General features: G+C 32.5%; 1 protein-coding gene across 1 annotated transcript; it reads right to left on the bottom strand.

Moving 5' to 3' along the window:
- Positions 1–16,069: 16,069 nt before the first annotated feature.
- Positions 16,070–22,124, bottom strand: LOC25487066 (polyadenylate-binding protein-interacting protein 9). The gene is made up of 10 exons (XM_013608918.3): positions 21,447–22,124; positions 20,376–20,486; positions 20,218–20,262; positions 18,296–18,368; positions 18,051–18,163; positions 17,842–17,901; positions 17,520–17,567; positions 17,355–17,423; positions 16,524–16,585; positions 16,070–16,419 (listed from the first exon to the last, which is right to left on the bottom strand). Exons 1-10 carry the CDS (start codon positions 21,702–21,704, stop codon positions 16,362–16,364), a joined length of 897 nt encoding a protein of 298 aa, XP_013464372.1. The 5' UTR covers positions 21,705–22,124; the 3' UTR covers positions 16,070–16,361.
- Positions 22,125–63,444: the final 41,320 nt, after the last annotated feature.

Here is a 63,444-nt window from a genome sequence, read left to right as displayed (position 1 = left end):
GTTTTTTTGATGGTATTTGCTGCTACTATTTGGTGCTCTAAAGGTGTGTTTATGCGTTATTAATTTGTGGTTAGACCAGACAACTTGATTCACTAGTGATTTTCAAATGAAAGAGCTGCTTGATTTGTGTTCATATAACAGGTGGAAATTAGAACTAAATACTATACTACAAATCTACAATGATATCATGTTCAGATACTTTCTATACCATGCAATGGTAGTGTTAGGACAATTTTATTTCTTTGAATTTCCAATTTAATCTTAATACGAAACTTGTTCTGTGGGTTGTTTTGTTTGAGTAACCTTACTGGTTTGGTCATGTATTGTTAAATTGTTTGCTATAATTTAATTTTATTTCTGTTATCAACCTGAGTCTTCGAATGTTACCTGCTTAATCTATGTAATGTTTGATGCACCACAGTGGCTCAATGTCACAGATTTTTCTGATTTTAAAGTGAACTTTTTTATGAAATGAATTAATGAATTAACTTTTTTATGAAACTAAAGTACACTAAAGCATTTGTTATTTTCTGATTTTTGAAGAAGCCATCAAATTAAGCGTGTTGTGTTTGTTTGATTGATGATTTTAAATATGCCAAATTCAGATGATTTTAGTAATTTATGAATTAGAAAGCTTGTGTTTAATTTTTAAAGAATATTATGTTAAGTTGTTTTTGATCAAAGTGATGTTTAATTTGCAAATTTATCCGTGTATTAAATGTGCTTGTATTATGTGAACTATTACTTTAATTTGCATTGTTAACTACTTTTTCTAAAACAATTAAATTAAAAAAAAAAATTTAAAAACGTTTTTTAAAAATAATTTAAATGAATTTTATTATTAAAACAATTTTAAAACAAAGAAATAAAAAAAAACAATTTAAAAATGTTTATTAAAATTATTTTAATAATTAAATTTAATTATTTTTCAAAAAAAAATTAAATGTTTTTTAAAATTATTTTAATTATTAAATTTTGATTTTTTAAACAATTTAACTACTTTTATTTTTATTTTTAAATTGTACGCATTTTGTCAGGGGTTAACCCCTCGCAAATCTCCTGTCAGTGTTTGATTTGATCTATGAAAAGTTGTGGAAGACAGTCTGAAAAGTGGGTCAGGACAGTCTGCATGCGTCAGAAAAGTTGCCAGGGAATGTACCCCACACAATTTGCCAGGAGCTAAAGCCCTGACATGGTCATTTCCGATGACCTGAATTGTTGGGGATTGTTCTCCCGGCAAAACTTCTACAAACGTCCATTTACCAAGGCTTTCTGCGTTTGGCTAATTAACATATTTCTTGTAGTGTAAGTTCTTCCTCTTCTCTTCTTCTCTCTATTCTTCCCACTTTCTCTCTCTAGCCTCCCTTTTTATGAGATGAAATGTTCTAACCCTAATTTTCCTTCATGAGTTAAGTATATATAGTATATACCATTCTCCATTGGGCTATGTTTCTAATATTCACAATGAGCCTAAAACTCTTACTAACAAATTCAAAAAAGTTACTACTCATTAATCCGTTAAAACATCAAATAATTACTATCTCTAAATAATTACCCCAACTCACTAGTAACTTAGTAAAAATAACTATTCTCACAAAAATGCTAAAAATTACTCAAATGAAATTACTAATTTACCCTTACTCGTCAAATGACCAAATTATCCCTGGCCGCCAAAATCACTAAAACACCTTTCTAGACCAAAAATCCACTAATCCCAAATTAAATACACACAAAGACAATTAAGAACATATAAACACAAATAATAAATAAAATAATTCTATCTAAAAACGGGCTATTACATGTGGCGTATGATTAGGGACGGAGCAGGACACGTGTAGGGTGATCCTAGCGCGAGAGCGCGCTCCCGTGTGGCACGGTGCACGCAAGCTGGCGTGCTCTTTTGAGTGCGGAGCCTTAAGACGGTGTATTTTATTCCACGTGTCAACGTGCAGTTGGTCTTCTGGCCGGTCCAGAACAAGAACTGTTCTACATAAAAATCAAACTGAGCCTCTCCTGAACAATTCGCCATTTGAAGAAGTTCATTAACGACTTAAAGTCAATTACAATGTTCTTTGCTTGTTTTTCCACGTCTGAATTGAATACTTAAATATATTGAGATGTAGTAAATAATGTTTGAAAAATATAATTAATATCTTTTTTTGAGGAAATGTAATTAACCTTTTATTGATATTTTAAAGTAACAAATAATACAACTTTTGATTTTAGGGGAACAAATAATACCACTATAATAAGACAACTAATTTGTAGGTATATGCATAATTTTAATTTATTGGACCGCGTACTTTTGTGTTTTTCCCTAAACCAAAGATTCCATTAAGTTTGATGTTAATGTAAAAGTTGTAATATAATACCACATTGGAAAGAAGGAATCTCTTATTTACTTATTCTTGTGATAGCCTAATTAAGGGATCGTACCATGTTTACCCTGTTTGGCATGAGGTAGGCATTTAGAGATGCATCACTAATTAATGGGAAGTTCTTGAAAGGCAAAAATCCAAAAAGATGAGTCACTAAATTTGACTTCAGAAATCAATAAAATAGAATTTTATTCAAGGGGGGAGACAAAAGTAGGTTGCTCTTTCACAGTTTCTCAAAAAAAAAACACTTATATTCACATTGATATATTTTTTTTTTTGTTATACAAAAACATCTATACCACTATAAAACCCCAAACTAATGTTCAACAATCCCTCCAAGTGACCACAAACACAGTCCAATTTATTACATTTACACCCCCTCCTACATTATTTCTATATTGGTGTCAGAAAATGAATATTAATTATCTCACTTTTTAAAAATATATGATTTCTTACGATAAAACTCAGATGATTTGTTTTCTTTGAAGAAACCAAATAAATAATATATTAAAAATTTGATCAAGTACAAGATGTGTCAAGAATGAAAAAAATTATGAAAGTTTATAATACAAACTTGACGCACCACGAACTAAACCAGATCTTGGAATAACCAAGACAATTTAGTGGGTTAATCCACCACAAATTAAAATCAAAAGTAAAATCCACCTTCTTGGTGTTTTGCGACCACCAAACAAGATTTTTTATTTTGTATATCAATTGCATCTTGCATCCTAGACAATATCTTTTCTCCATAGATACGATAGTTTTTTCTTTCCAAATAAACCAAGCTACACGCCAACCAAATAAACTGCAAGCAATGACTAATCTCTTTATGGAGCAAATGAGAACCTCGAGGTCGAAGAGCATGCACAAAAGGTTTATTTAGTAAATGACAAGAAATATTCAACCACATAAGAAAAGCAGACCAGATATTACCAAAAAAAAGTCACACTCGAAGAACAAATTGTTGATAGAGAATGAAATATGGTTAAGATTATGACAAGACTCATGATAGAATACAATTAGTGATCCTATATTTTCCCCCGTTAAGTTATACAGAAAAGAACAATAAATCTATAATTAGGTATATGTACAAACAGATGGCGATCATAGGTTCCCTGAGATTGCCTACAACCTAAAATAGGTGGAACTCACTGAGATATCCCGTCTCAATCCCTTTTATTTTATTTCAAATCAGTAGGTTGTTCTTGGCAAGGGAAGACAATACAAAAGGTTGAATGACTTATCATCATATGCATGTCGTACTAGTTTAGATGAACTCTTATGATTTCAAATATATGTATTTGAAGATGTATCAAGCTATCAGATGTACGAATTTGCATTGATGTTTATATTCATTCGGTCGGAATTTTGTTGTAATTTTAATGTATCCAGTACTAAGTTAATGCTTACGCGGAATATGTTATCTCTTATGTTCAAAGACGTTTCATTCATGTAAGACAAGTCAAAGATTGTAATTTTCTAACCTCATAAGCAGTTATCTTGCTACATAATAAATCTTTTGCAGGTAATCTAGCATTAAAACTTGATATAGCCAAAGCATTTGACCCCGGAATGGAGTTTCTTGCTTAGGGTTTTCAAAAATTTAGCTTCAACACCAAGTTTTGCCATTAGTTGAAACTATTTTAAATTCTTTTATTTCTATTAATGGTAGACATCATCAAGAAGGAGGAATGAAAAACTAGTTGAAGCAGGCAAGCTTGTTATCATCAAGGGAACTAGAAAAGTGTCTTTCCCCTCTCACACTCTTTATGTAGTTGATGTCATGACTTTTTGCAAAAGACAACTCTCTAATATTGAAGTTTTAAATTAATTTTTCCATAGATAAGCAGTAGCCCCTGGTTCGATAGATAAGCAGTAATCTCTAGCCAAGTTATCAATTATCCTCTCTAATCAACAATCTACGCAGGAATAATCATCACCCAACAAACACTCAACCACATTACTCATCTCTTAGGATTTGGCATTGGAACCTTTACCATCCATCTACCTTTGGGTTCCTATCTTAGAGGCGTGCCTAAAGCTATTTACCTGAAACCTATTACAGAGAAAAATAATATAAAAGATTACATTAAAATTTATTATTAAGTTTGAATTTTAGAATATAAGTTCATTTTTAAATAGCCATATTTTATTGTTTTATTTTTTGTTGCTACATATTTTATAAAAGTATTTAAAATTATATGGTAATGATATTGTGAACTAAAAATATAGAAAAAAATATGTATTTAAATATTGATTACATTAAAATGGACCTACAACATCATTTTCCTTCACACTTGTGTGTTAAATTGTTATAATAGACCCAGAATATAATTCTCCACTTATTTATTTTATGAGGTAAAATTATAATCATTAATCCAGAAGTCCTAGCTCAACTGGAAAAATGTCGAAATTATTAGGTTGGATATCATAATTGGGGTTCGAATCCCGGTACCTTCACTTATGTGTGTGAGTTTACAATGACTTTGTCATTTCGTTTATCTACCAAAAAAAAATTATAATCATTAGACTACTTGATAAAAACAAAAAGTATATTTTAATATGAAAGGGAGTGTAAAGCAATTCAAGCTTTATCAATGAGAGTGTGGATTTTTTTAATATGATTTAAAGAAGGATCATGTTAATCAGTACCCCTAGAAAGAAAAAACAGTGTCAGCATTGAAATGAACACTTTTTTAAATTTTAAAAAGTAAAATACACAATTTCCTAGAAAATATTTCCTTTTTAAATTTCTTAAGTAGTGCTCCGGATGCATTAGTTAACATTTCCCTTTAAATAAAAGGTGGATAAGAGTGTATATTTAAACATAAGATGAGAAATAATAATGTGTATTAATAGGAATCCACAAACCGGTAACAATCTACCTATCTATATATATATATATATATATATATATATATTTGAATTTGAAACTTGCTTCATTCTAATACTTGGCACATCTAGAAAAGCTTCTCAATTCTAAATTTGACTCATTTTAATGTTAGAATTGTGCTTATGTGGCACCTCTAAAAAATCTCCTTACTCTTCCTAAGAAATTTCACACTTTAAATTCTAATTCTTTCAAATTCATGAGTTACAAAACCTCCCCAATATGAATTTAAAATCTAATTATATACTAACTCCTAAACAAAAATAGTGATAATGTTTCAAACCCTTCATTAACTTCACTTAATGCATGTTGCATAATATATTGCTTTCGACTCTCAAAAAATAAAAAATAATAGTAATAATACTTTCTAAAGTTATATTATTAGAATTTTTTTTAAGAAGTTAAAATGAAATATATTATTGAAAGTCTGGAGATTTCAGTACAAAGAGTGTTGAAAACCCAACTGAAAGAGTATCAAATACAATCAAAAACAAATGGGAAACAAAAACGGGAAAACCCAAAAAAGATAGCTACCCTGTTACATAATAATTCCCAAGCAATTTAAAAGATTTAACCACCAAGAATGATAGGAGAAAACAAAACTAGGACGTTTATCTGTCAATTGATTAATCGAAGCTTTTGTTTGGTGAAAAACCCGAGCATTCCTTTCAAGCCAAATCACTCACACACAAAATAACCATATAAGATGAAAAGCGGAGCGGTTGTTTTTTGAGAAGCCTCCTAAGATGCCAAATTGATATAAATGGTCTGGCACATGTTCAGGAAACACTATGTGGTAACTAAGCCAATGAGAAATACCGTACCAAAGTTTACCAAAAAAATCACAAGAAAGGAATAAGTGTTTTGCATCCTCCATCGTACCGCATCGAGCATTTGGAAGGAAGTAAAATGTGTCTTTTAATTAGATTGTTGTTATTACTAACGGAACAAGTGAATTTTAAAACCGTCTCAATTTTATATTTACTCAGATCAAATGAGATTGATGTTGGTACAAGACTACCTAGGCCAGTGTATTGCATTATTAATACAATATCTACTCATTATCGGTTACATTCTTATTACTTTATTAGACTATAAGTTCAATATTTTATTATAATTTATCAGTTACATTTTTGTGAATAATAAACACAATTACAAATGTAAAGAGTGTAAAGGGTATATTGCCACATATGATGGTACATGTATCATTACTCTTACATTTGTTATTGTTTGCTCTTCAGTTCACTTTTTTCATATAAAAAATTATATATTCACCATTTGTTACGGATGAACTCATTCACCAAATTTTTCATGTTTTCCCTCACTATATCCTACCATTTGCAAGAAATATTTTTTAAATATCTTCCACATTTCTATCTCCGTTTTCATTTTCTGACATTTATAATCTCCAACCTAAGTTTCTCGCTGCAAATGCGGGGTAAATTTTTTTGTCAAGTTTCACAAAATTTTAGTCTCCACTTCAAACCTAGGTATCAAAATTAGTCTCCACTCAAGTTACTCTTAGATTGGTCAAATATTTGAGCACTACTTTTTTTTATTTGATATCAAGTTTCTTAGTCTACATCTCCAACTTTCTTTGTATTTTATTTTATTCCGTAAAGAGGATTTACAATTTTTTTCATCTGAAGACCATTGTGTATATGTAATTTTGTACATAAGTGCTAAATGATTGATGTACAAATTTAGGGTTTTTCCAACATTTTCTCAAAGCAACTCTTAAGTGGTACCTCTTCAATTTTGTATTGTAGTTTTCCCTATCTTTTTTACTCTCCATCTTTTGATTATTCATTGATTTATATGACATAATAGAGACTCAAGTTACTCTAAGATTAACTAAATATTATATACATGCTTTTCTTTTATTGATACAATGTTTGTTGGTTTACGTTTCTAACTTTCTTTATTATTTACTTTCATACTTCTATTATTTTCTTCTAATAAGGATACGATAATTTTTTATGAAAGTTAGGAGAAAAGAATAGGCTTTTATTTTCACAAGTTAATCAAAAGATGAAAAAAGACATATCTCTTAAAAGCAATATTGATAACAAACATCAACGTCTATATCTTTGATGGAAAAGAATAAGAGATATCAAAGTAAAAAATAAAGCAGCCTATTATTGGACCATTGTGATCCCAAAAAATAAATGTTCTTATACTATTGCACTATTATATAAAATATAATTGGGAGTCTTCAAACTTAGAAACTATTATAGGATCTGCCACAATCTATATTAAATGTTCTTATTCTATTTTAATTTTTAACAACACTCCTGCTTTTCATTAAAAAACACTCCTGCTTTAATATAAATTAATATTAACGCTTAGAAATTTTATCAATCATTGAATTGTATGTGATTATACTTATGACAATGTTTATTTTATCATTTATAAAAATATTGTAAGTAAGTATTATAATCAAACTTGTGTAACGTACCGGTTGAATACCTCGTTACTCATAATTATATCCCCCTAAAAAAAATAGTCATAATTATTAGCTAATTATATCTTCAATATTTGAGTTCCTCTAAATTGAAGTGTTCTGAGTAAACTAATCTACTTTCTTTTTTGGTCAAATGCATATAAAGATCCTTTAAGTTTTTCGTTTTTTTCAAAGTGGTCCTTTAAATTTCAAAAGGCCCAAACAAATCCTTTTAGTTTTTGAATTGTTTCAAACAAGTCCTATTGTCGATAGCATAGTTGATAATTGCTTCCTTGAACTCATCTTTGGTACCAAATCTGACTCCTAAGATCCATTTAAAATTAGTCATCTTTTTAGGCATGACAAATGGTGGATAATGCTCTTTGTTGCTATCATCTGAATCATCACCATCATCCTCTAAAAGGATTTGTTTGAAACGATTCAAAAACTAAAAGGATTTGTTTGAGACTTTTGAAATTTAAAGGACTTGTTTGAGACTTTTGAAACTTAAAGGAACACTTTAGAAAAAACAAAAAACTTAAAGGACATGTAGATGCATTTGACACAACTACTCTATTTTCTCTTTCCCTTTTCTCCTCCTTTTATCTTCAAAGTTCTCTCATCTCTTCTAACATTCTTATCACTCCAACAATGGGTATGTCATATGTCTTTCCCCTCAAACCAACATGTCACCTTTCCTCTCCAATAATCTTAATCATTATATACCCCCTCTTATATAAATTGTCATTATGTAAATTTGCTAACTCAAAAACTAAAATTGTCATCACATATAAAAAATCCATTACCTAAACTATAATTATATTAATTAGCAAAACTGATATACAAAATAACCAATAGTGCTAATCAATATAGCAATAATGTGTTAAAAAAACAGTAAAGAAGCAACAACACACGTGAATGTATTGTAACATACGGGTAAAAGAAAAATACATTGAAAATGAAGTGTATATATCAAATCAAATAATCAAATACAAACATATTATTATACAATAATGAAAATTAATTAAGTTAGTTTCAATTAATCATGGTATCAGACCAAAAGTCATTTATAAGTGGCATCTCATTAAGAAGCATATCAAACTCCTTAAATGACACATCACTTTGATTATTCTTCTTCCTCTGAACCTTTTCACCTTCTGCATCAGAATCTTTACCAGTCAGTTTCTGGACAACAGATTTGAAACTTGTAGCATCAGTTTCTACATATTGTGTGTTGATGATCACAATCTTCACAGGGTTCCTACTACATCCACCACTTGACATAGGAAGAAAATTATTTCTATATAAGAACAGAAGAAAAAGGTGATTTTTGTCTAGAATGGCTTAATTGGGTATATAGGAAGAAAAGTTGTAATTTGGCTATGTATTGGTATTCTAGTGGATTTGTGTATTTATTGTGTTTCATGTGTTGGCCTTTTCTAATCTTTTATATTTATATATTTGAATTTATATTAATATATGGGTGGGGTAGATTTGACTAGTGACAAAGGTCAGAGATATCTATTCTAGAACACAAAAATTGACCGTTATTGTTTATGGAAATTAGAGGAAAGTTACCATTTTTTTGTATGGGACTAGAAGATTTCAATTGTAGTTGTTAAGAGAGTATTTGTCAATTTAAGCAATTTGCCAGGACATTTGGGACAGGGACACACTCAATACCTTCCTGGTTCTTTATGGCTAGGGATATTGTATTTCGATTTCAATTTTGGGTCTTGATAATGAATGCCCTAATAACATTTTTTATGGATTCTATTATACAAAATTTTGTCTTGGAAATACACCGTTACTTTTGCGAATGCAATAATTACAAAACATTTTAATATAAACGTATTTTAAGTACGTTTAAGTGAAGTCGTTAGAATTCTTTTAAATTTTATGCTGCTGCAAACCATGCATTCAAGTAGGTAATTAAGGATATTCTAAGTGACCATTTGAAATCAGAACGCTCCAAATTTTGATTCATATTTGATTTGTCAGAAAGAAAAAAAAAATGATTTTAAAATTTAAACCGTTCGATTTCGATCCAGTGACCACTAATATCTTTGCCGGAATTTCTTGTTGGTTATAATGAAGGGTTGGGTCAGTAGATGTGTCTCACATCCAATATTTGTTTATCCTTTGAAATAGTTTAGGATCTACTTTGTTACCTAATTCAACGAAAAATATTATTTGGATGCAAAGCGGCAGGAATTTTGTTAAAAAAATTAATATAAAAAATAAGGGAAATATTAACAAATTACCTTGCAGCATTTGTTTAGAAGTCCAAAGAAGAATCTTCTTTTAGAAAATATGTATTTAACATATTGAAACATTAAAAATTAATTTTTTTTCTATATAAAATTTATAAATTATTTCCTCTTTTAAATCATTAACAAGTGCTCTAAAGACATTTGTTTATGTCCGGCAGCAAATCATCAGAATCTATAATTATATTTTGAGTCTCAACAGCAATGCAATTATTATTTTTATTTGATTTATTCAGTGCGAAGAAAACTCCATATCCTTGAATGAATTGAAGAAGAAAACTGTACGTTGAATGCCAAGATTTTTACGGTAGATAGCTGCATTAAAATTAAGAATGAAATATAATTCGTAGTTGGACTCTTCAATTATAAATGAAGAGTTAGATAAGTTGTTAACGCTATAAATATATCATTTTTCATTTTAATATTTTTAAATGTTTTCTTTAAATAATAGTCTTCCACTGTTTTTCGTCGAAAAATTTAATCCTAGTTTTTTGTAGAGCAAATTCTATCCTAGGTTTTAAAATAAATTAACGTGACATTGTACGAAGGACTGAAAATGAAAGATTATACAAATTTTTAGTAGATAAAAGATTATATATTTATAGCTACCAAAACTTATTCTAACATAAGTTTTATGTCCATCATTTTTCTTTTAAATGCTTCTATAAATACCGGTTGTGCAGTCTTCAACATCGATGACCAAATTTACTAATGAAAAATATTTGTGTCACCATTGTTTGGAGAAAGAAAAAAAATTAGAGGAACTAAAATATAAAAATGATATATTCGTAGACTAAAGCAGATGAAACGATCCAGTCTAAATCTTCACTTGCACTTTATTGTCTTATTTTAAGACCACTAGTTTGAATCATGTAAAGTGCATATGCCATATTTTTGGTCATTGATGAATAAATTAATTCAACAATAGTATATGAGATTGCAACCGTTATGTAATTTAAAATATGCCCTTCCACATAGTCTAATCACTTTGGTGTTGGAAGAATTGTAACACGAGGAAAAAGAAACCGGAGTTGATTCAACTATTTGAGAGGAAGTCCAACTCCCTAATTAAAATATGGATGTTGGAGATGATTTTCTTTTTTGGTCGGGGTTTGAACCACGGACCTTGCATATATTATGCATTGTCCATATCAACTGAGCTAAACTCACAAGGACGATGATCTAGATGATTAGTCTCATAGAAAGTCTAACTATTCGCAAAAATATTAATAAATAAATTTTTTTTGGTCATTCAAATCCATCGTTACAATGAAAATTCGCTAAAAATAAAAAGGATTAATCTGTAAACAAACTATCACAGCATCCATGTTAATAGTATAAAACGGCAAAGTACTAAAGTCTAGCCATATGACTATATATTTAAGTCTCCGGAATACTCATGTCTCCGGATCTTCAACGTTGACGACTCCAAAGTCATTGATTTGATCTGCACTGGATCGAAGTTGATCTGACAATCTGAATCGAACAAATCCTTGAACGAAACCAGAAGGACAAACAACGTCGTACAACGACGACAAACAAAACAACGTCACACTAAGACGACAAAATCACGAAAGAAAAAGCGAAATAGGTGTGAAAATCACTTATTTCAATAAAAGGGAAATAGAAAAAACGAGTTAGAGGAGTGATTTTGGGTCAAAATTTGATGGATGAATGAGAAGAAACTAGGGTTTTGACGATGACTCACAAGAGAGAAGGAGAACAATATTAATAAATGATAAAAATTAATCTAAAAAAATTTGATGTATCTAATTTAAATTTTGTTTTAACCAATTACATCTTCTTCTTTTTTTAGAAAATTGAACCAATTACATCAACTTATATTAGTTATTTTAATCATTCTGTAGAGCTTTTATGATAGAAGCCTATATAACAAACAAATACTCTTTCTTAAAATAGAACACACTAGAAGACATGCATACGACAGCTAGGTGACATACTAGTTGGGACAATTTCTTTGTTTGACACAAATGGTTTAGTCAAATTGTCAATACATGTTAGTTAGTTAATTAATTAAGAAGCAAGGGAAATAATATAACTCACCCTTTATTAAAAGGCGCAGTACAGTTCGAATGTAAGAATTTTTAACTTGATAAAGAAGACTATTTTGTTCTTAAAAAAAAAAAGATAAAACTATTTTGTATATGCTGCAAGTGTTTTCAAGAAAAATGGCCACAAGTGAAGATGTTGGATCGTAAAGTCTTCTACCATGAAGCATATGCTTTACTTAATCATAATCAAGATGCTAGACTCACATGGATCATGGTTGTGGTTAACGAGCTTGATGTTTCGTCTTGAAGAGTCCGAAATATCATCACATTAAGTTAAGAGCAAGATACAGAGAGAATTTAATATCACTTCTTTTTCCAAAATATTAAGGTATTAACCTAAAAGGTATATTGGTGTTGCTGCAAAAAAATTTAAAGGGGCAATAAATAAAGACAAAGATTGTGTACTTCACACATAAATAAAAAGTAGCCTTACACACCAAACGAAATTATCGACAACAGTTATAATTCAGAGTCACACACGTCGAAACAAAAACAGTCATACATAATTATACAGTGTCGAAGATGGTTATTAGCCTATGACCAAGCTCGGTCATGAGTGGGTGCAAAAAACTTTACAAAACTGGGCCTTCAAAATTTTAGGGTGTAAAATATTTTCAATTTCTTAGATATGGCGCATTGGTTTAAGTTCGCTTTGGCATGCCTTGGGTCCTTGGCTCAACACCAGTTTCCTTTTTTAGAAATAAAAACACAATATAACTTTGTTTTTCCTCTTTTTGTTAGAGCACTGCTTCTAGTTTTTTGCCCATACTTATTGTATCAAATAACAAAGTTTTAATAATGAACATTATAATCATTCTCTAGGATATAAACTTTATTTTTTTTCCTCCGTATAAACTAAAGAAAATAACAACGTAGAAAGTTGATAAAGATATTCGATTAAAATTATGTTAATTTTATTGATTACAATATTGATCCTCTCCGTGTTAGTTACAATGATGATCATTTCCTATTTTTACGGATCTTATTTTTAGTTTGAATAGAGGATTTCTCTTTTAAAAAATTATATTTTTATTTTATTATCTACCTATTTATAATGTTAGAGACGGGTCTCCAATTTCATAGGAACGATCCTGCCTATAACACTTGGCAAACATGCACGTCAATGTAAATTATCATATTTTCATATAAATATGGATATATGGGCCCCGTAATAAAGGTTGCTTTAATGCATTGAGAAATCGCATTAACACATTAAAATCGTATATTATATGTACATGATTAAGAATGTCATTTTTTTCTTTTCTTTGTTTGAATTTAAATTTCAAGTCTTTTATGTTTCCTACACTTTGAAGTTTTGTACATTTACTTTTTCTGCAATTTAATTTTGTTACACCTTTAATTTCTACCCTTTATTATATTTGCACATTTATTTTCAAGCCATTTACTTTCCATACACTTAATATTTAGCATTTTATGTTTCCTTGCACCTCACTTCTGTTTGAAAACTTTGAACTTCAAGTTCAATATTAGGCAGGAAAACTTTGAACTTACAATTTTATGCAATAAAAACACACAGAAATAGTCCCTTGTTTAGGTATTCGAAGATAACTTCCGATGCTATTAATTTTCACAATATCTGCAAACAACGGGGAAACATATACATTGACTCGTTTATTTGTTGAACCCATTAAAATCTTACTTTTTAACTTGTCATGAACTCACGTTTAAACACTATTTAAACACCCGTGCTTCTTCCAATTGTTGACTCACTACAATCTCCATTCCTTGTCTCATTTTGCCTCACCAAAACTTCTATAATGACTATACCCGAAAAAATCACATTGATACTCTTGTAAAAAGTATAGCGCGACCAGAATGTTGTCTGATTTGGATTGTTTCAAGGTCTTGTTCTTCATTTTGTTCTCCTTTGCGCATCCATCAATATGTTAAAACTACTATATGAAAGATTGTCATCATGACTTAAGAGATCTTAAGGAACGAGTGTTGTATGCCATTAAAGAACGGAAAAGTTGGAATAATGTGTAAAATAGAAAAGGAATGATGGAAAAAAAGGTACTAGCAAATTTAAAATAGTTCACTGCATTGCTTTTGTAGGAATTGCATACGTAACATTCAGCATTTCTGAATACAAGTAATCAAATGTGACATGGACAAAGTAGTACCCAACTCTAATAGGTAAGTGTCTTAAGAAGCAGAAGGTAGTTAGATAATTCCTAAAAAGGACATTTTACATCATTTGAAATGAATGTATGTGTTTGTTCTGCAACTGTGTGCATATGTTACCGTCATAGAATGTGGAAACACTTCACAAGAAGTTATGGATAAAAAAAAATTAATTTGACATTCAATAATTTAAAAATTATTTTTTAGAGATTATAAGTTGAATTTTTTGTGTTTCTTTATTGTAATAAATATTTTTTTTAAAAAAAGTGGTTTATTTAGATATAAATCATACAACTATACAAAAATGAAATTTTTGTTACAAAATTAGCTCAATTTTTTTATACTTATTTTCTTCATCTTCTAAAAAAAATAATTTGAAAAGCTATTTTTTTCAGCTTTTTATTTGAAGCAGATTTTAGGTTTTTTTATTAGATTCTAATTTTCTTTTTGAAAAAATGTAACAAATGAATGCAATACTCTCATAAGTTATTATTTAAAAGAAAATGATTTTTTTTCTAAAACAATTCATAACAACCACCTCTAACTCATCAACCTACGTAAAACATATTCGTTTGCGGAAGTTAAAATACCAATCAATGTAATAATTATTTTAGTTTTTGCATATTCACCGTAATTAGGGTGTTTGACCTCTGGTAGAGGCCTTAGAATGTCTCTACGACTTAGGTAGTTTCTTTCAGGGTATTTAGGTTATTTTTTTGAGTCATATTTCCAACTCTTTCTACACAATAGGTTAAGCAAATATCATAGTTTCATATTTAGGGTAAAAAAAAACATTAATGTATGTCATTTATCTTTCATTTTGCCAACGTTCAAAAAAGAAGCATATAGAAAGATTAGAATAAATTCCAGCTAGAATGCAAAGCAAAAAAGAACAACTCTGCCATAAGGAATATCACATACCTAGATAGATATCACAAAAGGATAAGGATTGATGCTTCTTAACATCTTTATAAAATAAAAATTGATAAAAAGGTGTTATGTTCGAATATTTATGCAGATTCTTTAGATGGGGGACCTTTCCTTTATCCATTCTTTTGCTCAAATACTTAGCAAAAATGCAATAGTTCTATAACTAGTGGTGTTTTCATTGGTCGGTCCACTAAAATCTCTCCATAAATGTTAACCCCCTTTATTTATTCTCAAAAACGAGTACAAATATTCGTCCTAACAATAATCTTTAATAAGGTAGGAATCCTACCAAATATCTAAAAATATGATTATCTTTTTCATTTTCAAATTTGTGCCTACATAACTTTCCAATTTGAGGCAACTCAATCATAGTTCTTCACTAAACTATATGCAAAAATGGACTCTCAAGTCTCAACTGTCAAAACATTATACACTAATATCGTTACTAATCAACTGCTAGATGAAGACCAGACTACATTGATCTATTAGATAAATATAAGACGGTTCACATTTCGAGGTGCTTTCACACCTTATTTGCCAAATCCAAAAGCAAATTGTCTGATATTGATCAAACGATTATGACTAACTAAGTACAATGAATGCATGGTATTGCATCTTCAGTAATCCAAATCCATTTGTTTGGATTTACTTGTGTTTTCGACAAGTACAAACACTTATGAAACTATTTGGGAGAACTTGTGAAACAACTTATGACATGTCCATCAATTGTTTTCAGGTTACTTCTATAAGCTCTCCAAAAGACCAAAAACATGTTATAGCCTATCTAATCTTATGTGAAAACAGTTTCACTTTAATTTATCTTTTGTTATAAAAATAGCATATACGTAAGCACTTATACGATAATCACTTAATTAAAATGTTTATCTAAACAGGGTCACATCACAACATTCGATCGCAATGGTGTTAAATATCCAAACTGGTGAAAAGCATAATTGATGTTAGCTCCAAATAACCAAGTAACTGAAACTAAATAACTTAAATGTTGACATAGTAAAATAGTTTAAGACCAAGACTGGGGGTACCTAGAAAGTTAAGTTAGAGTGCAGAACATTTAAAGGCTCAGGTAACAAAAAAGTAACAACAGTTGTGACATAACAAGATGAAAATAACCGGAAACAAAAGGCAGTTTCACTGCCTCTTCCATACAAGTCTCAACTGGAAAGTTGACTAAATATCCTCTCAAGTCATGGTTGGACAATGTCCGATCGGTTAACGCGATACAGGACGAGCAACCCTTGGCCTCACTGGAGTCTTTGAAGGACTTACCCTACAGAATCCGAAGGATAATAAAATATGATCAAATTAATTATAATTCATGTTGAATTGAAACTAGCATATAACAAAAACCATCCTCCGGTAATGGTACCAAACCTGATAGGTTGAGTTCCCAAAAGCATGCCGCTACAGTTTAGTGCAACAATGGCACTTTCTGCCTGCTCAAGAAGGAAGAAATAAACGGCCAGTCAACATATCGATTTCTCTTGTGCAAAGTTAATATAATAATGGCAGTAGCAGCAAATCAGAAATTATATCACTAAATTCTTTAAAAAAATTACAAAATAGGAGACAAATTTTTATAATTCCACGCACTTAAATTTGCACTTATTTAAATGACTGGATTTGCAATGATTCATGCACGTGATGAGGACAGACATCAAGATTTGCAGAGCCCCTACTTTTTTTTTTTTTTGAATCAGCAAAATACAGAGCCCCTACTTAATTAACAACTACGTGTCAATAAGGAAAATAATCGGAAAAGACCATTCGTTGCAAACACACTTTCTGAGAGTTATTAATACTAGTGTTGTCAGTCGTGGATCACAGAGAATAGCAGTTTGTTTGAATTTCACTACACTGTGGTGTGCTATAGCCGCTATTTGAGAACACTTTGTACTACATTGCAAATCGCAAAACAATAGCAGTTTGTTCTGCTATGCTATAGCGCTACAACCACAATTTGACAACACTAATTAATACTAAATATGTCTGTGCCTTTACAAGAACAATCCACCGGGAACAAAAGTGTGCCTCGAGATGCATAGGTCTTACGAGACAGATAATTAAGAAAGGAAGAAAATCATGATGGAATAACAGTTTCAGAAAAAATAACAAAGTTAAAGTTATGGTGCGGTTATTATTAAAAATTGTGAAAGTGCATTGCAGCCAATTAATAGCGCATTGACTAAGATACTCAAGACTTACCATTGCAAATTCCACAAAAGCAATTCGAGTTGAATGCACCTGGTCCCCCAAAAGCCTCAAGCGCGTAACCTGTGAAATGGAAATGCAATGTCAACCAAGATTTACCTTTTGAGATAAATAACTTTTAGCTGATAGCATGAAATGATTATTTTATTAAGGTCTGACCTCGCCACAGGATGATTCAAAGAAGTTTTTCACTTCAGCTTGAGAAATCTGCATTTTGAGATATTTGAGAGAAATTTAACAATTCATAAAGAAATTCAACTCAGATAATCATACATGTAACTCCGATAATTCATGGATGCATTATGCTATTCTGGTAAACATGTTAAAATGACTAATTGATCCAATAAGTGCTACTTACTAACCAATCTTTGAATCTTTTTAACCATTTGAGCGGTCAACAATTATTCCTAAACTAAAAGTAGTTTTACCAAAAATATTTGTTACAGTATATTCCCGAAGAAAAAAAAATTATACGATGTACCTTTTTGTCAATATTTGTACAATAGACAGTCCTGGTACACATTTCCCGCTCATCATCCGACTGCATGTTACAAAAAAAAAAACAGTAAATACTCTAGAGATTAAGAGAATCAATATACGAAAGGATTAAACTATGAATTCCAAAATATTTTGATTTTATGTTCCATCCAAATATAGCCAAGTATAGAAAGGAACAGAAAATATTCATACCCTGGGGAGGAATGTAGGATTCACAGGAAGGATAGCAGTTTTTGAAGGAAGGACCCTCACTGGATAGTATCCAAGCACAGTACCACCAAGGTTTAAAGCTGCCCTTGCACCATCTGTTGACATGAATTCCATGATCAAAATAATGAAATAGGTTGAAAAATAATTGTTTGTGTGTGTGCGCGCCCACGTGTTTTTTGGTGATGTAAAAGACTGAAGTGAGTAAGATTTGCAAGACAAAAACTTACGTTCATCAGCAAACTCGACAAAAGCAAAACGAAGAACTGAATGCGGATCACCACAAATTCGGCAATCAATAACCTTCAATCCAAATGATGTAATAAAATGTTATAATTATTTAAATATGGCGGTGGTATATATAACGAAAGATGTATCTTTCAAACTCAAATCTTAGATACTATGCAAGAGAAGAGAAACTACTCTACCAATAAATGCATAAAATATTAGGTCACATTATAATTTCTCACGAAATTCTGCAAAGTTTAACTGAGAGCATGAATTGTTGAAGAGAAAGGCGGACAATATATAGAAGAAAAAGGAAATTTTTTATAATTTATACAAGATATATAATTGCTCAAAAATAACAGTCACCAAAATTAAAGAGATCATAGTTAACAATCCAATTTCCCAGTCCAGACTCCAGACACAATCAAAACGAATCGAAAGGAATAATTAACATGTCAAACAATGTTGTTACAATCGTGCCTTAACACGTAACAACGAATCAAAAGGCGTAATTAACATGTCAAACAATGTTGTTGCAATTGTGCCTTCACACATAGTAGGATCACATGGTCCTATGAGTATTCCTCCCCTTCTAGTGTTGACTTGGTTAAAAGATCGTCATAGGATCGCCATTCCAGCTCATGGAAGCGTGAGATGGTCGATCCATTTCGATCCTGAGAACGAAGCATTACTACGTCAGATTTCATAACGCAGTTCATACAAGACACTGCATTTAAGGGCTTGGGACAGTAAATCCAGGTCAGATTTTCGATGGGTCTCTGCGGAAAACACATTGCAGCCCTCTATCGCTTTGTGAGTTTTGTTGTATGAAAGCTCCCTGCCTTCATGAACTCTCTGTAACAACAATAAAAAGCTGTTTACCTCTGGTGATGCAAAACTTCCATCTTTATGCTTGTGAGCAGTGTTATCGATTGCAGATGGCAGACCATGGCAGAAAGCCAAAATTCTCCATTTTAAGCTGTCATAAAACGTCATCGTGTTGCGGCCCTGCAATCTTTCACAAATTGGCCATAGCTGTTTGAGAAAAAAAATCCTCCATCGCATTCCGCCATGGCCAATATTTGACACTGCTTCTGACTGTTATTTTTGCATAGTGACTGTGTGCGCGTCATTTGGGATAGTCTGTTGTGTGTGGGGGGAGGGCATAATTTTCAACTTAAGGTCAGTAAATGCAGCAATGAAATATGATTTATCGGATTTAACAAATCTGCATTTTATTCGGTCAAGGATATGATACGTCTAGCTGATAAGATAAACTAATTTCATATATCTTTAGTGAATGAATATCGACACCATTTACAACAGCGTATTTCACAAATAATTTTTATTTTCAGATAATTATTTTACCAAGAAAATAATTTCAAAAAACAACCTAGATGCATTTTTTTGTCTGTATACAAAGTGATAAGCACTACTGAAACTCAGACACAACTGCGAGGTCCCGGGTTCGAACCCGGGAGAAGGTGTCAAGCCTAACAATTTTGGTATGGCCAGTTGAGTTAAGCTTTACGAACAATCCTTCAATATGAGGTTTAGGAGAAATCAATGGATTTAAATGAGAAAATTAAAGAAATAACAGCATAACCTCATAACTCAGATTACCAAACTCAAGAGTAAGCATATATGTAAACGACAAAAAGGAATGTTCCACGTAGCTGAATGAAGAAATTGATAGTAACGGCTCGGATCAATGTGTGAAAATAAGAAAGCGACAAAATTCGACATAATAAAGCATCATAATAGGCACACATCATCAATGTTCAACATATTTCACATTTGGAGGGGGGAAATTCCATCAACATTGGAATACTGTCTGCAATATTAATGTCGTAGTCAAAAATTATTAAGCATGTAACACTTTTTACCATGCTAACCAAACTATCAATAAATACTCATAACTTACTTGTCCACAATTGGTGAATAAGGCTGCAAGCCGCTCCTCAGTAACCTAAACCAAAACAAGACAGTGTTTAAATAATTTGGTTTTCTATTATCAAAATCGGATACGAAATACACAATATCAGCATCAGCTTTTAATAATGCCATTCTCACTTCACTTACATGCTGATCAATATCAGAAACATATACAGTTCTTCTAACGCTATCTTCTCTCTGAGCCTTTAGCGATCTTCCGTTCAACCTTCTCCTCCCTTGGGTAAAATTGTTTCTCCTCTGCAAGAAGGCAGTGCAAATTTTCAGTGAACACAGAGAATGACAATATCATGATTAACTCAGACATAAACTGATAACTCGATGTTGTCGACAAAATCATTTCAACAGATACACACATCAGTTTTGACATAACAGATTCGTAGGCTCGCCATAGCATGATACGTGTCATATAATCGATTTTGAGTCAATCATGAATAAGAGAAAAGACAACAAGCTGTTGTATCATAACGTAAACAGTTGTCGTTAGCTACATAATGTAACGTAAACTGTAAATACTTTAAAAAAATGTTCGCCAATGAAATCGAATAACGACAACAAGTAACAGTCGCATTGTGCTTACTGAAATTGTCGAAAGATTGCGGATAAAATGATTCCATAAATATCATCACAATGCAGTGGCCACGAATGCAGTGAACATAAATTACAAACAAATCACACAGAAAGTACAAAATTCATAGACAATGCATGTAAGTACTATCAAATGTCAGAGACACAATTTAGACCTAAAAATTTGTCAATAAACAGAATATACAGACTCTTTGTTTTAAGGCTAAATTTGCATCCTGCAATAGTTCCCTTTGAATAAGGTGATGCAGTTGAATTTTTCCAAAATTGAATTTTTTTTCCATATCACACAGTTAACAATTCCTGATGCATGGTTTCTCTCCTACTTTCTTTCACTAAATTGATCAAAAATTTAACCTTTACCATACAAAAAAAGCAGAAAAATTTCCAATCAAGATATAGGGTTTTCACACACAATTCAGAATATAATTGTCAAGAGAAAATCCAAAACAAAAAAAATCAAAACTTTCAATAATCCAAGCAGCACAAACACAATTCAGCTAAATGTGAAACAATTAAGCAAAACCCATCACAAAAATCATCACAAAAAAATTAAAAATCAAAACTATAAAAAAATAATAATCAAAATGAGGGATCAAAGAAAAAAAATCATACCCTTCGATTATTTGGGTTATTATCATTAGCAGAAGGCTTAGTGTTGACCAGAAAATGGTTAGGAGTGATGAGATTAAACCCTTGACGGCCATGATCATGATTAGGAGAATAAGATGAAGGAAAAAATTCCTTAGCCAAAGGATTCAGCTTTGTGAACATGTCAACAAGTTTCTGAACACTGAATTCAGATTCAGCTTTTGGTTTTGAGTCCATTTTGTTGGCATCAGCTGAAATGTCAGCAGTGATAACAGTGGCCATGGTAGAGAATTAAAGCCTAAAAAAGCGCTTAAAAAGTTAAGCTGAAAAAGATGAAATTTTTATGATGAAAATGGAAAGAGAAAACGGATTAAGTGAAGATAATCACTTTTTTATGGAAGCCCAGATAGATAAATAAATTAAAAATGTAGAATTTACATAAGGAGAAATGTGATCAAGTGTTTTTATGAGTAACCAGTTTGAGAAAAAACCAGAAACGAACAAAATCACACTTATTTAATAATATACTAAGAAATTGGTTTTAGGAAAATATTACATTGACCCAGAAATGGAAATGAAGAGAATTAGGGTTTTTTGATGAATCATCTGTGAGAGAGAAAGAGAGAGAGATGAGAGAGGAGAGAGTTTGGAATAACAAAGGCTTTGGCTTTAGCTTACAGTGTCTTGTTGGCCCTTCCTTGTGTTGTGTGGTTTTTTTTTTATTCTTATTTTCATTTGTATATTTTTTATTTAAAAAATGATTGTTTTTGCGTATTAGTTTATCACATTTAACATAAGAAAATTGGGGATCAAAATGTAGGCTAAAAAATATAGTTAGTTAGAATAATAATGTATCATATTACGATTTGAGATGACGATCGAAGTAGGTATTGATGCGGTGGAATATGATTGAAAGCGATATTGTGTGGTTGAATGTGGTGGGCGTAATTGTTCTTCGTCGAAACCTGTAAAGATACTCGAATACTTAAATCAATGAGATTTTAATGAGCTTTGAGTTTTTTTCGCATAATAATATAGTGTATCTTTTTTTCATTGGGTTGCTTCTTTTTATGGTTGTTGAGTGTAGATGGATGCGACCTCTGTGATGCATATGTCAGGGAACCCTTGGATTGTGATTTAGGGTCTAGAGTGACTCTCGATGATTTCTCAATGCTTTGCGGCTTTGTGGCGGTAAAGGTAGTTTTTATTTGGACCAAACGTCATATACCTCTAGGATCGAGCTTTGACTCATTCCAGAACAATAATAATAGAATAATAAAGTTAGGTTGTAAAAATCAAGATCTCAGGTTCCTCTGAAGATCTCAGGTTCAATTCTATCATGTGCTAACTTTGGTGGCCTAGTTTGCCTTCTCCCGTGTGTGTGTGTGGGGTAAAATATATGTAGGTCCAACAACTTTCAAGTTAGGGTTTATATTTTGGTAAAGACTTCTATCTCGCATTCTCCTTTGCATTGACTTTCATTTCTCTCTCGATTGTACTCAGATATGGATCCATAAATCTTTCGAACGAGTGGCATTTTTCATAATTAAAATTTACAAGTTTATTTAGCACTTAGACCGTATTTGTAACAACTAAATTATGTATTTAAGATTAAACTTTGTTTTTTATATACATATATATATATATATTTGTTTTAATTCTTGAGATATATCATCTACCACTAGGTTGTGAGTTAACCAGAATAGTTTATGATAAGGATTTGATCCAAAAAGGCCTAATGTTATACTATTTACCTTAAAATTTGAAAACAGTTTAAATCGTGCAAAATGGTTCAACTTGAATGAAAAAATATGAATGTAACAACAAATCAAGTAAAATAGAACCTTCCTTAGATGAGACATAATCTCATCTTCAGTTCTATAATCTCAAATAATAAATTTCAGGTTCAAACCACGAGGGCTTAAAACAAAACATAAATCATACTAAATTACTATAAATGTCATTGGCGCATGTCAATCACTCCTTAATGCAAACTTCCACGTCATCTTCACCTAGCAACTTATCATATACTCGCATAAACATTGCACAAGAAGTCACTAGGAGAAACAAACATAACACAAGTCATCGTATTAATAAGATAAAATAGATTGAGCAATATAGGCTACCCATAACCATTTACTATTATTTATTGCCTAACAAATGCTACATTATGTTATATTCTTAAGTTATTAACATCATTATTTTAATTGATTATCAACATATATGTTAGTTGTTTAGGAAAATATTACATTGACCCATAAATGGAAATGAAGAGAATTAGGGTTTTTTGATTAATCATCTGTGAGAGAGAAAGAGAGGGATGAAAGAGTTTGGAATAACAAAGGTTTTGGCTTTAGTTTACACCGACTCCTTGGCCCTTCCTTGTGTTATGTTGTTTTTTTTTATTCTTTTTTCATTTTGTATATTTTTTATTTATAAAATGGTTGTTTTACATAATAGTTTTCTCTCATTTAACATAAGAATGTCGGCGACCAAAATGTCGGCTAAAAAGTATAGTTAGTTAGAATAATAATATATCTTGCTACGATTTGAGATGATGATCGGAGTAGGTATGATATGGTGGAATATGATTGAAAGCGAAGTAGTGTGGTTAAATGTGGCAGAGTGCAATTGTTTTTAGTTGAAACCTGCAAAGATACTCGAATACTTAAGTCAATGAGATTTTAATGAGCTTTGAGGTTTTTCTCATAAAGATATTGTGTATCTTTTTGCATTGGGTTGCTTCTTTTTATGGTTGTTGAACATAAATGGATGCGACCTTTGCGGTACATAGGTCAGGCAACCCTTCGATCATGATTTAGGGTCTATAGTGAACTCTCGATGATTTCTCAGTGCTTTGCAGCTTTGTAGTGGTTAATGAAGTTTTTTATTTGGACCAAATGCCATATTAGGCCTTCTAATTCTAGGATTGGGCTTTGACTCATTCCAAAATAATAATAATTAAAAAATAAAAGTTAGGTTGTAAAAGTCAATGTGTCTTTATCGAAAGAGGCTAGACTTTCACAAAATGACAAACCAACGTTTATATCCTGCTTGAGAGAAGTATTCACATTTAGTATCGTACATGCCTCGAATAAGATTTTTTTTTGTGTGGTGGGAGCCTATGGGAAATTTAAAATATGGTGGTGTTGGTTTGAAACCCTGAAGTGTGTGTTCCTCTCAAGATCTCATGTTCAATTCTCCTATGTGTTATCTTTGGTGGGCTAGTTTAGCTTCTTCAATAATATATATATATGAGGACATATCAAATAAGAATGACTATTTTATGTGAGAATGACGAGAATGAATCTCAACCGTTTGATTAAAATTCATGGTCTAGATTGAAAACTTTATTTTAAATCACACATGTTCCTCTCCACATCCAAACTATTCACGCTCTTCCCTTCTCCAATCTATCTGCTTCTCCTTTTGGAATCCATCTTCCTCCCTTCTCCAATCCTTCTTCTCCTCCTTCTGGAATCTACATCTCATCCAAACTGTTCACCTTCCTTCGTAATTATTTTTTTCAGATCTCATTTTAATACGGTCTGTACCATTTGTGTTCTCTCTATCGCCCTTAACACCTTAGCCTCCGACCTCCGTCGCCGTCGAATTCACCTTTGCCTACGGCTGTCAACGACCGTGTACGCCGTCAAATTCACCTCTGCCTCTGACCGCCGTCGCCATCGAATTCACCTCTACTCCGGCAGCTGCCGACCACCGTCGCCATCGAATTCAGCATATTTTTAAACGTTTTCAAATAAATTTATAGATAAACTGGGGGTGTTGCAGATTGAGTCAGCCGACCATTAACAAGAATCAATAACGAGAAAAAAAAATATGGACATGGAAAGGGAAAAAGAAATCTATCCATCTATAACTAAAAAAGATAAGAGAAATGATTTGTTCGTTTGGGTCTCATGGAAGAAGAAGAAGAAGGTTGAAGGTTGAATTGCAGGTATGTGAAAGAAGATGAGAAGCGCTGGTTATTAGAAACGGAGAGGCACAACATTTTTTTAATTGGCCATTTAAATCTCAGCCGTTAAATCATAATCTGAAGGCTGAAAATCCATTCTCACATTCTCACATAAAAATACCATTCTCATATGATATGTCCTCATATATATATATATATATATATATATATATATATATATATATATATATATATATATATATAATCCAAAGGCACATAATTGTTTATTAAATTTATTCTTGTGAGCCTTTTTCACTTGATTTCCCTCCTGAGCAAACTCTTTCCTCCTGATCTGAAAGTTTGTTCGTTCTCCTCTCATATCTCATTTACACAATCACATCTATTCACAGCTTGTAAAGATATTTCTTGATTTTTCTCTTAGACTTGAGAAATTGGCCCCAATTCAATTTAAAGGGTTTTCCAATTTATCAAAATCATACAATTAATTTTATATACATATTCAATTCTTTTTGAACGATATAATCCAGGAGCACTTTTTTTTTTTACCGAATTCAATCGTTGTTAAGCACATAAACTGATAGGTAGAAGCAAACCCATCTAACACAGTCCTACGTTCACTATATTCCTCTCAAATTATTATGGTTATCATGAATTTGGTAAAAATTGTCTTCGGTGCTGCAATTCATACGAACTATTAGCCAAGAGGGAAAGGAGATGAAGACCAGTAATATCATGATATCATAATTCATGAGGCAAACAATGTTTTCAATTTGAGTTTTTCAATGACTGAACAACAATAATTGTGTGTACAAAAAAATCAATTTGCCGAAACAAGAAAAAATCATGAGCCAATAAGGATTAATAAAGAGCGAGATTCATTCGCCTAAAATGAAAATAAAGAATGAGATTCAGTATCAACAAATTTTGCAATTTCTAAAAACCATTAACTGAGAATTATGAGCATTTGATCAAACTTAAATGGAGGGTTGAGATTTGGTGTCAACGAATCCGTTGACACCTGGTGTCAACGGATCCTGTCTCATATATATATATATATATATATATATATATATATATATATATATATATATATATATATATATATATATATATATCGATGTGCGGATTAGGCAAGTGTACCAAATCGTTTACCAAGTAATAAAGTGATAAGTAGATTATCGTATCCACAAGGATTGTCGTTTCGTTCAAACAATTCGCGTTACTTATTTTTAGTTTGACGGTATAATAAAATATAAGGGTTAGAGAGTTGCAATTTTTATATGTATGCAACAGAGCAAGTTTACCTGTGTTTGGTTGCAGAAAAGTAAGCAGCAGTTAGGATTCTTCGAATCCCCTCTATTTATTTGTTAGAAATTAAATAACAGTAATGTCGCGTTTATTTATCTTAGGTAGACTATACAAGTGATGAGGTCGTTGGGACGTGACTAACCTAATAGGTTGGAAACTGCACCTGTGGATCACACAATCATCCTTGCGTGTGAGGTATATAAATCTCGGTTAATTAGGTTTATCCCTCCAATGTTTGGTTGCACCTGTTGGTCACACGATGATCCTTACGTGTGGGGTCTTACCACCTTTATCATATTTTCAACATAAGCGATGATAAACTACACATCTTATTAATAATGAGATAAACTTATTTTTATTTTTTTATCATATAACGTAGTGACTATAATTCACTTGTTATTAATGCCATTTGCCTTGATATTTTAAAAATGGTTTAAATCATGCAAACATGGTTCAATTTGAAGAGAAACAAAAATTAAGAAATTACAAGCCAAAACATGTGAATGTAACAACAAATCATGCAATTCTACCAACAAAAAAAATCAAGTAAAATAGAATTTACCTTAGATGTCACAATAATCTCAGAGTCGGTTATAAAATCTCAAATAATAAGTTTCAGAATGCCAACAATGGGAGCATAAAACAAAACATAAATTATATGAAATTACTGTGAATGTCACACTAATTATTCATTAACCTACTGGGTTACCCAATGGATTTTAGAGAGGCTCTGATACCAACTTAGAAATCGTGGTTAGGCCTAACACAACCCCACAAAACCGGCTTGTGAGGTGAGGATTGCCCTCACTTATAAACAAATTGTCAAGCCAACTCCTAACCGATGTGGGACTCTTAACACTTTTTAAGGTTAAAAACTCAATTCGAAAAACCTAAACTAGTTTCCTTAATTCTCATCTTTCAACTTCATCTTTTAATTCATTCATCATCATTCTCTCATCAAAATTCACATCATAACAACAACAACATATTAAAATTTAAGACAACCCTTCCATCATAGATTAAGATACTCTAAAGTGCAAATATTCTCCCCCTTACCTCGAATTATCCGAAAACGCGGCGCATAGCTCTCTTCTCTTTAACTAGGGTTTCCTCCTCTCCTCTCCTCTTTTCTCCAGTCCAGCAAGAGTTCTATGTAACCCTAATTCTCCTATGTTTTCCTCTTTATATATTCATCACATGGGCCTTGCCTTCCTCACATAATCTCAGGCATATTTGTTATTCGCACCGCTAGTTTGGTTATTTATTCCTTATGCAACTATACAACCTTGCTGTTTACGCCACCTTTCGTCCACACCAATAAACGCTACACACTTACTACCTACACCCTTTCCTCATTATTCATAACTTCTATAGCCCAGTCAATTAATTTAAAAATATCTAGCAATTGATACATTATAGTAATGATAATAATAATATTATCCAATAATAATACTATTATTATCTTATAATAATATTAATTGATTAATGGAACAAAATTTCTCCCTCTGTAACGTCTCCTAAGGCCTCTTTAATCTTCATTCTTAATCTTCTCAAAGTCTCCACTAATCTTCAGATGTATTGCTTTGCCGATTTGCATTATTTCTTCGTGAATTACATCAAAAAACCTTAGAATTGCTATGTTTCGGGAAGAATAATTACATACTCAAATATAGAAAACATTACAAATATCCCGAAATCATAAGCAATTGATATAATACTCCTTTATTCTTCTTGTAAAACCTACTGAAAAATGATTGAAAAACATGCTAAGAATAACCTAAGATATCTTGTCATCGTATATCCATAGTTGACTAACGATAAAAACAAGACAACAAGAAAAAAAAGGATGCATGAAATAAAAAGAGATGTCGATTGGTAGCTTATGAGAAAGAAACAACAAGAACGATTGTTTAGGTTTAGGTTTAAAAAACAGTAAAAATGTTTACGATTAATCAAATTTAATGGTATATAAATTTTAAATTATGAATAATATTATATATGTGCGGGCTAGGGGCGGCCAAGCATTAGAGTGCTCATACTCGCACAAATACCCATTCAAATTTATGGGTAATTACTCGAGCCCAAGCCCAAACCCTGACCCATAAATTTGGGTATTTACCTAATCCATTGTGGGTATTTTACGGGTGTCCAATGAGCTTGGGTCCAATTTTCATCCCTAATTATACAATCCGAACGGGGTAAAATGATAAACGTGGAGGGCGCGTGAGGAGCTATTAGAGTGTGAAAAGAAAGTCTCTATATATAACAATAATAATATGGGCCTGGGGATGTTGGGCTTCCATCATGTTGGATTTTTAGAAGAACCATATATAATGGGCAATAGTGTTTCTCTTTAGACCCCCTAATATCTATAAGGCGACCGAAATACACATCTGATAGTTATCTATCGGATGTACGTTTTAAAAAAATAAAATAATACATTCGATTGATAACTATATATATATTTTGGGAAAACTACTCTTGTTATCCCTTAATTTTAGGTAACAAATTTTTTCCTTGATCTTACATAAAAATTTTCAAGCTTCAAGTAATTGTACATGAATTTTAGATTTGAGGATTGTGAAGATCCATATACAAATGGACCAAAAAAACCAATATAACATAATTAAAAAATAAATGACAAAATATTGTCAGCAATTAAGTTATGAGAACAAGAATAATTTTGCCAAATATAAAATATCTTGAGGATTCGCCAAATATAAAATATCTTGAGGATTCGCCAAATATAAAATATCTTGAGGATATATGAAAAAAGGTTTAATTAATGGGGGTATACACCGTCTTCGTAGATATTCCACCAGATGAAAATATGAGAAATAGAGGTTGCATTATGGTATCAGATTGCGATCTTTTTCACAAAGACTTTGAATCCTCAAATCACTTTTTTCTGCCTTGTAATTTTGCATCAGCTCTTTGGCAATGGTTTGGTGAGGTAACTTTTTCCAATAATGATAATTCCAGCTTTTTATATTTACTTCATTGTTGAAAATCATCTAGGAGCCCTCAAATACTGAATTTATTGGTTGCTGGTATTGTTCATATATATTCTGCATGTTATATGGATCACCCATAATGGTATTAGATTTAACAATGCTCGGGCTACTTTCTATACAATTAAAATGAAAATTATGGCTGATATTTCTCTTGGTGCGAAGCTTGTGTCGTAGGTGTATGAGTACGTCAGTTTTGGTAGAAAGGGTTGTCGAATTCATAGAGACCAATTTATAAATACCGCTATCTGTCGTTTTTATATTTATTATCTAAGGCTATTCGAAACAGTTGGTTTCGTGAGGAGTAATAAAAGTAGTGAATTTAGTTCAATAATAATAACAAGAGATCGAAATTATGGCTCATATATATGGCAGTTTATGAACCTAACTTCTTTTTAGATCTTCATCATGCTGTCGAAAATCTCTCCACTGAACTTTACGTTAAAGATGTTCACTTACACTCTAAAAATCTTCCAATCTCTTTCGGATTCTAAAATCCGAACAAATGGTATTTTCGAGAAAAAAATAGGGCACGCGAGTAGATGATAGGGTGAGAAAAGTAAAAGGCTTTTAAAAAGAGTTGGGCCTTTTTAATTTCACAAAAATGTTTTTTTTTTATGTTTTTAAGAGTTGGGCCAAGATAAGGATTTTAATTTGGGCCCCTAATATGATTTGTTATACACCCCACATATAACGTTATCTTTGCTATATACCCCTCTTTCTATGAAATTTATTTTAGGGCCCCTACGGAGCCCTAGATATTACACTAACATTCAATGTAACGAGAATGTTATATCATCAACGTATTTACGCAATGCATGTAGAGAAATAGAGTAAAGTCACCAAGGAGTGGATTTTCATTAATTTGAAGTATAAAATCGGTTCACATCAACGGTACACATTCTGATACGTCGAAAGTGTAGTTTAGCAAACTCTAAACCTAGATTGAAAATAAAAAAGTTTGCAAGCGACAATCCTCTAAAAAAAATAGCTCTGAAATCCACCAGAAAATGAGACAAACTCTAAAAAAAATTATTGAACGAAAATGTCTCTAACTACAATTGAAGTGTTTAACTACTAAAAAAAAACCTCTAATGGTCCGAAAACCCAAAACAAAAATTATTAAAATTGGACTGAAAAAAGCTAATTTTCGGGCATATTAGTAGTCATTCTAACACCGGATGTCAAACTTTTACCACTCCCGTCAAATCTTTCTTACACGTCACTTCATCTTCGATACTTGCAGCCAACCTTACTACATATCATCATGGGGAGAATACTCTACTATCGTAAGAAATGAGAACAATTATTTAACACATACTCAAATGAATGGTCTTGATTATATTTTCGATAAAAATACCCACGTGTTCTTGTACCCAATTACAATGTTGACTCTAAATACTTGTCGCACAAGTTAGCGATTTGAGTACATAATGACAATGTTTGACTACGTTTTTTATTTGAGTAGTACTATCGTATAGGGAAATACTTCAAAGAAAGAAGTGGTTGAAACAAAGGTGGAGTTGAAGATTTGAAATGTCATCATTATACCAAATTACGTAGAACTTTTAACATTAAAAGGCCACTTCTGATATGTAATGACAACGAAGTTAGTAAACAAAAGTCATTAATATTCGTTGATTTGTTTTCATCTAGAACACCGTTAATTCGAAATATTCCTATTCAAATTCAAAATGTCATTTTCTTTTAGAATTTCCAGCAGCATTAACCATGCGGGAATGTTTTCTGTGGCGGTGCGCGCATTAGGTCAAATCGTGGTAGTTAAAGGAAAAACAAATGATAAAGATAATAATACTAATACTACTATTGATAATGATATGGATAATCAATGATCATTAGGAAAATATTCATAATCAATAAAAAACTTATCATGAGTTTAAGTGGTTGATGAACTCCATCAAATATCGAGTTGTTCATACTTTTATGGTTAGATTTTACTTATATTTCGGTTGATTTCCAAATTACTATGGTCTCTTTCAATTTTTTAGGGTTAATACTAATGAAAGGTGGAATTTATCACCCCAAATGTTTTTTTTTTTTTTAAAATCACCAAAAGTGTTGATTTTCTAGGAAAAAACAAATAATAATAATAATCACAAGAAGGAAAGGAAAGACAATTAACAACAACATTGTATTGATTTGATTCATGTATCTCTCACAAACTATGTTCTTAGACATATTTTAGTCACTCGTGTCGTCTCATGAATCAAAGTAGAGAAGTGGGGTATGTTCACCTTTTGAATGTTAGTAGAAAAACTTTTCTTAGAAAAGTCGGTGTGCTTAATTTGTTGAGAATTTCTTTCTATAACGTGGCGTTAACACAACGGTGCTTTATTTCCTTTGACGGCATGCCGTTTTACTAAGATCTTTTTGTGAGTGAATTCGTTGGTTTGGAAAAAGACTAAATTTGACGTGAAATAGAGGTTTGTCTTTTGTCTTTTACTTGTACTTTTTATTGATGTGCTATTTACCAATTAGCCTTCCACATGTGTTGTTTCTTATATTGATAATTTTGATTCAACTTCAACTTCAATCACAAACGAGACATGTATCATTACAAGAAAAGAAGAAAAAAAAAATGGTGAGCGTGTGTGTGATTGGTTTTATTAGTGACCGCGCTTGAAGAGTGATCGGATATCATGTGACCTAATGAATTCTGATGGCGATAATTTATGGTTGAAGTTATTAAGTTATTGTTCTTTAAACCAAATAATTGAGCTCAAGTTTTTAATAAATTCCACCAAATACGAATTGGTCAGAAGAATTTAAGTTTAACATCTTGATGAAACTATTTTTAATTAAAATTTACTTATCGATCAAACTTCAAACTATTATTGTCATTTTTCTCGAATAACTTGAAGGTTAAAAAAAAACTGTTCTTTACTTTCATTAATGGCATGCCGTTTTACTTATATTTTTAATTTTTTTCATGACTAAAACTTTTAGTTCAGTTGGCACGGACATACATTGTTATATGCAGGGATTGGGGTTCGAACCCCAGACACCCTACTTATTTACCTTAAAAAAGATGAATTCTAGCCACTAGACTATTTCAAGAAAATAAAAAACTTTTGTGAGTGAATCCGTTTGGTTGGAAAAAGACTAAGTTTGACGCAAAATAATGGTTTGTCTTTTCTATGTCTTTTTACTTCTTCTTGAAGTGCTATTTACCAATTAATCTTCCACATGTGTTATTATACATTGATCAATTTTTATTCAACTTCAATCACTAATTATATATATTTGTAAAAAAAATCACGAATTATATATTAAAAAAAGACATATAATAGACCGAGTATCGTTACAAAAAGAAAATTAAAAAAAAAATTAAGAAGTTTTATGTGTGACTGCAATGAACCAACAAATTTAACAATTATCTGATTAGCATGGAGAATGGATCCTCTAGACTGAAGGTCCGGTTAAATCTCAGCCTTTAAACAAAAATAAATACTTAAAAATCTAAATGTTAAAAACTTGAAATTATGAGAGATACTCCATCCGTTTTTATATGTAAGCAAATTTTACTTTTTAGGTTCATTCAATTAATGATGTATGTGGTCCTATTATAAACCACATACATCATTAATTGAATGAACTTAAAACGTAAAATTTGTTTATATTTAGAAACAGAGGGAGTAATAAATTTAATGGTGTAGATTCCCACACTACAGAAAACAGGAGAAAAACACCGGAAGAAATCCCCTCCCCTTAGTATGTTATGTTATGGGGACAATATGTTGACTACTAAGTTTCCTTTTTTATTGATAGAATAAATGTTTAAGTAGGTTGGACTCGAAATGTTCAATTTATCGGATAAGTCTTCACATCACATTAGTCGTGTCAGTTGAATCAATTTAAGTAATATTTTTTTGTTTTTTAATCTCTGGTATTATAAAGACATGTTTACCTTGTACCTTTTTTCTTAAAGACGTTTAAATTCAAGCCCTATAATTTTATCTTGAGGACTGTTATTTGAACAACCATTTGGTTGAAACTTACATGACAACCATAATTTACAAAGAAAAAGTAGGTATTTGCATAAAAACCAAAGCAATAGAGAGATAAAGTAAAAAGTAATGTGAGTATGAGAGAAAAGGTTGTCACAAAATTGTCACAAAATGGATGTTCAAATATCATTTCTCTTTTATCTTTATCTTTAGTGTTCTTTGATGAGGGTATCATTTTTATTCTATTTTTGTTTTATTTAATTTCATTTGTCATTTAATTTCAAATCTTTTTTACCTTCTGTCTTTTTACTTCAAGTAATTACTTTTTTTACCTTCTGCCTTTTTACTTCAAATAATTTAAATTCGAGCACTTTAATTTACGTAAGTTTAACTTTGAAGTCCTTTTTTTTTATAAAAAAAAAACTTTGAAGTCCTTTTAAATTTAAATGTTCTTTTAAATTCTACTGAATTAACTTCACTCGCATGCATAAGATATTGCAAATGGAGAATTTGTTTGGACTTCCACAGTAAAAACCAAAAACCATCGTAAACACATGATCAATTGATTTGCCATGCAATATTGAACACAACTAATGATATTTAGAGACGTTGAAGGCACTAAATATGAATAATTGATTAGCCATGCAATATTGAACACGTGCATATTCATATTCTCACTGAGATTTGCTAAAAAATGAGATTAAGATATTGGCAAATCATAGGATTTGCTAACTTGCACACCACTCATTTTTATATAAGTTCATGAATTGCACCTCATGATGTATATATTTCACAAATTTGCAGCCATATAATATTCTTTTAACAATGATGTTTGTTTTGGACCGGTCACAAGACCATTCACATGGCTACATGTGGATATAATACGCCGCCTTAAGGCTACTCACTCAAGAGAGCACGCCAACTTGTCTGCACCGTGCCATACAGGAGCATGCCTCCTCGCAGGGATCACGCTACACGTATCCTTCCCCGCTCCTAATCACATGCCGCATAACACGGAGACGGTTAAGCCCAATGCGCGCCTATATAAGGGTGAACTTGCTTCACCCTCAAGGTACACATCACTTTTCACAACACTTCGTACACTCTCTTTCAATTCCATTAGTGACTTGAGCGTTGGAGTGCTAACGTGCATGCATACACCTTTTGTTCCACCGCGAAGACGCATCGCCGCTGTACTGGAAGCCGTTACCGATCATCAGAGCATTCTCTACCACCATTGCGATTAAACCATTCTCACTGAACATATCAATTTTTGTATTCTTTTTCTAAACACTCATTTAACCCTTCATTTTATCTCTATTCCTCTTTTCTAATATGAAATCATCAATTTAATACATTTATCACAATTTTTTTTTTTATGCTCATCTCTTTCAAAATAGATACATCTTTAGAGGTGTTGACCAAACGTTTTCCATTTTCTTTCATCTAATGTTAGTCCTCGAATGATATCCAAATATCCAAATCAGAATGCAGATTCACGTGCTTCAGGATAATAGTTGTATAATCTATCATGCGTGTGAATATTTTTTAACATAAATAAAAGAAAGAAAACATCAATCGCGGTTGAGTCACCATTTTCTCCTCTTTCGATAGAGTGGGTCATATCATCGATTATATTTTTGTTGATCAATATCAACATATGATACTAATTTCAATTAATCTTACTTTATATAATTAATTAATATTTCTTGTCGATATTTTCAGTATTACATGTTTCAAAAGTTTGACAATGTGAAAAATATATTGTATGTAGATCGTAAGTTTAAGAGAATCAAACCAAGATTACATGATATGAGTTTAATAAGAATTTATTTTAAGAAACTGTCAAAAAAGAAAACATTATTTTAAGAAGACTATATCCACAAAATCATATGTGTTAGGCATGGTATAAATTTGCCGACGAAGCAAACATAATGTTAGGTATAAAAGCTAAATTATATTCAATTTATTAGGTTCAAGAAGCATCGCATATTGACTAAGATAATTGGCAGTTATTTGAATTGCATGCATGTTAAAAATATAGTTGTTTGATTGCATAACATTAATATAGTTGATTCAGTAGTGGTATTTATGATTCTTCGAATATCCTCTATTTTGTTGGATTTAGACCTAAGGAACCCTAATAAAGTAAAGATTAATATTCATATGTTATTATTCGGGTAAAATTTATAGGTAGGCCCTCTATCTTCTTGAACTTAAATATATCTCATTCGATGTGTGAACGGACTCCGATATTAAGGGATTTCCATTCAACTTTCATATAGAAAGAATTATAGTCGAAAGAATGGAATATATATTTGGCTCAAAATCTCATTGGTTATACTATACAAAATTGTAATGATGAATATTTTTTAGTATCTTCCGCAACAATCCCCAAAAGTTATCGTGCTCTTGAACTTTGAAAGTAAGCTAGCCCTCTGCTGTTAATGGTTGGAATAATTCTCCGAGACTAAAACAATTTTTTTGGAAAAGGAAAGGTTATGCAATTCATGTTAAAACAACACGCTTAGTCACGAGTTAGCAAACAGTAAAAAAAAATTGTTAGATGGAATGCTATGTGAAATAACTAAAATGAAAATTAATGAAAAATAAACATATGGGTTGCTTCCCATTCAGCGAAATGAACTATACTATGGTTATCTCCTATTCAACGTTTGTTTAGCGTCTCGAGCTTGACACATTTGTCTAAGGTGTGGTTGGGAGCTCCAAAACTTCAGGCTTCATGTTCACATCTTTCAAATAGATTATTTCTCCTTCCTCCTCTTGGTCTTCTTCCCTTGGTTTATGCTCTAGATAGATCTTCAATCTCTGGCCATTGACCTTAAAAGGGCTCTTACTTTCTGGATCTTCTAACTCCACTACTCCATTTGGGAATGGAAGAATGATGTGAAGGTGAAAAACACAAGAAGGGGGGGGGGGGGGGGGGGTTGAATTGTGTTTTCTTTTTCTCTTAAAAAATACTTCTTCTGATAAAACTTCAGAAGCAGTTTGATTGCTTCTAATGAAATGATCAGAGTCAGATTGCAGCGGAAAAGAACAGAGCAGAGAAAAGAAAGACAAAGACACAAGCAGTTATCCTGGTTCCTTCCACAACACGGAAGTAGTCCAGTCCCCCTTGCACTTCCAAGGAGATTTCACTATAATCACAAAGATTACAACTGCTCAATACTTTCTAAGTATGAGACTTCACAAAAATGCTCAAGCACACACGCAAGAGTCTTCCAATGCTCAAGCACTAAGCAAGAGACTTCTAATGCTCAAGCACGCAGGCAAGAGACTTCTAATCAAACAAAAATACAGAGAATTGAGTTTGAATTGAACACTTGATATACAATCAGTGGTGTTCACCATACAATACAGAAAAGATTCTAGACTTTGAATTTCTAAGATGTATCAAATCAGTGCAGAAATTCAGTGTGCTTTGTAGAATCAAATTGACATAGTTTTGGCGCTTTTGAACTTATGTCTCTCTCTCTACAATCTTCAAGTCTTCACTCCTTTATATAGAGGCGTGAAAGAGACGTTGAGATAATCAGCACGTCTAAAGAGTCGTTTGAAATCCTTTGATTATCCACCAGTGATCCTTTGCCTGATTTGGGTGTAGTCCTTTGAAGAATAAACTTCAAATTCATTCCCATCTTGAGTGTACAAATTCTGCAGGCATGGCTGTTGTTTTGTCTTGTAGCGTAGACAGAAAACAGAGTAGTGGAGGTAGTGGTTGTACACTTGTACTTTGTCAACTCTATTAATGAGAGACAAGTGCTCAGTGCTATCCATATATCCGTTGATACCTCCCTTTCAATTCTTCGTTCTTCTTTGATAAGACTGAATTGAGAATCAGCTACTTTGAATCTTTAGTTTGATTAAAGGATCAAACATAGCTTCTGGTGAAGATATTGCTTCTGATGAAAACTTTTGCTTCTGATGACCTTCTGCTTCTGATGACGTCATCTCTTCAGAAGCAGTTTTCTTCAGATGCTCAGAATTTCTTTTTCTTTCCATTGTTCTTCCAAGACCTATTGAAATAACTTGAGTAGCCTTTGGTCCTGTACACTTGAACAATTATTAGTAATAACCAATTGAAAATTTTTAATACCTTGTTATCATCAAAACTTAATAAGGTTCATTGTGAAACACATTTTGTTCCAACAATCTCCCCCTTTTTGATGATGACAAACAATAGTATTTAAAATGTTCAATTGTTGTTGATCTAATTAATAAGTTGACCACTGGGATAGAGGTTTGTAAGCTCCCAATGAGTCTAATAGATCCTTAAGGTGAGGTTTGTAAGCTCCCCCTAAGTTCTATTCTTATTAATTAAATTTCAATAAAATACTTATAAAGATTAAATCAGAAGTATTTAGAAGAAATTTAGAAGTGGTTGTAGTGGGGCTCAGTGCCTTAAAAATACTATACATTTACTCCCCTTTTGTCATCAACAAAAAGAATAGAAACAAAAGAAAGAGTATCAGAGCAAAACAAAACAAAAGAATAAACATATAACCTTTAAAAATAGTATTTCACAGCAAGCAACATTAAATATCATCAGAGTTAAAGCTTGTAAAACATATTGAAGGTGAAAAAGCACAAGATCCAGAAACAATGATAATATATATATATATATAGAAAAGTTGAGATACAAATGCAGTGCAACTAAAGTACTTAGAACAAAAATTAAAACAAGCAAAAAAAAAAAAAATGCAATTAAGGTTGGGTTTGCTTGTACATCTGTTCCAATAGATACTTGATTTGCTCATCCTTCTTTTTGAGTAGCTCATCCTTTTCCCTCATTCTTCTTTTGTATCCAGCATGAATTCTTGTTGCCCTTGAGATGTACTCTTCTTCTGGATAGAAAGGAGTGATGTCCAGCAGAGGCACGTAATTCAGCTCTTTCACTCTAGCTGCTTCATGCATATCATCCAACAACTTTTGCAGCATGGCAGAGTGAGATGAGACACACTTAGAACTTAGCTTATCCAGCAGGTCATCAAAACTCTTTTTCAGATCCATCCATTGATCAAGATAGTGAATAGGAGGTACAGGAACTGTTCTGCGAAGAATCAGTGTCTGAATCTCATCACTAAGCTTGATTAACTATTCATCTATATACTCAGATTCAAGGATATAGTCAGGGATGATTGAAGGTTCAGATTGAGTTGTATGAGATGTGGAGGGTTGGTCAGAGGCTGTTTGTTGGTCAGAAGAAGTTAGGTCAATTATTGGTGGTTCTGGTTGTTGTTCTGGTTCTGTTGATTGATGGTCAGAAGCAACTTGTTCAGAAGCAACTTGTTCAGAAGCATCTTGTTCAGGAACAGTTTGCTCAGGAACAGTTTGCTCAGGGATGGTTTCTGTTCGTTGGTTTTCTAACACAGTCTTTCCAGGGACTGTCTTAGAGGCCTTTGTAGGTGTAGGTTGCATTTCACCACCTAAGTGTTTTTCTAAATTGTGAATGGTTGAGGATTCTTGTTGTTGTTGGGGGATTTCTGAAGTAGTTGCTTCTGAAACTACTTCAGAGGCTCTTTGTGGAGTTTGGTTATTTGGTGAGTTTGTTTGGGTGGGTTCAGGTTGTTGTATACTAACAGGTTCTGGAATATCTAGATATAATGGATGAGTAGTAGGCAAATTGAATTTCTCACACAGTTTAATCCTATTTTTGGAAAATTCTATTTGAGTTCTCTCATAGTCAAGTGTTCCAAATTCTGTTAGTTTGGTAGGTTTGGTTTTTAGAAGCTTGTCTATGTGTTGGCTAAGGGGTTGGTCATCTGATTCTGTTGATGATGAAGAGGGTGAAGAGGGTAGAGATGGAATCTGAGTATAGATGTCAGGTTTGGATGAATTACCTGAAGATTGAGCTTCTGGATGAACTGCTTCTGGAGCTTTTGAAACTGGTTCTGATGAAGTTGCTCCTGAAGCTTGCTTATTCTTCAAGGCTTGAGAAAACAGAGTTGCTCCATACTGAACAGTTTCTAACTCAGACGCTAAAGTAGCAATGTCAGGAGCAGGCACATACCCTGCAGCCTTGAGACGCTCATCCCTTTCTTTCTCAAACACTTCCTTCAACCTTTTCTTCTCTGCTATCTTGGATGCAGAGTACTCCTTAGCATACTGCTTTATTTCTTCAGTCATTTCAAAACTGGGCATGACTATAGGCTCTGAAGTTATAGTCCTTTTTGCCTTCTTGGGGCTTGAGTCTTCATCCCAGTTTTCTTCCAGTTCTTCCAACATTTCTGCCCTTCGTCCTTCAGCTGTCTTCAGATTCCTTGAGGATCTCTTCCTTTTGATGGTCTTAAGAGCAGCTTCTCTTTTCTTCTTGGGACTTAGAGGCTCTTCAGAAGCAGCTTGCTCAGAACCTGTTTGTTCAGAAGCAGGCTGTTCTGCTGTTTCTTGAGCATTCCTTGTCCTTTTTGAGATAAGAGGGACATCATCCAAATCCTCCACTTCCTCAAGAATGGTGGACATAGCAGATTTTTCCTTCTTGGCTTTCTTATGCTTCTGAGCACTCTCCTCAGTAGCATCTTCAGCAAGGTATTCTTCCTTGGTGATCTGCTTCTTCTTAGATTTTCTGCCTTTGGCCACAGGCAGATCACCACCATACATTTCTTCAGGGACATCTTTCAAGCTGATCTTCAGATTGTAGGTTTTGTAGAAGTCCAAGATGTAGGCTCTCTGCACATCCAGGGGATCCTTCTTGCAGATGGGGATGTGATGAGTGACTAGATCAGATATTGCATCAGATTCACGCATATCAGAATCTAGTTTCTTGAGAGCATTTGCTGGAATCAGTTTCATCTTCACAAGAGTTGATGCATTGATTATCTTTCCAGTTACTGCTCCCAGCTTCTGGTTATCATAGATGCCCACATCCTTCAAGGCACTTAGAAGTCCTCCTTCTTGAAAGATTACAGAGAGTAGTCTTCCATAAGGAACAAACTTTCTGTTTTCCATTTGACTCTTCTTTAGTTCCTTGATCATGTATTTGAACATGTACTTTGGAACATTCATCGTTGTTTCCTGAGTGATGGTGTGATGCAGAAAGACTTTGTGACCAAGAGAGGGTTGATCACTTCCTCCACCTTTGGGAAAGATGTTTTCATTCTGGATCTTCAGCAGCATTTTCTTCTCAATGCTCAAAGTACTGTAAGGTTGAGCAACCTTAGACCCATAGATGGTCTCATTGACAATTTCCTTCCAAGAGCTGGTTCTTGGATTAGGAATTTCTTCTCCAAAGTATTTGCCAGAAGTATCCATTCCCATGGCTTGAGCAATAATCTGCTCATTTATGGTTACAGGAATACCCATGACATTTGATCTAATCTCTGTGCCGGTGAAGGAGAGTAGACCCATTTCTTCTCTTGTTTTTCCCTTTAGAGTAGGATCAACCAGAATCAGTTGAGGTTCTTCCTGTCTAGCAGCTTCAATGTCAAAGACTGAAGCCCTTACCTAGAATTGTCTGACCAGAACTTCATAAGTTGGACCATTGAGAAGACTGACGTAACCCATCATCTTCTGCTTCTTGTAGAATCTTACCAAGTCGCACCCATGGTGAGTTAGAGAAGCGAAATCCACTGGATTTTCCGCTTGAATGATTAACTCCCATTCCTCAATAGACATAGTTCTTCCTTTGATTTCATATGCTGGAGTATCTATATCCATATTTGATGAAGAACCACCAGCAGAACTTGAAGATGCCATAGATTTGAAGTAGTTTTAGGGTTCTAAGGTGTTTTTGAGAGGATGAGTGAATGCGCTTACTTTCGCAGAGGGTTGAGAAGAAAATAGAAATTGTTTGTTGTGAAGTGAGTAGTGTGTGAATTGACTTAGTGTTTTTAATAAAACGTTTGCAATTCAGAAGGTACAAACAGACACATCATTAATGACAAATTGGGGGCGCGTGTAAGTATGTTAAAAAGCGAATAAAACATCATTGCCCTTACTCCAATACAAATAGACCACGTCAGAGACTCTTCAGAAAACTACCTTTTGGGTAATGGGACAGCTGTTACATAAAGTAACTACCAACGTTCCCACCAACCATGCTATTCAGAAGCAAAGAATAACACTTCTGAAGTTTTAGTGCTGATGTCATCTTCAGAAGCACATTTTCCTCAGAACCTCAGTTAAGAGCTTCTGATGAACCAAATGCTTCTGAATAAACTTCAGAACCAAACTTCTTATTCAGAGGCAAGCAATTTTTCAATCAGACACAAAATGCATGTTCAAATTTTTCTTAATAAAATTAAATCTTTCAACAGATAAAGGTTTTGTAAATATATCAGCCCATTGATGTTCAGTATCAATGAATTGTATATCTAAAATCCCTTTTTGAACATAGTCTCTGATAAAATGGTGTTTGATTTCAATATGCTTGGCTCTTGAATGTAGAATTGGATTTTTTGACAAACAAATAGCAGCAGTATTATCACAATAAATGGGAATACTGTTAGCATTAATCTGATAGTCTTCCAACTGATGTTTCATCCAAAGTAGTTGTGTGCAACAACTTGCAGCTGAAATGTATTCTGCTTCTGCTGTAGACATAGCAATAGTTGCTTGTCTTTCGCTTGCCCAGGATATCAGATTCTCTCCCAGGAATTGACAATTTCCACTGGTTGATTTTCTTTCAATCCTATAACCAGCATAATCAACATCACAGAATCCAATCAACTTATAATCTAGGGATTTCCTATACAGGAGTCCAAGATTAGTTGTTCCTTTTAGATACCTGAAGATTCTCTTAACTGCAGTTAAATGAGATTCTCTAGGATCTGATTGAAATCTTGCACACAAGCATACACTGAATAAAATATCAGGTCTAGATGCAGTGAGGTATAACAGAGAACCAATCATACCTCTGTATAGCTTCTGGTCTACTACTGTTCCAGTATCTTCTTTGCTTAAGGTGCAGGTTGGATGCATTGGAGTGTTCATCATTTTACAATCTTCTAGCTTGAACTTCTTCAGAAGCTCCTTTGTATATTTTGTTTGATGAACATATACTCCTTCTTTACTTTGGTTGATTTGAATTCCAAGAAAGAATTTCAATTCTCCCATCATACTCATTTCAAATTCATCCTGCATTAACTCAGAAAATTCTTTGCAAAGAGATGCATTAGTAGAACCAAATATTATATCATCAACATATATTTGCACAATCAAAATATCTTTCTTAAGAGTCCTTCTGAAGAGTGTTGTGTCAACTTGTCCTCTTTCAAAATCATTTTTAATTAAGAAATTACTTAGTCTATCATACCAAGCTCTGGGAGCTTGTTTCAAGCCATATAGTGATTTCTTAAGTTTATAAACATGGTCAGGATGCTTAAGATCCTCAAACCCAGGAGGTTGTTTAACATACACTTCTTCTTCAATGACACCATTAAGAAAGGCACTTTTGACATCCATTTGATATAATATTATGCCATGATTAATTGCGTAGGATAGAAGTAACCTGATTGCTTCCAATCTTGCAACTGGAGCAAATGTTTCAGTGTAATCAATGCCTTCTTGTTGACTGTAGCCTTGAGCAACAAGTCTGGCTTTGTTTCTGGTTACTTCTCCTTGTTCATTCAGCTTGTTTCTGAATACCCATTTTGTTCCAATAATGTTCTTCTGAAAGGGTTTGGGTACCAGATCCCACACATCATTCCTTTGAAATTGATTTAGCTCTTCTTGCATAGCTAATATCCATCCATCATCTGAGAGAGCTTCTTCAACAGTTTTAGGCTCAATTATTGAAAGCAGTCCTATTAATGACTCTTCTTGTCTAAAATGTGATCTTGTTCTTCTAGGACTATCTTTGCTTCCAATGATTAGCTCCTCAGGATGTGAAGATTTGTGCTTAAATTTAGGTTGAATAACCTGCTGAGTGTTATCTTGAAAGTCCTCAGAAGCACTTTCAATCTGTACTTTTGAGCTAGGTTCTGCTTCTGAATTAGACTCAGCTTCTGGAGTGATTTCAGCTTCTGGACTAGATTCAACTTCTGTATACTTTTCAGAATCAGAAGGTTGATCAGATTCTGATGCATCTTCAGAATCAGTTGTACCTGCATTACTTTCACTTTGCTCTAAAGTTTTACTTCCAGGCTCTCTATCATCAAATTTTACATGCATAGATTCTTCAACACATTGTGTTTCTGAATTATACACTCTGTATGCCTTTGACCTTTCAGAGTAACCTAAAAAGATTCCTCTTTGAGCCTTGGCATCAAATTTCTTCAGATAGTCTTTAGTGTTTAAGATGTAACAAGTACATCCAAACTGATGAAAGTAAGAGATATTGGGTCTTCTTCCTTTAAAGAGTTCATATGCTGTTTTCTCCAACATAGGTCTGATATAGATCCTATTTTGAATATAACATGAAGTATTGACTGCTTCTGCCCAAAAATGTTTAGCTAAGTTGTTTTCATGGATCATGGTTCTGGCCATTTCTTGTAATGTTCTGTTCTTTCTCTCTACAACCCCATTTTGTTGTGGAGTTCTAGGAGAGGAAAACTCATGGAGAATCCCATGTTTTTCACAAAAAAGTTCAAATGGCTCATTTTCAAATTCTCCACCATGATCACTTCTGACTTTCAAAATTTTCAATTCTTTTTCAGATTGTATTTGAGTGCAGAAGCTGCTAAACACTTCACATGCATAGTCTTTACTTTTAATGAATTTTACCCAAGTCCATCTGCTGTAATCATCAACAATGACTAATCCATATTTACTTCCATATAAAGATGCAGTGTTAACTGGACCAAAAAGATCAATATGGAGTAATTCTAAGGGTCTGGAGGTTGATACAATGTCTTTAGATTTGAAAGAACTTTTCACAATTTTCCCTTTCTGACATGCACCACAAAGTGCATCTGAATGATAATCAATGTTAGACAATCCTTTTACCAGTTGTAACTTGCTAATTTTAGAAATTAATCTCCAATTAGCATGTCCCAACCTTTTATGCCATACCCATTTTTTATCATTCATTGACAGAAGGCAAACTACCTTCTGATCAGCCAGATCAGAGAAATTTATTTTATAGACATTCTCAACTCTCTTTCCCTTGAATGTAATGGATTTGTCATTCTTGTTGACTAGTGTGCAGTTGGTCTTACTGAACGTTACATCATACCCATTGTCACAAAATTGACTAATGCTCAATAGGTTATGCTTCAGACCATCTACTAGCCACACATTATTAATTGAGATGGAGGAATTACCAATAGTACCTGTACCAATGATCTTTCCAGTTTGGTTGCCACCAAACTTCACTTCTCCTCCATCTTTCATTGTAAGGGTAAGGAACAAAGCTTTCTCTCCAGTCATGTGCCTTGAACATCCGCTGTCTAGGTACCATGACCTTTGTTTCTCTCTTGCCCTTAAGCACACCTCATTTTCATCTTCTGAATCTGATTCAGCTTCTGATACTACTTCTGATGATACTGTTGCCACTAACCCCACGGCTGCCTTAGCATCATCATCAGCTTCTTCTTTATCAGAACCAGATTCACTATCCAAATCTTCCCAGGTCGCCATCAAGCTCTTTTTGATTTGCTTTCTGAATTTACTGGAGTTGAAGCTTGATTTCTTGGATTTGCCTTTAAACTTCTCCTTCTGAAGATCAGGGCAATCAGCAATGAAATGACCAGACTTCTTACAATTGAAGCATCCCTTCTGATCTTCTTTCTTGGAGTTCTTGTAGCTACCTCTCTTGCTCAAAAATTTCTTCTGCTTCCTTGCCAGATACTCAAGTTTGTTGGACAGCATAGCCATTTTTACAGATTGATCTTCATCAGAATCTCCATCAGGTGATTCTTCTTCAGATTCACTAGCTTTGTAGGCTTTGGAAGATTTTGAGATCCTTCCTTTAGATGGTAAAGCAATGGATTTACTCTTCTTAGAAGTTTCATGCTCATTTAAACTCATTTCATGCACTTTGAGTGAGCTAACAAGATCTTCAACACTTAAAGTATTTAGATCCTTAGCTTCCTCAATAGCAGTTACTTTGGGTCTCCATCTTGAAGGTAAGCTTCTCAAAATCTTACTAACATGATCAGAAGCAACATAGCTTTTCTTCAGTATTTGCAATCCAGAAACTAAAGTTTGAAATCTTGAGTACATTTCTTCTATACTCTCATCATCCTTCATTCTGAAAAGTTCATACTGATGAACTAGCATCAAAGCTTTAGCCTCTTTTACTTTCTTGCTGCCTTCAAAGTTTGCACATAGAGAAGCAAACATAGCCTTCGCAGTACATTTGTCACTCATTTTCATGTATTCGGTGCGAGGTATAGAAGCCACAATGATTCCTCTTATCTTGTGGTGTTTCTTATAAAGCTTCTTCTGAGCAGGAGTATGTATTCTTCTGTCTATAGCAGCTCCTTCTTCATCCAAATCCAGATCATCAACTCCATCTTCCAGTATGTCCCATAACTCTTCATCCAATCCCATAATAAAGCTGTACATATTAGTTTTCCACCATGAAAACTCTTCTGGATCTCCATTAAACTTTGGAGCTTTTCCAGAGTCTGTTTTCTTGTCAGCAGTATCATAGTCATGCTTGACACTTGTGTATTTTGTAGTAACTGATTCCTCATCTCCAGACATGTTTTTCTAATAGATCTTGAACTGTAACACGGTTAAGTGCTGTGATAACAGAGCAGGCTCTGATACGAATTGAAGGTGAAAAACACAAGAAGGGGGGGGGGGGGGGGGTTGAATTGTGTTTTCTTTTTCTCTTAAAAAATACTTCTTCTGATAAAACTTCAGAAGCAGTTTGATTGCTTCTAATGAAATGATCAGAGTCAGATTGCAGCGGAAAAGAACAGAGCAGAGAAAAGAAAGACAAAGACACAAGCAGTTATCCTGGTTCCTTCCACAACACGGAAGTAGTCCAGTCCCCCTTGCACTTCCAAGGAGATTTCACTATAATCACAAAGATTACAACTGCTCAATACTTTCTAAGTATGAGACTTCACAAAAATGCTCAAGCACACACGCAAGAGTCTTCCAATGCTCAAGCACTAAGCAAGAGACTTCTAATGCTCAAGCACGCAGGCAAGAGACTTCTAATCAAACAAAAATACAGAGAATTGAGTTTGAATTGAACACTTGATATACAATCAGTGGTGTTCACCATACAATACAGAAAAGACTCTAGACTTTGAATTTCTAAGATGTATCAAATCAGTGCAGAAATTCAGTGTGCTTTGTAGAATCAAATTGACAGAGTTTTGGCGCTTTTGAACTTATGTCTCTCTCTCTACAATCTTCAAGTCTTCACTCCTTTATATAGAGGCGTGAAAGAGACGTTGAGATAATCAGCACGTCTAAAGAGTCGTTTGAAATCCTTTGATTATCCACCAGTGATCCTTTGCCTGATTTGGGTGTAGTCCTTTGAAGAATAAACTTCAAATTCATTCCCATCTTGAGTGTACAAATTCTGCAGGCATGGCTGTTGTTTTGTCTTGTAGCGTAGACAGAAAACAGAGTAGTGGAGGTAGTGGTTGTACACTTGTACTTTGTCAACTCTATTAATGAGAGACAAGTGCTCAGTGCTATCCATATATCCGTTGATACCTCCCTTTCAATTCTTCGTTCTTCTTTGATAAGACTGAATTGAGAATCAGCTACTTTGAATCTTTAGTTTGATTAAAGGATCAAACATAGCTTCTGGTGAAGATATTGCTTCTGATGAAAACTTTTGCTTCTGATGACCTTCTGCTTCTGATGACGTCATCTCTTCAGAAGCAGTTTTCTTCAGATGCTCAGAATTTCTTTTTCTTTCCATTGTTCTTCCAAGACCTATTGAAATAACTTGAGTAGCCTTTGGTCCTGTACACTTGAACAATTATTAGTAATAACCAATTGACAATTTTTAATACCTTGTTATCATCAAAACTTAATAAGGTTCATTGTGAAACACATTTTGTTCCAACATGATGTTCACACTTCACTCAATGTTAGGAAACACTAGTAATTTACCAATATAACCTCATCGGTAGTGGCAGTTAACTGCCGATGGACATTTACGTCTTTTTCTGGTGTGTTTCAGCCTTGTTAGAAATATGAATACCAATTTTCTTTGGAATGCTTCTATGACTTTAAATGGCCCGGTCCACTTAGATCTCAACTTTCATGAGAGTAACTTCAACCTTGCATACTTTTTGTCCTGGACGAAATTGTTTATATCCAGCTACTTATCATGGTATTTCTTTGTCCTCTCCTTGTAGAACTCTGCATTCTCATAAGCATTCATCATTATTTCTTTAAATTCATGCAGTTTGTAGCAACCAATTCTTTCCTGCTGTAACTACATCAATTTTTTTTTAAATATGATGGCCCAAAATGCTTTATGTTCAAGCTCTATTGGCAGATGACAATCTTTCCCATAGACGAAATGGTACACTGATAGTTTCATAAGCATTTTAAAAATAGTTCTATATACCTATAAAACGTCATCTAATTTTGTCGACAAATCCTTTCTGGAATTGTTAACTCGTTTGTGGATGATATGTTGTTTCCACTTTATGCGTAAACACGTCTTGTGTTTAAACACAATACGTATGATCTTGTGAGTATAGAAGACTAACATATCTTGATAAATGAACAAACTTAAAAAATTAACTACCATACTAACCTACAATCGAAAAAAATTAACAACTATCCTAACCTAAAATAAACAAGACCTATTCTAGTCATGTCATACATAAAGTACAAACAAATTAAAAAAGACACATGTAATGGTTAGCAAATGCAAATGCGCTGAAAAATGTGTAAGAGAAGGACGGTTGATTGACATTTTGAGATAAAAAGCTTTGACCCCATTAGAGTGTACATGTTAAAAGTTAGGTCCACAAAAACATGATAGAAAGATGGTGTGCTCTCATGTATGTGGTAGGGTTTTGTTTTCAGTCAAAGGAGTTGACACAAGAACACATATTTCACAAGTGTCTGCCTAACAGGGTCTTTATGTGTTTTGATTGGATTAGCATCCATAGAATATTCTTGGACACCCACTAAAGGTTACTCACCCTATGCACTATTTAAGTCCCTTTTTATCTACACTATTGGTTTGAAAGTGGCCTTATAGAGGGTAGGGGTAGAAAACTTTGTTTCTTTCGGTTATTGGAAACCCTTTCTATTATCTTATCTTCATTTCATGTTCATGGAATTAACCCTTGAAGGTGACTTGAAACACATGGTCATTGTACGATTTTATCTTGATAGTTTTTTTTTTTCTTCTTAAAACTCGGTATACGATCTAAGGACCAACTTATTCGAGGGGACCAATCTCATCGCCCATTTGCGGGGTCCTGTTTTAAGTCAGAGTAAAGCTCTGTATGAACTTGCCCACCGAAATTGACACCAGAGGAAATAAAACTTGAGACCTTGAGAGGAGCAAATTCCAAGATCCCAAGCCAACCCCAAATTGGTTTATCTTGATAGTCTTATCACATAAATATGTTACATATTATGTAATTGTTAATCGTTTGGACCTTTGCTAGCTTTCTTTGAATTGAAACTTATTAGAACCATTTTATTTTGTGATTATGTAGTGGTAGACCATAAGAGATAAGATGAAGCACATGTAATGTTTTTATTTTGTTCATGGCTTATTGGAGTGGATAATTAAATGTTGAATGATGTTTGTTTAATTATAGAAAAGAGTAACAAGATCAATTTGTTTCCTTCTTCTATCTTGTTTTGTTCTTTCAAAAGTGTTAGGTGTTTGAGTTGGAACGAAACCTACATTTGGTAGTTCAAGAAGTACACGAAAAGTTTCCATAGTTCTAATTGGCTGAGAAGGGTTCAGTTGTTTGAATGGACAAGTTAGGGTTCCGATAATTGAAGGTGATATTTTCATATGAAATTAATGCTTATTCTAGAAGATAAGGAGAACATATAACCAAAGCAAAATGCAAATACTAATTTCTTTTTTGCTTAATATAATTTTTTTCTTTCGCAACAAATTCCGACCCAGCAAAGGTGAGCGACTAATCTAACTCATGCGTAGAGACATGCGCATTAGCAAACGTTGTTCCCCTGGGAATCAAACTCAGTATTCTTCCGTGTACGTTATTGGAAGGAGTTCCTTGCCACTGGAGCCCAAACACCTTGGTTTAATATAAATTATTTTTTTGAACAATTAACAAAAAAAAATTATTATTATCATTATTAATTAATATTCGTTGTAGTTTTAATTACGAATTTTTAATGCATGTAAGGCATTAATATCTTTAAGTAATTTAACTTATATAAATGACTAGTGGGACACATTGGTAAAAAATATCAAGTCAGTAACTCCATATATAGAGGTTAGATGCCCTAAAAAAAAAAGGTTAGATAAATTGAACAAATTCAGACAAGTAAAATTTTTTGGCAAATGATAATATGACAAATTTCACATTGATTTACGTTGTTATGTGGTTTATATAATGAAACAATACTTAAAAATTGTATAATGTTTCGATAATGAATTAGCATCATCTTTTGGAGGTAGAAGAACATGGTTTGTGCAGTTCAGTTGTAGCTACTAACGACAATTTGTGCATGGTTCGAACTTCGAATTCCTCACTTCTCCACATACAATGTGTGTGAATGTAGCTACTAGGCTACTTGACAAAAAAAAAAAGAACATGGTTTTCTTTGTTGTCATTTTGATCGGTCACATAAATGAAAAATTAAAAAAAGAGACAAGAATGAAATGAAATGACTTCATTATTATTTTTTAATTTTATTTTATTTTATTTGCGTTTGTCCAAATATATTTGATTTGGGTTGTGCCAAAATGACATTAATATTTTTCTTAAGCCAAAATGACACCAATTAGGATATCGTCTCAATTTTGATGACAAAGAGGACAGTGAACATCAATTTGGAAGGGTATCAGTCCTCGTTTGTTCTTAGGCAATTTTCAAGTATGAGTCCTCGTTTTCTAAATTTAGTTTATATTTAATATTAGATACAAGTTTGTTAAGAGCTGTTAATAGTTGGTTATTTTTGTTAGTTTGTTATCTTTTTCTCCATTTTATATGGAATTATATGTATAAATAGGGTCCATTGAATTTTATTTTTTTTGAGGGGAGGTCCATTGAATTTATTGTTATTCAAATTGATCATCAATATAATATTTATATATTTATTCATCACTATTCTATATTTTTCTTTTAATCATGAATTTTATCAAGAATTGAAATATGATATCAAAGTCTATCAATTAGATCACCCATAATTTATATACATGCATCACATCGTCCCATAATGTTGGGCGTGAGGAGGTGTAGTAGGAAAACTCTAAAGTTCAACATAAAAAATAGCAACTCTTTATAATAGTTTTATATACAGTGACACATCTAATCTTACGAATCGATTTTGTAAAGATTAGTAAAGTCTATTTTACCATATTGAAAAAAAGATTTCTTTAATGAAAATTTCCTAAAAATTCTTTCTTTTAGCTTCATTGACATTTTGACTTCTATCCGTAAAGAAAATGGATAATTAAGCAATTTCATATTTTCAAACCTTAATGACGTTTTAGATTCTATCCATGCAAAATGGATGGTAAATGTAAAACTGATTGATTCACATTTGTGTTTATTTCTCAAATAGGTTCACGGTTTATATACAAAATGGAGGCCACTGATAGTTGTAACAACTAATCCAAATATAACTTAATACCCCCCTTAAGTTGGAGCAAGAAGATTTCGAATGGCCAACTTGCCGAGAAAAGAGTCAGATTGCGGTTTTCCTAATGCTTTTGTGAGTATATTCGCAAGCTGAGTAGTAGTCGAGACATATATTGGGCAGATATTGTCCTTGCGAATTTCATTCCGGACAAAATGACAATCGACTTCAATGTGTTTAGTGCGTTCATGGAACACCGGGTTCTTGGCGATGTGTATAGCCGCTTGACTGTCATAGTGAATGATCATCGGTTTGTCATGATCAATTCCTAGATTAGGGAGCGGTTGTCATGTTAAGTATCCGTCCACTCGGTTGCAAGACTACGTCACAAGCCGGTTTTTAAGGATGAGTTAGGCCCCAAATTTTAACATGGTATCAGAGCTTGTCGAATTCAAGGGCTGCCTAAACCTATTCACGCACCAAGCCCAAAGAGTGCTGGGCGTGAGGGGGTGTATTGGGAAAAACCCAAGTCTCACATCGGATAGATAAGACTCTTGAGAAGAGTTTATAAAGAGTAGACAATCCTCACCTGTACAAGTCGGTAAAAAACACCCCATGATCTTCGGTATTTCATATTCTTATGTGTGATGATTTTCATACAATATTTTTTGTTTGTTTGTAATTTTGAGAGTTAGAAATGTAGATACGTTCCTACTTGAGGGGATATTAGAGGTAAGTTTCTTAAGAGTTGTTAATAATTAGTTAAATTAGTTATTTAAGTTTCTTAAGAGTTGTTAATAATTAGTTAAATTAGTTATCTTATCCTCTTTTTATATGGACATATATTTATAAATAAGGATCATTGTATTCGTTGTTATTCAAATTTATCATCTATAATATTTCTTCATCACTATTTTATCCTTTTCTCTCGATTATGAGTTATAAATTGTAATACATAAATAATAGTACCTTGGCTAGATAGTAGGTAATGAATGACAAAATAAGTGACTCAAAATATCATAAGATTTTAGAATAAATTATATGATATCCTAATCTCTTCAAAATCTTAATTATTATTAGTCAGTTGTTCCTGTCAATGTTCACTGAACTCTCCACTTTGGTTACATATGAAGACGTGTGTTTATCTGACCAAATGGTACATTTTCATGTGTATGTCTTCACATTGTTGCATTTTCAGGCAGCAATAGTATATCCAATGGTGTAGTGGGCCAGTAGGTTTCTGCTTTGTCAAATTGTTGAACAGAACTCAACATTATAAGACAAATTGCCTCCAATCCAAGTAAGCCACTTGTTCACTATTTTATGTTCCCAGGGCCGTTCTTACAAATCCGGAGGCTCGAGGCCCGTAATAAAATAAAAACGTAATTTTTTTTTAACAGCTCATGCGCTTGCAAGAGAGGCTACATTTCTAGCTAGTCCCGTCATTTATTATCATATCCCTTCTTGCATTGAAACAATTATTATAAATGAAATGCAATGAGTTTTGCTCCCTTCAAAAAAAAAATGTGTTGTATATACGCGATACACCCAAATGTGAAAATCACTATACATGAGAAACCTCAAACCACTATCCCAAAAAAACACCCACCTAACACCAAAAGCAAGAGGACCCAATTCTAATAGGTCTAAAACAAGACAACAGAAGAGGAAAAAGAAATCAAATCGGGGAAGAAGAAAAGGAAAATTTGATAAAGTGATGGTGATGGAACGCGTGGTATCAGATAGAAGGAGAATAAGGAAATTTATTGTTTAGCGGAGTAGTACTTAGTAGTACTAGTGGGCTATAATTTTTTTTAGACCCATACCTTAAGGAGGCCCAGCTCCATTGAGCTCTTTGCACACCCCAAGGTGCGGCCCTGGATGTTCCTCAAGTTATGGCCACACTTTCACTTGATGTTTGCTCACCACATCTCAAAATTACTCACTTGATTGAAAAAAATTTGGTCAGAATTTACGATCTGATAAAAAATTACACACAAAAGCAGTCGATTAGAAGTTACGATTCAATTAAGAGGAAAATTGAGGTGTCTAATGAGCAACTTTCCTTTATCATTTGCATTCAAATGCTAACTTTGTTCAAGATAACAAAGTGAAGGACTAGTTTTACAGCTTTGGGTTTTGTTTTGTTCATTATAAGTTAGGAGAATTATTCAGTGTCCAAAGTCAGCTACAAAATTAGTCACCCAAAAGGCTAAAACAGACACACATGTTTTGCAGGTGAAAACATGTGGAGTGTTGCTGTTTTCACATCAAGTATTTTAATATATAGAAAAGATAAAAAATCTAGCGGTAGTTAATTACTACCAATTTTTTAGTTATAAATCGACTGTAGTTAACAATCATTGAAGTATTTTTAATCATTTTCATGTAATTTCAGAAAACAATGAACGTGAGAAAAACAATTCTCAAACATGTGTGGGTCCAAGAACTACAAGATAACATGAAAATGGGCCCACCGAAGGTCAAGCCCACTTGGTTTTTCTGAGTCTCTCGCAGTCAGTGCAGTACTCATCTCCAATACCTTGTTGATTTTATTTTAGTTTTTGTTCCCCCCAATTATGTGGGAATCAAATCATAAAAATTCCTTTTTACTTTGAACTTATTTTCAGTTTTTTATTTAATATTTTCGGGTTATTAAAAGCTCAACTTCTACAGCTTAGTACCACAAAGATTGTCTTAATTAACAACTTTACCAAATTAATCTTATCAACCATTTTTTAATTAAATGTGTAAATTCATTTATGAAAAACAAAAACAAAAGTTTAGGAAAATATAAACATAACCCAGTAAAGTGAAAAAGATAATATATCAAAAATAATAATTAATATAATTTGGAAACTGAAAAAAAACAATATTTTAAGACAATTGTTTTTCTTTAAATATGAACAATTGTTTTACTACAAAGATAATTGAATAGGACGTGGGCTTTCATTAAACAAAAGAGTCTTATAAATAGAGTGTTTACACCGATTCTCCAAAATTTATATCTCATGACATCGTTACATCGTTATCTTTAATGGTCAATCCTGATATCACTATGTGCATTTTTTTAAAACCCTACATACTATATTAATGAGAGTAAAAAGTTTACTCAAACCAATTATAACCAACGAGATACAACTTGAAGACATTTGATATTCCTGATGCCCATCCACCATAAAAAACTCTTTGGGTAGGAAGTATCTCTAAATCACTATCTTAGGCATTTTATAGAAAGACTTGAAATAAAGTGGCAAAGGTTGATAAACCAAATTAATCAAAGTCAACCTTCCTCCTATAAAAATATGCTTTAGAAATCGTGATTGACCTAACAATGGGTAGTTCGATAGCGAAACTTGACAGCAGGTGGTCAAACATATCTTGAAAGAGACTTTGATATCATCTTAAAAATTGTGATTGAGCATAATACAATCCAAAAAAATCGATTTGTAGGATGAGAATTACGACAATTTATAAACACATTATCATGTCGTCTTTTATCTAATGTGAAATAATGGAAATGATTCATCTCAAATAAGAATTGCATATAAGAGAATAAAGAGTGTGTTTGATTTTGATATATAAAAAAATAAAGAGTGTTTGACGGTGTAAATGGTGTGTGTGTGTGGAGTTATCACCATTGTGAGATTATGATGTTGAATTTGAGTGGACTGTCCTCTAAACAGGCATTTGGTAACGTGTAAGGGATTGCCACATGCACCTATATTTCCACGTAGAGGTCTCTAAACCTTGCTTTCTACGTATTCAATTTCAAAGTGTTTTATTGAAACGCGTTAAATTAGGTTTGTCCCATATTATAATACGTGTTTTGGCCAAACTTTTATTTTATTTTAAAGTTTAGGGTGTTCTAATTTTTATAATCAATTGTAAGATTATAAATATAAATGAATTTCAATTAGGTATGTGTGGTGATTATAAGACTCAGATTCAAAAAAAAAGAAGACTCAGATTCAACCCATAACATTTGTATTTCTTTCAACTTAATCATATGTGATAAATTTGAAATTGAATCCAAATTTGAACATACACTACGTAGGCGCGTTAGATCTTTTGAGAAAAAAGTTTATCATTTATTACAGTCCTATTCAGTTTAGAAGATTAATCTCTGTAGTTGTATACAAGGATAATATGAGTTGGATCTTGGAGAACTAATGTTTAAATCCTGGCCAGAAAATGCATTCCTTATTCATATGTAGTATGTGATATATCTTGAAAAATATGCTAGGAAAGTCTTCTTTGAGAAAGTGACACACCAATTGAATATCAGTAGATAAATGCTGCATAAAGAGAATATCAACAATGCAGTCGACAATTCAACATGTATTGGTATATTTGATCTCTAAATTAGTATTTAAATGAGGTTTTTTTTTCTTCTGAATTTTTTTACTATCATTTAAAATATTATAATAACACTTTTATTAATAATAATGATTTTTTTATGATAAGATGTAAAAAAATTAGTATAATTCTTATAAAGAATGAAATAATGTTTTATCCTATAAAACTATCTTTTCTAAAATACAAAAGTCAAAAAATATTTCTTTAATCCATAAAAATAATTGTTTTTTTTTTTTTTAAGAAGCTAAAATGAAATATATTAACTCAACCAAATGGCCTTCCTAGCACAAGGTGTGCAAGGAAGAAACACCAAAGTACAAACGATGTTGAAACCATAATTTACACCACCAAAATACAAGAAAAACAAAAACTATTAACCAATGCCTAGAATCGCAAACAGGCTAAGCCACCAACCATGATAGTTGGAGGGGAGACTAACGTATTTCCCCTTCAACTACATGTAAGTTAACGAGTTTATTTTGTCCACCACTTGCAATATAGAGCAATTTTTATTCTTGAAGACCCTGTTGTTTCTTTCTTTTCAAATTTCTCACACTGTTGCAAACCAAATAACCTGAAGGATGAACTGCCTTGACTTGGCAGCCCCCCCTAAAAAATTAAACTGATTAAAGAGACTGGAAGCATCACAAGGCATAACAGTAGCAACACCGATCCACCTAAAGATGTGATTCCAAACAGCCGCGAAAACATTACAATGTAATAATAAGTGAGAAGATGTTTCACCTCCTTACAGCCTCCCACGCAAAATTGATCATCAATGCCAACCACATTACGACGTTAAATGTTGTCCTTAGTAGGCAACCTATCACGTAACAGACGCCAAACAAATAACACCACCTACAAAGAAACTTCCTTCAGCCACAAATAATGCACATACACCGCATCATCAATAGGGCCATTAATAGACAAGAAGTTATAAGCACTTCGAACAGTATAAACGGATGATGTATCCAAACACTTCAATTTATCAATATGCAGAAGCTCCCAATTTGGTCCCTTAGATTCTTACGCAATCACATGGTGTCAATGAGCCATGAATGATTAATAGAGTCATTTCTCACGTTAAATTGTTTTATTTATTTTTTTATTTATTTTTTATTTTTTATAAAAAAGAAACAATTTAACATGAGAAAAGTTGAGTTGTTTAATTACTTAGGGTTGGTTCATTATTATTGTAAAGTTGAGTTGGAGAAGTAAGATAGTAAATCAAGATTTTTGTCAAAAAAAAGATAGTAAATCAAGATTCTCATTTTCTAATTGTTTAATTACGTTTGTTTTCATCACTTAAGATTGTGCAATCCACAATGCCTCGAACAAACATTTTTCTACTCTTCTTTAGGAACCGGTTTGTACAAATGCATGAACAAGATCAAGCATCAAACCTCCCTTGCTTTAATGAAGCTTGTATCCTTTTCATGTGCTTGTAGGGCTATAAACAAGCATGGTTGGTAAAATAAATTAAAGTAGTCTAATCTAAGTAGGTGTTTGACAAATATGTTAGTTGATGAGGACAGTTAGTAGTTTTTTCTGGTAAATCCGTTGCTTAGACCATAGAATGAGGAAACTCATCAATTATTTTCTTTCGGTTACTTTTTAATCACAAGTTGAAGCACTAATATTTCATACTATCATGTGGACATTTTAGCCTTGGATGCATTAAATTATTAGTATTTATGAACTGATTCATGATTCATGTGACCCTAGCATTTGTATGCTTCAACTTTATCTTTTTAAATTAGAACATAATTGTTGGGCTGCATTGGATTGAACAATGGTAACAAAAAATAATAATAAGAAAAGCATATAATAATAATAATATTTAATATTTAGTGAAGACAAAGTTTGAAGAATATTTCCTGATGCGGATCCCAACTGCCATACATTGGTTGTGGGCCTAGCAGTTACTCGTTTTTGGATTAGACTAATCTTACCATCAAGGGAGCAAAAGAATTATTAAATGCTTATTGGAGAAGAGATTAAGTAGTTGTTACTTTTTAGTTAAATTAATTATTATATTCTTAGACATGCATATAGTAACATAGCCGCATAAAAATAATTTATTTATGAGGGTTTGCATCGTGATAATTTTGTTTTGAAAAAAAGGGGTCTATAGTGATGTGTGACTTTTTCTAGAAAAGATGGAGATTTATATATAGAGTTAGTGCAAAAGCAGTCTTATATCTCTAGAAAAATAACATCAAGAATTTTTTAAGAATAAAGAGCAAATCACAATGCACTATTTGCTATAATTCAAGGAGGTTTGACTGAAAAATAGGAAGTGAACTAATAAATCATGCAATTAAAACTGATTGTCTGAAAAAATTCTTGATGCATTTTTTTCGTTGGAAATAGCATTTTGCTTAGGGCAATAGTAAGAGTCCTGAAAATATAATCACAAATATGTGAAATCAATGGATGGAATTTATTTTATACTCCATTAAGTTCATTATTTTGTAATATATATAAATATGTATGTATGTATGTATGTATGTATGTACATGCAAGTCAATCAAGTGTTACTCATGTGGAGGACAAAATATGATGCACATTATTTAGTCTCCTCAAACTATAAAATATAATACCAAATCCTAAATCTGGTCAGAAAGTTTATATTTTCACCAAACAATTAATTTAATCAACTAGGGTTGAAACTCACTTAATCTTTTTGTTCAAATCATTAATCCTGTTCCATACAAAGGATAAAAATTCATATTAAGTGTTAAGCATGTTCAAGCATGTGTGTACACATGGAAGATCTCTAATTATGACAAATGATTAAGTGCAAATGATTCATGATGCATGGTCCCTCCCATGTGTATGTCAATCCTAGCACAAGGGGTTCAAACTCCAAACAAATTATGTTATATGATTGTAGTCAATTAATTCTTGAACTCCACTTGATCCATATAATAATCAAGTGTTTAGAATGATCATACAATAATATCATCATTAATCATGTTTTGGAATTCAATCATTGATTTCAGCTTCCGTTATGTGCAGACCAACTCTTCCAAACATGGATTTGATTCTTCTAACCGAACCATTTATATATATAATTTCTTGTGATACTTTTTATTTTTATCTATAAATTAACAATGAACGTGGTTGTGCATTTCATGTGCAGGCTTGTTGCGACACTAATTATAGATATATTACATTCTTAATTTACTATTGAGTTCTAAACTTGCATATAAAATTGATATAAACATGTTTGCATTGCTTGGTTTACTCGTGATCTTAAAGGCTTATGCAGGTTATAAATCACATAATCCCCTATTTTATGGAGTTTGATCCTCTCTAATGACAATAATAATGTTGCTGCCATTTGGATAGAAAAATGTTAGTAGATAACATGCAAATTAATAAGAGAGAAATAGAAAGAGCATTAATACGCAACTACTTGTTTTGAGTATTAAAAAAGGTAGTGAACTATACCTAACTACTTGTTTACGACCTCTAACAACGGTAAAGCCATGCAGCGGCGGGTGAAAAAGGCAAGTGGCGGCAGTCATGCATCTAGCCAGGATCTCTATTTCTCCGTGATATTCTATGGACCCTAGGCAAATACAACAGGTATTGGAATATGTATCCGTGATGATGAAGGTACTTTTGTGTTTGCTCAAACTACCCCGCTCTCTCATGTGCATTATGTTGCTGTGGGAGAAGCCTTGAGTTTATTCCACGCCTCACAATGGCTAAGTGACATGCAATTAGAAGCCTTCCACCATCGTCAGGTTGATGTTACGGAATTTGGACAAGTAATTTCAGCATGCCAAAGTCTTTTCAACACACACTTCTCAAACTCTAAGGTCGAATTTAGCAAGCGACAAACAAATGAGATAGCTCACACCCTTGCTGGGGTTGCCGCATTAACCGTTAGTCCCACTATTTATTATCGTGTACCTCGTTGTATAAACTCTCTTATTATTAATGAAATGTTATAAGCATACTCATTTTCTTTCAAAATAAAAAGAAGAAAGAATTATAATACGACCGAAAGAGACTCCTTAAAAAACTATTTTCTTATTTGAAACTTTTTCAATAAAAGACAAAATAAATTAACTTATTTCGTTTAACATAATACACCTTGATACACTTTAATAGTTTTACAAAATACAAAAAAAAAAAAAAAAAAACATCTCTTTCTTGGAAAATAAAAAAAAAGGTTTCTTCAAAGCATTTTAAGGGGCACCATAATTTATAATCGTATCAAAATCAAAGTTCTTAAATATATCCGTTTTAATTGATAAAGTTGTCAAACCGTTCAATCTCTTTGTGATTGATGATCTCGAGTAGTTTTAATCAACTTTTATTTTGAAAAACTTCAAACAAATCTATAATTATATTTATTTTTGATTGACAAATATTTTTTGGTGACAACTAGGCTACCCATGAAAGAATGATGGGTAATTTACCATAACCAATACACATTAGCCACATAAGCACATATTCATGAACTATCTTGACCCCACAAATAAATTGCTCATTTTCATTGGTTGGTGGGTAAATTACCCACCATTCTTCAAAGATAATTTAGAAAAAACCATATTTTTTTATGATATCCACGTTGAAAGGAAGTTGGTTGTTTGATAATTTACGAAGGTAGGTAATGGTGTCAATACATTTTTTTGCGCAATTGAATTCACACTAAGGAGAATTTATTCAAACAAGGTACCATTCTGCATAATTTGCTACTTTGTGTGAATGGATGTGGCGACATCGAATCTGTTTAATTATCTATTTTATGGGTTGTAATTTGTTTGGTGATATCTGACATTATGTTCTTAGTTGGATTGACATCTCATAAGTAGATTTTTTTTTTATTTTCTTTATTTTTTATATATATTTAGGAACACTTTCTTCAATTTGGCTACTTAGGAGGAAATTGAAAATATCAACGACTATTCATATATTTAATTTGATTCTCTTCTGTTTGCGTAATTTGAAAAGAACATAATAATAGAATCTATAACAATAAAGAAGACTCGATGCATCAATTATTAGATATGTTAAGCTTCTTTTTTATTGGTGGTTGAAGGCAAACAACATTCATGTTGCATTGAGATATCAGAGTTGGCTTAATCCTTTAACATGTATGGGCATTGCCTTTTAATTTTCATTCATTTTACTTTGTTTGTTTTATAATTGTATTTAACCTTTAAACTTTTATGTTCTACCATGGTACATCTTGTGTTAGGTAGAGGGGCGAAGGGCTTCACAATGATGGTGGTAACATTGGCTACACCAAATGAAAAAACAAATCTTAAATATTTAACTCAGGTATATACGTAGCTACCCCATTAAGATATTATTTGGTCACTTCAAATAATTTTGTTGGTTAAAACAGAGATGATACTATAAAAATATTGATAATCTATTTATTTTAGTGTCAATTATGGATAAAATTGACTTCTAAAAACTCTTTAAAGGTCAACTTTTATAAGTAACTATTGTTAACTTTATTTTCTTTGTTGAAGTTTCATCAAATATGAGTAAAATTAATTAAGTTTCGTATATTAATGTTTAATTTTTTCTTCTTCTTTATATTTGATCCGCTCGTAAAAATAGTGCTAGCTTCGCCGCTGATTAGGTAGGATGTTTCATTGTTGAAAATATATTTCATTTTAGCTTATTAAAAAAAATTAAATTCATATTAGACGCACATATATTAATACATAAAAGTAAAAAAAAAACTATAAAGTTAGTCGTGCTTGTGCATGAAATTAAATATAAGGTTATATGAGTCTTGTTAACGAGTGCCTCCGGAGCACTCTTTAAACATGCTAAATAAAGTAATTATTCTTTCAAAATTTAAAAGTTCTCAATTTTCAACGCACCGATTACACAAATTTTTGTAAAAAGTTATTATTTTAGATCCTTAACTAGTGCCTTCGAGACACTAGTTAACATTTCCCTTCCTCGTGCTATGTTTTTCTTTTCTTACGAGGAATCTCATGCTATGTTTAATCATTAATATTCCTGCCATCTTCACTTTTCACAAGAGGTATTCTTCCATGGTCACATGACCAAAGAAAAAGTGTTTGGTCACACACACATAAAAAAATTCTCCTCAAAATATTCAATAATTTTTTTTTTTATTATCAATTTCTTCTTTATTATTAAAAAAATACTTCTTTATATATGTGTGAACACGCTTTTTTTAGTCATATGATCACAGTAGGATTTCTCCATGTAACCAAAAAAAATACTAGGATTTCTCCTTTTCACAATTCCTTACCAAATCTAATTAATTAATTTGGTAAGACTAAGGTTCGGCTTGTGGGGCCTTATCATATATATAAATGTAGATCACTAAAATATATATATAAATGTGGAATAAATAAAAAGGTAAAAAGAATAAAGTTTTTTTTTTAAATGTGTCTAATATGATTCTTTTAAAAAAAGTTATAAAAAAACTTTAATTAATTTTAGTTAAAAAATTATAAAAATAAAGAATAAAAATATATTATATTTTTTTGGACAAAAATATACTGTATTAAAATTTACTAAAAATAGTATAATTTATATTTAAAGTGAAAGGATGTCACCCTAATCCACACCAGAGAAGAAATTTCCTAAAATAACACTTATTAATTATTTTTAACCTGATCCATCTTAACCAACTCTAATTTTATACTTTTTTTTTTGAGGGAATGTTCTTTTTTTTTTTTTTTTTTTTGGGTCTAATGGCTTAGCGGGGCTATGTTTAATCATTAAAAATGTAATATACAGTACTAATAGTATTAAGTTGCAGAAAATTCGAGATGGTACGCACGGTAGTTAAACCCAAAATACCTGGTCCATCGACATAATAATATTTTTAAACTTTGGGGATAGTAAAACCAATAAACTTTTGTTAATCATTTGAAATATTGGGATGGGATTAGATCATTGATCAAAGAGAAATGATATTTGAACATTTATTTAGTGACAATTTTTGCAACAACTTTCTCTCTCATACTCACCTTACTTTTTACTTTATCTTTCTATTGTCAAATAAGTTGTCATCAAATTGATTGTTCAAATAACACTTCTCTTGATTAAATGGGTAACATGCACAAGCAGCCGACACGTTAGTTGCTTTAGACTATTAGTTTATAGTTTCCCCTTTATAAAAAATAGTTTATAGTTTCTGCATTGTAGAAGATGTGGAAAAAGTACTCATATTTTTATGTTTTGTATACATCCGTTAAAATAATTAAACCAAAGATGAATAGAGAATATGGTTGTTAGTATAGTATGGCCAAGTCGTTGAAATTTGAGGCCTAACTCATTCTTATAAAATCGTTTTGTAAGGTGAGGATTGCCTCCTCTTTATATACTCTTCTCAAGAGTTTTGTCTAATCGATGCGGAACTTGGGTTTTTCCCAATACACCCTCTCTCACTCCCAACACTCTTTGGACTTGGTGCGTGAATAAGTTTAGGTGGTCCTTGAATTCGACAAGCTCTGATACCATATTGAAATTTGGGTTCTAACTTATCCTTACAAAACCGGCTTGTAAGGTGAGGATTGCCTCCTCTTTATATACTCTTCTCAAGAGTCTTGTCTATCTGATGCGGGACTTGGGTTTTTCCCAATACAAATACCTCCCGGGGTCCTTTCAGTTTCATGTTTGTTTCAGATAGATACTTTAAGTTTCAAGATTTCAGATATGTCCTTTAAGTTTCGAGTTTGTTTCAGATAGGTCCTTTAAGTTTTGAGTTTGTTTCAGATAGGTCCTTTCTATCAACCTTCGTTAAACCAAAGTTGATCTGTCCGTTAAGTCAAAGTTGATCTGATTGGGGAAAAAAT

The sequence above is a fragment of the Medicago truncatula genome, chromosome 2 (assembly GCF_003473485.1).
Source record: "Medicago truncatula cultivar Jemalong A17 chromosome 2, MtrunA17r5.0-ANR, whole genome shotgun sequence".
In the NCBI taxonomy this organism is placed as follows: Eukaryota; Viridiplantae; Streptophyta; class Magnoliopsida; order Fabales; family Fabaceae; genus Medicago; species Medicago truncatula.
This window is presented reverse-complemented; position numbering and strand designations above follow the sequence as displayed.

Bases quoted from the DNA above. Each gene is read 5' to 3' on its own strand.
- LOC25487066 (XM_013608918.3), bottom strand. From the start codon at position 21,704: ATGGCCACTGTTATCACTGCTGACATTTCAGCTGATGCCAACAAAATG. The intron at 18,369-20,217 runs GTAAGTTATGAG...TTTGGATTGAAG, and splicing joins TATTCACCAATTGTGGACAA to GTTATTGATTGCCGAATTTG. The intron at 17,568-17,841 runs GTACATCGTATA...CTCAAAATGCAG, and splicing joins GTACAAATATTGACAAAAAG to ATTTCTCAAGCTGAAGTGAA.